Source organism: Chelon labrosus, assembly GCF_963514085.1.
Source record: "Chelon labrosus genome assembly, chromosome: 10".
Classification (NCBI taxonomy): domain Eukaryota; kingdom Metazoa; phylum Chordata; class Actinopteri; order Mugiliformes; family Mugilidae; genus Chelon; species Chelon labrosus.
Window position 1 is genome coordinate 23,880,578 of NC_140360.1, and position 72,089 is coordinate 23,952,666.

Genomic DNA, 72,089 nt, shown 5'->3' on the forward strand with positions numbered 1-72,089 from the left:
ATGGGGTGGGTCAGGGAGGGAGTTATTATTATTTATTTATTTCAATTAATGTATTTACTTACTTGTTTTTGTATTTTTTTTTTTTTTTCTCCCATTTATTGTTTTTTATTTATTTTCTCATTCGTGGGACACTTTTGTTACTTATATTACAAAATATTGAAGCATTGCATAAACCAATACGCATGTATATTTGATACACTGTGTGCTTCTCAATAAAAATATTTGAAACATTTTCCTCCAGTGTTTGTTTCATTGGTGTTTGTTTTGATTTTAACCATTTTCTCCTTTGGAGGTTTTCTGTCAAGGAGCGCGCACTTGAACGCCACATAGCCACCAGGCGCTTCCAATCCAGACTACACCATCTAGTATTTAGAGGGGGAGAGAATGGGATTGCTTTCTTTTGTATTTTCTTTTTGTTAAGCCTGATAATATTAATTTAAGATTAAATTATTTGTTTTTAAGTTAATGTATTTAAAAGGGCATTTATAGTTTCTAGGTTTGGTTGTTTTCATTTCTACCTTTGTTTCTTAGTCCAAAAGTACTTAAGGTCATGTGTTAAGCCATTCTGTCTCTCTTTTTTGTTTGTGTGGACTTGGAACCTGATATCATTAACATCTGCTGCCAGGTTGTAATTTCTTTTGCCATTAAAAACAGTCAGAGCTCTGAGTTCTGCTGTCTGTGGTCATCATTTTTGGGAAACTTCATGCTTCTTCAGAAGGCTGCTCTCATTCTGGGTGGGTGTAAAAACATCAATCCCCAACAGTACTGTAAACTGAAAGTGTGCTGGTGTTGCACCATATTTCATGTTGAATTATTTTGCTATTTTAATTGTTAACTTTTAACTTTCATTTGAATTGTCAAACAAAAATAATGCAACAACCATACTGAAAACCAAGTACTGCCACAATGCAAGACTCTTGTTATACTTAATTGTTGCTGTGTTTAAAGTTAGTTTAAAATGAGGTTAATGCAGGTGCATGCTGGTTAAATGCTGCGACAAACTCACCTCTTACTTTGATCTCAAACTCCTTAAATGAACCCAGTGAGGAAGAAGAGGCTCTCACGCCAACTTTGTAGCGTCCAGCATCAGACTTGGTCAGCTCTGTGATGACTGCGTGGACTGTGTTGGCGACACTGTCATATCTAATGGTGTATCTGCCACTCTTAGTTCTGTTTCTGTGTGTCTCGATGAGGAGGTCTTCCTTTTTTTGGCAGTCGTTCCTGCAGAGGTATTTTATGCTTCCTGCAGGCACCGTGAACTGGCTTTCAATTCTAAAGTCTTCGCCTTCCATCTTTGTATAAAGGTTTGATTGCGCGTTAATGACAGCGTTCCTGTCGAATGCCACTGGTGGGGATAAAAGAAAAATACAGATGGTTAGAGTAGCGTTGTTTACACAGTCTTAAGTTTAAAAAGATTCCCGTTATTACAATGCAAACTCAGATCACCTGTATTATATCACTTATGTGACCACTTATTTAGCACTATTCTAGCTGCAACAAGTCTGTTTATTGATAGCTGAATCAACTGAAAGTATACCAGCCACTATTTCATAACTGAATTTGTCTTTGCTAAAGCAAACATCAACTTCCCTAATTTAAGATTTAAGATAATATTGTCTTACACGATAGTAATCATTGCCAGTTGGATGATTTGAGGCTGATTTAATCTGGATAATGAACCCGTAAAGTGCAATTCAAAGCGTGCGCTGAACTGTCAGTTTGCCGATGCATGTTCATCTTGCACTGAACAAAACAGGGCAGTGATATCAAAAAATGTGCGTGCAGTTTTGAACCTTGTAGCATATTATTCCACCTATTGGGTGAATTTAGAAGATGAAAGCAGAGGCATCTCCTGACGCCGTTGGAGTTTTTCAAAAGTATTGGACAGCCGTTCTTTGTAGCCTATTGCTTATTAAAAAAAAAAAAAAAATGTGGTGTTGAATTTAAGAGGAGTTGCATATAAGCAGTAATGTTTCAGCCACTTTCATTAAGACCACAGATGTCGGATTAGAAAGTGAAGGCAGATTTATTCAAACACAATAAATACTTGATGCTCACACATTAATCATAAGAGTAGATGACCATAATCTAGTAGGCTCTTGCTTAATTAAAGATCTATGAACAAAGAATAGTTTGGCTAAAAATGTCATTACATCCCACACCCCCACCTCTGTGAATAAGAGCTATATTGCTCAACCCGCAACTGAATACCGCAGGTTTTGGGCTGTAAATAAAAGTCCAAAAAGTCAAAGAAAGACATCTGAACACTTAGCCTTGTAACGGTAGAAATCTTACCAGGATTTTTCATTATTTTCTGTTTTGACCAACAATCATTGAAACAAATCTGCAGATTAATCGATAATGACAAGATTTTTTTATTGCAGCTGTAATCTCACACGAGCGACAGCAGATGGATAACTGACAGTAATTTGATCCTTATCTTCTGAAATAAATCATTGTATTGTCAAATAGATTAGGATAAAAACGTCATCCACAACTCAATAAGAATTCCTGAAGCTAAGAGAAAGTATGATGGATGAAGCTATGAGCTGCAGGATTTAAGAGACGCTCGGTTCTCACCTGATAAGAAGCAAACGAACAGAACATGGATCTTCATACTGATTTAGATCCTAATGGAGGATGATCAATGAAATGTAGAACTGCCTCTGTCCAGGCCAGTCTTCGTGTAAAGACACATATACTTCTCAGTTTTAAGAGCGAAAACTGTTTTGTTTTTGTCCCTCCCCTGTAACCCCTGTTCTGACAACTAAGGCTTCTTGAGAACTCTTCCTCTGTATCTCTTTTGTAATCCAGTCAGAATTTTTAAAATAACTTTCTTCCTGTTTTCTAGCAAATGGTTTCCTCGTCCTCAACTCAAACCTTGAACTTAAACTCAACCTCTGGCTCAGTTTTTATTTAGTATCGTATATACAGTATGTTTTCATTTCAGCTATTTCAGCTATAAAAGTTTATTAAGTTAAAAGCATTAGTTGCAGTTTTAAAAGTGCCGTTATTAGAGCAGAGATAAGTCAGCCTCACTGACTTATCTCAGGGTCTGGAACTGTAGGGATTTGATATGGTGAAAAAAAGGGGTTGCCATGTTTCTTGAAATTTATCTATGGACCCCATGAAGTGCATTCGACCACTTCCAATTTAGTGAAATTAAGAGCATCCCTTATCCAAGCCTTGTATGATAGAGGAGAAGGAGACTTCCAGCGACGTATTATGAGCCGTCCAGTTAACAGGGTCTGGAAGCCCATGAGGTGTGCCGTTGATGCAACTGGATCATGAGAGACCAGGGCCCGTATTCCTAAACTCCTAACTTCATAGCAAGGAATCTTAGCTTAGGAGTGATTCTTAGAGAACTCTGAGTAAAGAATGGACAGAAACTAATTTCTTAGTAAGGAGGTGTGGTTGACCCCGTTGCCAGGTATGAGTCATCATTTCAAAAGGTGTGATTGGTTGATCCTGAAAGCTAGATAAAAATATTTTTGGTGATAATGGGCATAGAATGGACTCACAAATCAATAGGCTTAATCATAGAATCTAATCTCTCTCTATACTGCAATTTCCCAATTGCAGGACTAATAAAGGTTTTTCTTATTTTTATTCTTATTATGAAGACTGTGTAATTATAAATAATATTTTACATAAAAAGAAATAAATAGTAAGCTTTAAAAATTATTATAGGAAAACTCCCTCTTGCACAGTATTCACATGCTGATAGTTCTATTTATTTGCATCCATTCATTTACCATGCTGGTCATTTTTACACATTATCCATGTGGTGTTAATGAGGGTAAAATGGCTCAGTTTTCATTAGTTTCTGTGATTGCTAACCGGCCTAGAAGAAGCAGTGTTGGTTGGGATTCAAATCTTCCACAAACCGAACAGCAATGGAGAAGAAAAGAAGTAGGAAACCCAACTGGACAGAGGAACGGTGTTTGCTTCTGGATCAATTGGTCAGTGAGAATAAAAGTGTTTTAAAAGGTAGCCTCTTAAAAGTCCTCCTCCCTGCTCTTCACAGATCTTATCTCAGGAGCTCTATTAAGAGCTAAGATTATTTAGGAATACCTTTTGTCTTTACCACGATCTACTCTTAACTTTGAGAGGAAATTCTTAGAAAACTGTAGCCACTTGGAGCAACTCTTTGCGCTAAGAATCTTTAGGAATACGGCCCCTGGAGTAACCCGTGACAGCATTTTAAATGTAGGGGACTGCTAGCACCTGTCACAGATCAGATTAATGTCAGGATAAATCCGGGAGAGTCTAACACATGTAGACCGTGAGTGGACTTGAAGGAGAATGTCGTCCCATAGCTCATTGGAAAATATCTTTTCATGGCCATATGAATTGATGCCTTTCGAAGTTGGGGTGGGAGGTCAGGAGAGGAATCTAGGGTTCTAGCGTTGTGGGGTGTTAAATTAGGCTGAAATCGTTTGGAAGAAGGCAAAGGTGCCTCTGATATACAGATCATTGAAAGACTTTTATGTCAACACTGACCCACACTGAAAAAGCTCCACCCTCAAGAGAAGGAGGAAAAGCACGGTTTTTTATATAAAGGAGACTGTGGAGAAAATGACTGCCAACAAAGGTCATGGCTGAGTTGGTTCCACATTTTGTGAGCTGTCTTGACTAAGATTTCTGATTAAGTAATAGCATTACGTGCGTAACAGAACAAGGGCAGCCAATGAAGGGAGCATACTGGAATAAGCTTGGGGCTGCAGTGCATTTTTGTTTTGAATTGATCCCTTGATCGTGATAGATCAATAGACTGCAGAAAAATGGTTCACTTGTTTCTTTCTACATTTTAGAAATTCCACAGAATTGCATCATTAAGCAAAAACAGTGTTGTGCCTGAACGTGTTCCATGAACGGCATTCATTGGTCAAAATAAAAAAATATGAATTTGAACTATGTCACTTTTATCAGTGTGAACGGAACTTTGAACTAGTTCTTGTTCAGTGTGAACTTGCACGAGCAACAAACATGAAACAATTTGTCATGTCGACATATTTTCCTGTTTGTACACAAACTCCCTCTCCTTCTCGGAACTGAGTTTTGGGGGATTTTTACAAACTACACATTGCCAATAAAGTGTTACTTCCTGTGACGCTTTATTTTAACCTTCTGCCCCAAATGTCGTGGTGAACTGATTACAGACATCCGCTATGACCTGTGAATGATGGTGATAATGATTCACTTAATTTTTCAGCAGAAAAAAGACACATTCTCCTTTTTTCAACAGCTGTACTTATGAGTGTAAGGTACGTTTGGTCCTGATCTCTGAGTCTTCATATCCAGAGGCTGGAGAGAGTGATTTAAAATAAACAAAATAAATTATGAGGGAAACATTACACTTAAAATGAGACCTCTCGCCCCAACTGGGTGAGGTATAGGGACCTCCCAATAATGAGGCATCTTATTGGTGATTAGGTTCTTAGTCCTCAGCGTGTCCTTAGAACAAGTGAGGTGGAAAGTATAGGTGAAATCATTAGAGGCCCCAGAGAGTTTTTCTGAATGTTTGAGTGTTAGCACACCTTAAAACAGACGCTCTGATCTTGAAAAACTGATAACCACACATCTCTAGTTTAATGTTTTATCAATTTCCTACTGTATGATGTATGTGCAAAGTTCGGTTCTCTTGATTTTGCCATTTGCTGTCAATAACACCTGTAACATTATAGACGTGATAGGATGTGTGCACGGTCCTCATGTATGTCACGGCCTGCATCCATGTCTAATTTTGTGAACATAAATTGTTATGCACGTGTATGGTGTTGGGCTGGGGCGAATTCAATTCAGTAGACTCTCATATCAGCAACTTGTAGCATAGAGACATATGAATTATAAAACAATGAAAGCCACAGTGAATCTAATCTTTCTCTAACACATTACTGCCTGCTAGCACCCTCATCTGTTTTTCTTTATTTGCTTATTGTACTGTAGTTGGTATATACACTACTGTAGAGGCTTAACACTGCTGGGTGTGTGAGTTGATGATGAAAAAAAAAAGGTTTGTCTGTGTTGTCAGAGTTCCTCCTTGTGCAGGATAACGAGACTAAGGTGACGAACGAGCTTTAGCACTCGACTGCTTTTTGATTTGGGACAGAAAATGCGAGAAAGTAACTCACCATCAGTTTCCTTCTTTTTTTAAAGGGCCAGCAACACCAAACATTGTCACACATACAGATAATCAGCAGGTAAAAGAGAGATATTAATGAATCACCGTTGTTAAATGACTGCTTTTGTCTTGCTTGTCCACCTGGCAGTTCTGCCAACCTTCTGTTCTGTTCTGCAAACTAACCAGTGATACTTACCTTCAGCGTCACAGAATAAAATGCACTGTGTATACATTAGAGGCCTAACAAACATGTTGCATGTAAACATGCAGGCTTTTTGCAACACTGCAAATGCAGATTTTGTATCCCAGATTATTTTTGACAGTCTTCCTCCATCCTAATCAGTAAAACAATGTGAGACCTCATGACATCCATGTGCACAAGGACTAATGTGTCTTCATGGATGAGACAATCAGAACTCAGGCCCATTCATCAGTGGTAGCTCCTGTTAAATTTCTCAGGGTGGCCAACACTGCAGATGTTGGGCAACATTTGCTATGACGTCGTTCGTTAATCAGCTTTTATCAGCTTTAAATGTCAAGGCAACTACTTTAGTATTAATGAAAAATCAGATTAACATCAGATTCAGTAAATTTCGAGTTATATTTGTGCCTCTGTTATATTAGCGTCCCAGAGCCTCCTATTGGATAATTACTGCATGGGTGATTATCTTTAAGCTGGCAACAAGTTATTTAGCCCCAACTGATGCAATGAGTAGCTTCTCATTTCTTAAACAACCATGTTGAAAGACACATCCTGTGGTTGTGAAAAAGATGTTAGTCTGTTTGAGAAGGGTCAAATCATTGGGATGCATCAAGCAGAGAAAACATCTAAGGAGATTGAAGAAAGTACTAAAATTTGGTTAAGAACTGTCCAACGCATTATTAAAAACTGGAAGGATAGTGGGGAACCATCGCATCAGGGTAAGAAGAGAGGCAGATGAAGTGATGCACCCATCATGCCTAGTGCCTACTGTACAAGCCTGTGGGGGCAGTGCTATGATCTGGGGTTGCTGCAGTTGCTCAGGTCGAGGTTCAACAACATTATGTGTCCAAAGAATGAGGTCAGCTGACTACCTGAATATACTGAATGACCAGGTTATTCCATCAATGGATTTTTTCTTCCCTGATGTTCACGGGCATATTCCAAGATGACAATGTCAGGATTCATGGGGCTCAAATTGTGAAAGAGTGGTTCAGGGAGCATGAGACATCATTTTCACACATGGATTGGCCACCACAGAGTCCAGACCTTAACCCCATTGAGAATCTTTGGGATGTGCTGGAGAAGGCTTTGTGCAGTGGTCAGACTCTCCCATCATCAATACAAGATCTTGGTGAAAAATTAATGCAACACTGGATGGAAATAAATCTGGTGACATTGCAGAAGCTTATTGAAACAATGCCACAGAGAATGCAAATTGCAGATCAGAAGGAAATCGGTTTATCACCAGGATTTATTTGTCTCCGTTTCTGATTGTTTCATTGTTCACAGCTTCAACCACTTCACTACCAACATGGACTCTTGGACATTTTCCATCAACAATGTATCTCCCATCATCCTTCACTCCACACTGTCATCATCTGAAGCCAAAAAGCTTCCTGAAACATCACCTGCAGGTTTATTCAACTTCACTTTATCCATCTATGCCTTCATAGGATGTCTAAAATCTTACATTTTGTTTAAGTGATCCTTGTCTTCGAAACGTATCTGCACTTTTAAGAATAAATTACAAAAATACTTTTCTACAGGTTTAAAGAGGAGAAGAAACAGAACTGAAGTGACTTTCTTTCATTCATTTTACTGCCACATCAAAAAGAGGCTCCAGTTAATAATCTATATCAAACATACAAACACAGAGCTATTAAGTTGAAGTTATTTGTTTGCAACACAAAAATTTAACATGTCATTGTTTTTTGTAGGTTGTCCTCACATGTAGAGGACTGTCCTCCTGTCTCCACATGTGAGGACTCCACCTACCACAGCATCAATCCAGCCAGCAGGGACCAGGATGAAACCTACACTCACAGAGACACAACATGGATGAGCCTGTCTTTTACTGTAATGTGCCAATACTGTTTTTGGTTTTTGTTAAAGATGAACACAAACTGAGAATCTGAATTTACTCGAGGGCACCACCTTGTGGTGTACTCACAAACCTCATGGACTTACATCCTAACAAACTGTATCAAACTTTAAAGTTCGACTGAAAAACATCTGTCTTTAGAATATCTTCTAAGGCTCTGCAGAACACAAAGCTTTAGAAAACTTGCAAATATGCTAAGAGAAAAATTACACTGGAATTCAAATTACATATTCTGAGTATAGATACAGAACTTGATACTGCACTAGGGAGGATCTTAGTTACAATTAGCTGTTAAGACAAATCATGTTTATATGCTATATGGTGTGTTTGTGTCTGTGTTTGCCACACCGATAACCTGTTTACAGGCGCAACTATCTCCAGTTCCCACTGAAAAACCTGATAAAACCGCTGTACCAAACCTGTCCAACAATGAATGGCAACAACAAACCTCTTGTTTTTAGTTAGAGGGTCCAAGGCCACTCAAAAGAGAGTTTCTTAACATTACAGTGTCTCTAAATGCTAGTGTTTCTCTGTGTCTGCTGTGCAAATCAACAACGGATTATCAACAAATTCACTAGTAATTAGGAATGTTGAGTAACAGGAAACATGACGATAGCTAAAGTTCACACAGGGTTATAACGTTTTGGCTAAGAAGTCCACAGACTGCATGTTTGAATCTGCACAGAGAGTGAGACGGACTCCAAGAAACTGTCAAAACTGTTTTCTCTTTGGATGTTTAACTTCCAATGTGCTATTGTTGAAATTAAACTTGTTAATTGTGATATCTGGACTGAGAAGTATTTATTCTTCCTGCTAACTTATTATATTAAGCAGACATCTTTACTGAATTGAAAGCTTGAAGACTAAAACAAATCAGAGGTAATAACTTGCAGCTTTGTATGTAAAATCAGTTTTTTTGTGACCTCAAATTTAAAATAATAACAGAGATGGGTCCAGGAAAAATCTAAAAAAAAGATTTAAAATATCACCATGATAACTTTATTATATAGTTATTACGATAAGTATTGCACGCATGGTGAAGTGGGCAGTAGGGCACATCAGGTAGGGGAGGAGAGTAGAGTGTGTCTTGTGTTCAGAGGAGTGACCACATCATTAAGAGAAGTGAGAAGTTCCTGGTTTGACAGTAAAGAAGGACGAAGAGTCAGCAGTAAACCATCAGAGCCTCAATATGAAAGTCTGTCACACTCTGATCTGCTTCATCTTCCTCAGTGAGTATACTGACGTCTTCAGTGTGTCTGTTTATTAAATTATTTGATTTTTGTATTTTTTTTTTTTTTTTTTTTCAATTTTAAAGTTGATCAGTAAGTTTTATGTTATGTAGAACTAAACTTTCCAAACTGCACAGAGAGTCAGGGAATCTTGCTTTAGTTAACTCACTGTTTGCTGAATCACTTTCTAAACCACAAATTCACCAGACTGAAAAGTCTCTGGTTTTACTGCCGTTCCAACCTGAAAGCTATGGATGCAACACATCCAACACCTTGTTTAAAAAAAGACACATCAGGTAGATGTGTGGAGGTTAAAGTCATTTTACAGATGTCAACAAAATGGTACTTGCGATTGTGAAAAACACACTTCTCCAAGCAACGTCTTCATTGCTTCAGCTAGACAGATACAATCTTCAATGATTAGCAAAAAACAAACGTATCCACTTCCTGAGAAACTGTCCAAAATGAACTGAGACTGAAGTCTTTCAAAACAATGTGCGCAGTGATCAACTTTACTTACAGCCACTGAAACTGAAATAATGGTATAATATGAGGTTTATACTGACAATTTGTTTTATTCTTTTCACCAGTACTGCAAAATGGAAACACTAGTCTTGTAGCGGCAAAAATCTATGTCGAAAAGGGAGGAAATGTCACAGTTGGGTGTTCATTTTCTGTCTTGGGCAGCAGGAAGTTTTTCTGCAAAGACGAATGTGAAGAAGGAAACATTCTCATTGAAACAAGTGAGGACACAGCTCAGAGAGACAGATACAGCATTGAATATATAAAACGTTTTTTTCCCAAAATTCCTACAGTTCTGTATGTGAGCATCACGGAACTGGAAATAGCTGACTCAGGGTGGTACAGGTGTTCTTTGGACAAACCTTTACATCTAAAATCATATGAGGATTTTAATATCGTTGTCACAGGAGGTGAGTTTCTTTTAACTTTACAAAAAGGTTTCTCATGTCTGTTTCACTGAGCTATTTCCGTTTCCAATGCCTTGATATGGTTAGCCTCTGCTCTGAAAAGCTCAATAATCTCAAGCTGTTCACAGTTTTACCTGAATGTTAATGAAGCAACATCATGATTTCATTGTCGCCTGCTCACTTCAAAACCACTGTCCACTCTGTTTCAATGTCAGGTGCGTCAGCCCCCACTGAAGCCAGCAACACAGCAGTTTCAGGTATATTCACTATTATTTTTCCTTGTACATGAAACATTTTTCACCCAGAAATATTAACAGTAATATCATCCTCACCAAATTTCAAGTTTTCTTAACCACAAAATACACTGCCTGGCCAAAAAAAGGTCACACCCTCTAATATTTCGTTAAACTGCCTTTAGCTTTGATTACAGCATACATTCGCCGTGGCATTGTTTCGATAAGCTTCTGCAATGTCACAAGATTTATTTCCATCCAGTGTTGCATTAATTTTTCACCAAGATCTTGTATTGATGATGGGAGAGTCTGACCACTGCACAAAGCCTTCTCCAGCACATCCCAAAGATTCTCAATGGGGTTAAGGTCTGGACTCTGTGGTGGCCAATCCATGTGTGAAAATGATGTCTCATGCTCCCTGAACCACTCTTTCACAATCTGAGCCCCATGAATCCTGGCATTGTCATCTTGGAATATGCCCGTGAACATCAGGGAAGAAAAAACTCCATTGATGGAATAACCTGGTCATCAGTGTTGGGTATAGTTACTTTGGAAAGTAGTTAGTTAGGTTACAACGTTACCATCAATTAAATGTAATCCGTTACGTTACAGCGTTACCTATGAATACAAGTAACGCGTTAACATCCGTTACCAAAAATTAAAAGCCGTTTACAGTGCCTCGCACATGCTGCAACTCAGCGACACACAGCCTCCTTTAAATGCACCGAGAAGTCCTGACAATGAATAACGTCATTCATCCAACCAAATTAACTCTGCAGGATAACAATACCAGGGTGATAGAGTGGTGCTTGGATACAAGATGTTTTTTTTAAATTGAAAGTGGATTTTTTTGCGGTCGACAGAAGCTTTTCACCAACGCAGAGTGTGTATTTTACCGTTATGTTGTTCTTGTCTTTTTCGCTGGCGAATTGAAAATAATGTGCGTACTTCAACGATTCAAAAGCTGTCCTCTCTGCCATCTTGCCGGCGGTTCGAAAACACTCTCACACACACACACACACACCCACACACACACACATACAGGTAACGTAGGTCAGCAGGGCACGGACGCATCATCACAGCGCTGCGCCTCCGCTGACACATCCGCAGGTGGCACAGTACTGTCTGACAAAAAGCAGGCTGTAGTGGGAATTTTTCTTTCCTTATCCGAGAAATTCTTAAAGCAACGGATTACTTTTTTAAAAAAATAACGAAGTTACTAATTACTTAACGCACGAAACTAACGCGTTACGTTACAAGTTACACGAAAAAAGTAATTAGAGTACTGTAACAACACTGCTGGTCATTCAGTATATTCAGGTAGTCAGCTCATTCTTTGGGCACATAATGTTGCTGACCCTAGACCTGAGCAACTGCAGCAACCCCAGATCATAGCACTGCCCCCACAGGCTTGTACAGTAGACACTAGGCATGATGGGTGATCACTTCATCTGCCTCTCTTCTTACCCTGATGCCCCCATCACTCTGGGACAGGGTAAATCTGGACTGATCAGACCACATGACCTTCTTCCATTGCTCCAGAGTCCAATCTTTATGCTCCCTAGCAAATTGAAGCCTTTTTTTTCCAGTTAGCCTCACTGATTAGTGGTTTTCTTAAGGCTACACAGCTGTTCAGTCTCAATCCCTTGAGTTCCCTTCTCATTGTACGTGTGGAAAAGTTCTTACTTTCACTATTAAACATAGACCTGAGTTCTACTGTTGTTTTTTTTCTGATTTGTTTTCACCAAATGTGTAAGTGATCGACGATCACGATCAATCAGAATATTTTTCACACATTTCTTCCTCAAAGACGATGGTTCCCCACTATCCTTCCAGTTTTTAATAATGTGTTGGACAGTTCTTAACACAATTTTAGTAGTTTCTTCAATCTCCTTAGATGTTTTCTCTGTTTGATGCATGCCAATGATTTGACCCTTCTCGACCAGACAACATCTTTTCCAAGACCACAGGATGTGTCTTTCGACATGGTTGTTTAAGAAATGAGAAGCTACTCATTGCATCAGTTGGGGTTAAATAACTTGTTGTTATTTCAAGTTAAATAACTTGTTGTTATTTAACTTGAAAGATAATCGCCCATGCAGTAACTATCGAATAGGAGTCTCATACCTATTTGTTTAGTTTAATCCAGGTGGTGACTATTTTTTGGCCAGGAAGTGTAGTTGTCACCACCGCTTTTGTGATCTAAAGACATCAAAGAAAGAGAAATCATATCAGAACTTTTCCATATTTAATTTAAAAATGACAACATGTCAGTGCCACTGAAATTGACACATTTCAGAAAGAAAGACTATTCTTCAGAATTATTTTCTGCAAAATCCTTGCAGATCTGTGATGCCCTCCAGATTGTGAGGACATCTCCCGTGCAAGGACCTCTTTATGTCCCCCTATAGATTGTCTATAGGAGTGAGGTCTGAGCTCTGGTTAGGTCCTTTTAAAGTACTATTTTTTTGTGAGGCCCTTCTGCAGTTGATTTGGGTACACTCCTTCGATCACTGTCATACTGAAAGGTGGAAGTTCCCTTTGTTTTTAACTTTCTAGCAGACATGCGAAGATTCTTTACCAAAATTGACCAGTAATGGAGCTTTTCATGATTCCCTCCACTACCAAAGCTCCAGGTGATGCTGTGACTACCATTCTTCACCCTTAACCTTGAGCATGATGTTGTTTTGATGATGTGCTGTGTCATTTTTCTATCAAACATACCCTGTACCATAGACCAGACAGATGAAGAACAGAGATATAATTGTCAGAAAGAGCTGCATCTCATTTAATGTTGTTGCTGGGCTCTTGACATCCTCCCTGAATAGTTTTCTCTTTGTCTTCTCAACCAGTTTCCTTCTTGGTCGTGGTTGTATGTGTGCCTGTGGTTGTGATGGTTTTGCTGTTACCTGTTGTTCTGCTGATCTACAAAAAGAAGAGAGAGGACTGTGTTTGTGAGTGACCTTCCGACATTATACGTAGCTTATAGAATAATAATTAATTAACATCTTGAGCAGCTCAGTGGGTGCAGCAGTCAGCATTGTCACCTCGCACCAAGAAGGTCCGGTGCTCTCATGTGTTTAATTCCTGTACATTCAGGTTAATTGGTGATTCTAAATTTGTTATGTGAGGATGAATGGTTGTTTCTCTCCACGTTGGACATAGCGGTCTGCTATGTCTAAGAGGAGAAGAAACACTGACCACAACAGGACTGAGGTGACTGGCTTCAAACATACAGTTTAGGATTGAATTCATATCGGTCCATGTTAAACAGAAGTCACCAAATTGTGACTCCCGATAATTAACTATAAAATTCATACACACTAATACAGAGCTTTAAGTTGAGCATATTTATCTCATTTAATAGGTTGCCACAGGAAAAGATGACACTTTTTGTGTTCTCCAGGTTGCTCTCTATGAGGAATGTCGTCCTGTCTGTGAGGACTCCACCTACCAGAGCCTCAATCCAGCTAGCAGGGACCAGGACCAAACCTACTCTACACGAAGAGATATTTGAACATACTCAGTTATTAAAAAAAAAATCTTGGTTGTGACAACAAATAGTAAGTAAAAATTTGATCCCTCATATGAATGCCTGAGAAGAGAAAAGTAAATCAAATCAATCAAATCATGTGTGAACAAATAAATGTATTCTTCAATTCAGTCTTCAGGGTTAAAGGAGTCAACGTGTCAGTCAGATTGTGTGTAGAACTGAAATACTTTGTAGTGCGTGTGGATGAAAGCTGAAATGATCGTAATAATATAAGCAGGAACTTGCTCACATGTTTCTTATGCTGGTTATGAATGTCCTGGTTGTGTCATATTTTTAGTCAGCTTGGTGTCAGCAGGTGTCAGCCCTTAATATCTGTTTGCTGCTCTCCTGTTCCCCGTGCTCTCATATGCTGTATTGTAACCCAGACAATACCTAATAAAGCTATTAGAAATAAAATAAAATCCTGTTTCTGTTGTCAGTCAACGGAGCAAATATGACCCCCTGGCACCACATATTAACCAAATTGCTGGATCACTTCAAGCCATTCCTCTGCACTGCTTAAAACAGTTTAAATCTATTGAAAATCTATGGTGTGGCCAAATCGCTGGTGAGCTAAAATGCTATGCTGGATAAAAATAATTGATAATTGTTAAAATCCCCAAAATGTGTAGAAGGTCTGGCACAGCTTTCTTGAAACTCAAATCAAGAAATACAATGATAAGAAGAAAGCAGGGTGATGTAGGGGGAGGTGTGGCTGGTACTGGTTGACTAATTCACTATTTATAGTCACATACTGTCTGCTCAGTACTGCAGCCTAAAATTAGCAAACGCATGGACTTGTTGTTGCAACACTCTGAAACAGGAAGTTCTTAATTGTAGCAGTATTGCGGAAATGAAAGAAAGTAAGCCTAGTTTTATGTGAGAGTAAAATGGTCTGGTCTTCATAGATAAATATAGCTGAGTGTTATCTGCGTAGCACAGGAACGGTTTGCAGTGTTTCCTGTAATATTATCTAAGACTCATGTATAATGTGAAAGTCCCAGCATAGAACCCTGTGGAACTTAATGACTAAATTTAATAAGATAAGAAAAACCTTTATTTGTCCCACAATGGGGAAATTGCAGTGTGCAACAGCATGCAGAAATGACAGAGATATAATAAATAATAGATATATTGCACATACTAGGAGTGCTCGTTGTGGAGCCTAACAGCAGGAGGAAGGAAAGACCTTCTGTATCTTTCCTTCACACATCGAGGTTGAAGCAGTCTGTCACTGAAGCTGCTCCTCAGTCCTGTCAGGTCACCATGCAGGGGGTGGGACTCATTGTCCAGCATGGAGGACAGTTTAGCCAGAACTCTCCTGTCACCCACCTCCCTCACTGAGTCCAAGGGGCAGCCCAGGACAGAGCTGGACTTCCTGATGATCTTATCCAGCTTCTTCCTCTCCCTCTCTGTGATGCCACTGCTCCAGCAGACCACTCCATACAAGATGGCTGATGCCACTACAGAGTCATAGAACGTCTTCAGGAGTGCCCCTTTCACTCCAAAAGACCTCAGTCTCCTCAGAAGGTAGAGCCTGCTCTGTCCCTTCCTATAGAGTGCATCAGTGTGTTGAGAATGGAATTCAATTAAATTTTATTTATATAGCATCAATAACAATACAGACTGTCTCAGTGTGTTACAGAACCTGGCTTGAAACCCCCAGAATAAGCACTAAGGGGAAGGTGGCAAGAAAAAAACTCTAGCCAAGTGCATGCCCTATAATATATACTTCCAACTATAGAGGCAGATGAGTTGTCTGAGGCTATGGAGGGATTGCTGGTAACTTTCACCATTGTTGTAGAGATGTACTTTAAAGCCTGGCTGAAAGTCTACAATAAACCATTGCTGAACCAGTGGTCACATAACTGGAAGAGTGTTCCCGACCTTGGTTATAATGGTTGCATTCCTGCTAAGTTTAAAAGTCCTGCTGAAAACAATCAAAGCAATGTAACAAAAAATCTTCCTCCCTTTAAGCATAAGATAAAACAATCTTCATCATGATGACTTTCTTTCACACAACTAGATCTGTGACCCACGACTCCTGTTGCATTTCTCACTGGCACCCGAAAAAATCTTCTTGCCTGTTGCAAGTGTACCACATATTCAACGGGGAGGAGAGTAGAGTGTGTCTTGTGTTCAGAGGAGTGACCACATCTTTAAGAGAAGTGAGAAGTTCCTGGTTTGACAGTGAAGAAGGACGAAGAGTCAGCGGCAAACAATATAGAGCCTCAATATGAAAGTCTGTCACACTCTGATCTGCTTCATCTTCCTCAGTGAGTACATTCAATCCAGATTCTGTGACAGAAGTCGTAGGTGGTTATTATTTATTTTTGTAAAAAAAAAAAAACAAGCTGCTCTATGCTACTTCTGACACAACTTTTGCTTTAACTGAATATTGCATGAACCAGTGACATCACTTGACAGTTAAGACAAAACAACTGAGTCACTCCCCAAAGAAATCAGAACACATTCACTAAGATTGAGGTCTTACAAAATGACTGTCTGGTCGGTTTTTAGACTGACTCTGTTGGACAATAAAATTCAGTTTTGATATATTAAAATGTTTTTGCTCACTTTAAGCTGCAGAGTCCAGTTTATAATGTTAAGCACAATGTGAGGTTTTCTAAATCTCTGAATCTTTGTCGGACTGCAGCTCTTATTGTGACTCTGTGGATTTGATTGTGAAGCAGGAATTATCATCATCAGACTGCAGCATCTAACAGGAAGATAGTAACTGATGATTGTTCATCTTTTCAACAGCACTGCAGGATGGAAACGCTTGTAATATCAGTGAAGATGGCCTCATCCATACAAAAGAAGGAGAAGACATCACAATTGGATTTTCATTTTCTGTATCTGGAAGCAGGAAGTTTTTCTGTAAGGATGAATGTGAAGAAGGAAACATTCTGATTGAAACAACTGAGGACACAGCTCAGACAGACAGATACAGACTTCGATATACATACAATCGTCCCCTATCAATGTATTCACTCTATGTGAGCATTACACAGCTAGAAATATCTGACTCAGGACGGTACAGGTGTTCTTTGGACAGACCTTCACATCCAGATTCGTACCAGGATTTTGAGATCATTGTCACAGAAGGTGAGTTTCTACTGAAATGTAAACAAATGTTCTTGCAATTTTTATAGAAGAGTTTTATAGAAGAGTGGGAAATAACCTAAAAATTACCTGAATATGTGTGCACACCTGTTTAGAACTGGTTGGATGTGGGCTGGAGGGAATCATGAACAGCTCCAAGTACCAGTCAGTTTTGGAAGAGCATTAGGAAACCAGCTATAAACTTAAAAATGTCATCTTTCAAATCAAGTGCCAAGCTGATAGAGTCATCCGAACAGATTGAGTGCTGTAACAAAATCAAACAGTGCTTCAACCATGTATTTCAGGTGTGGGCATACATACGCAGTTAGGTTCTTCTTTTTTCATAATAATCAGTTTCATAATTTTACATTTTATTTTCTCCTGAATGTGTCACATTGGTTTTCAAATGCATTGTATATGATGTGATTTTTAAATGAAATGCACAAAAATTCAGAAATGATTTCTCTTCTCTTGGATTCTTGAACCGTTTTTTCAGCACAAGGATCATCAGCCCCCTCCGCTATCACCGAGAGAGGTTCAGTTATATTCAGTGTTTCTCCTCTCAGTAAATGTACATACCAGAGACATTAACAGCAGAAAAAGATTCCATAATTTTTCCCCTTATCTCTTGTCTCTCAACCAGGTTCCCTCTTGGTTGTGGTTGTATGTGTTCCTGTGGTGGTGATAGTTTTACTGTTACCTGTTGTTCTGCTGCTCATCTACAGAAAGAAGACAGAGGACTCTGTCTGTGAGTGACCTTCCAAACCTACTTCCACTAGGGCTGGGTGATATGATTTTATATATATAAAAGACTAATACGCCATCCCCTCAAACTCTCTAGCCATTTTTTCCCACACTTATAAGCGTACCGGTGAGGCGAAGCAACCTTAACAAAATACTGTACTTGCAGCTTGGTAGCACATTCCTGGGACTGAGCATCTACATCATATGGACAAACCCTGGTACAAATAAGAATAAGAAGAATAAGAAAAACCTTTATTTGTCCCACAATGGGGAAATTGCAATTTGCAACAGCATGCAGAAATGACAGAGATATAATAAATAATAGATATATTGCACATATTAGGAGTGCTCGTTGTGGAGCCTAACAGCAGGCTACCATATCTATGATTTCACAAATGTTACCTTTTTTTTTAGCAGTTGTTTGTGTACTGTCACGGTCTTATGCATCATCTACCACTTGATTTCCCTTTGGATTTTAGCCATGCTGAAATAAACCGTGTTGCTGCCTTTTGGTTGCAACAACCAAACTTTGCAACAAACAAAATGGAGCAAAATCAGTGGAAGTTAAAAGGAAAATCAGATTTTCTTAAAAAATAAAAAAATAAAATCTGTCTCTTCTTCTCTTCTACAGGTTTTAACAGGAGAGGAAACTCTGAGCACAACAGGACTGAGGTGACTTCCTTTAACTCATCTGTCTTTGTTTACTCTCACTGTCTCATTTTGCGATGTTCATCGCTGCACTACAAAAAGAAAGAAGACTGAGTGTGATTAAAATTGTTTCAGTTTACAGTTATGCAAAGTGTTATGCAAAACTATATTTCAGGGTTTGAATTCAAACAGACACGTACTGACTTGAGATGGGATTTACGGCTCTTTGAAGAGACTGTGGTCCATTCTTTTCAAAGAGCTGTTCAAAAGATTGGCTCATTTTGATATTCATTTATGTCTGAGATGCCACCCTGGTGGTAATTCATTTTATCAGGGAAATAATCACTGAGAGGAATGATAGGGTAAGATTTGGATCAGAATCATTCTATGGTGGGTTGTCAGAGTTTGAATTATTGACTCCCCTTCTTGGGGCTGATGTGTACCGAGGCACTCTTGTAAAGGCAGTGTGGAAAACTCAGATGACATCATGTGATATCTGCATGTCAAATATGCACCAGTGGAGAGGAGGAGCTTGTATATGCATCAGTAAGAAACACAGCAAAAGAGAAAAAGAAAAAGAAGAAAAAAAAAACAGACAGAGAAACTGAGACTCAGTTCCTCTTATTTGTTTTAAAGAGCCGGTCAATAGATTCGATTCATTCGCGAATGTCACAACACTAACTCTGTTTAGTTTCAATTTGATCTACAGTCTAGATAATAAGATAAGATAATGACCCATAAGGTTGTTTGAGAATACTGTTACTGTTACAGTAAAATATGTGGTTTATAGTATTTAATTTTCATTTGTAGACAAAGTGAAAGTCTCATCATCATTGTAGTGAATGCACCTGTTTATCATTATCATAAAAAGTCATATTACAATTAATGTCTCAGCAAACACTGACTTTCATTTAAATCTCTACTAATCAGCGTTCCATATTAGTTTGATAAACTCACAGAGATTTAGCAGCCAACTCTGCACAGCTCTACGCAGCCTTTAGTGTCTTTCAGCTCATTGTTTTGGTTTAATTCACAGACAGCATTTCTCCTTTTGGAATTGTTGCATCAAAAAAAAATAAATTAAAAAATAGCAAAATGTACAGTATGTTGAAATCTCTCAGACCACAACCCTGTAGACCACTTCTCCATATATCCAGGAAGCTTCCAACACCCTTAAACAACAACTTCTGTTTCTGCAGTCAAACCTAAACCACCTGCTTGTCAACAGCTTCTGCTTTCTCAAAACGTTGCTGCTACTGTTTTTTTCAGGCGTGCTGTTACATCTTCTCAAACCGGTAGTTTTATGTTTCCAGGTTGCTCTCTATGAGAACTGTCCTCCTGTCTCCACATGTGACGACTCCACCTACCAGAGCCTCAATCCAGCCACCAGGGGCTACGACCAAACCTACTGCACACTCACAGAGGTTACATGAAACAAAGGAGACTGTCTGGGCTTTGCTTCTGTGCAGGTTGCTGTTGTAATGCCGGAACATAATGACTCAACACATTGCTTTATTCTAGTTCCTCTGCTACTTCGAAAGCAAACAAGCTCAGCCTACCTCACGCCACAACATGAGGTGTATTCGCTAACAATTATTTCCATCACTGATTTAGCTTTCTTCTTCAAAATAACAAAACATAGTGAGCAGTCTTCAAATGTCTCCCTCAGCACATCCATTCTTGTGTTTCTGAAAGTGCTACATTTTAAACCCAGCAGTCTTGAGCCCTCCTGTTGTTTGTTTGTTTAATGTTTATTTTGCTCCAAAAAAATGATCACAGTAATATATATTATCAAATAAAGCATGGTTATACATTTATATCAACTTAAGTTCATGTGGTAATTGTTGCATTCTCATTTTGACATCTCTTCCTTCTGCCTCTTCTCTCTCTGACGGTCCTTGATCTTACTTCTGTCTCTTGTACGTCTCTGACCAAAGCAGCAGAGGGAGTGCCTTTTAAAATGAGGGGTGCCACTCTGGCTTTGCCCAGCTCTTCTATTTTCTGTTTGTTGGAGGATGTCCTCTGCTTCCAGTCTGCCTTCATGCAATTACCCAATCAGCCAGTCATGTGACAGCACTGCAGCATCCTGCAGATAACAGTCAGGGGCTTTGGGTGATGTTCATATCAAACATTCATCGTGTTTGGGAAACTGCACGTATGCACTGCATAATCCTAGTTTTGACTTTTCTTAGTCTTGCACCAAAGCAGTGAGGGTAGAGTGTGAGGGTATTGACACCACACTGGCTTTCCTCAACTCTCCTAGCGAAGAATGAGGTGAGCAGAGTTGTCTTGTTCCTTCTTTCGTTCAGGCAGTTGGACGCAAGTGTGTATCAGTGAAGGTAAATTTAGAGGAAAGACAATCCATGTGGTCGGTAATGAGTAAGTCAGGAAGGAGGTGACTTTGCGTGGCTTGCTGGTCACCGTAACCAGCAAGGTCAAGTCTCTTGGAACTATCACATGTTCTGTCGTTCCTCTGAAGACCTGCAGTCATTTCCAGGGCGGCCCGCTTCTCCCGGTCACTTTAGGGCACACCCACCTTCATCAGGTTTCCCAGAGTAAAGCTGCATGTTCCATAACTTGTCCTGGAATCAGATACATGTTGTCCATATTTTCATTACATACAGTATTTAGATGGTTTGCTTGGCATGTAGTCTTATCCACCTAAATCAACCAGCTGCTCGTCCACTGTGATGTCTCGGCTTAGGTTGCCCGGCACAACTTGGATCTCTGCTAACATGTTGGCTACTGTTGAAGCAAATCACCTGCATCTGTTAAACTGGTAAGTTTGTTTCTGAGTCCATGTGTGCTTGGAGGCCTGTCCAATCTACCTCCTTTAGTTTGGCTCAACTCCTATTTGGTCATGTTTGTCACTTTGTTTTCAATTGACACAACGAGGAACACTTCAAGAATCATTTTATGTCATCAACCCAGACTGTGGAGTATATCATTGACCTTGGTGTCATCCCAGCACATTTTCAGCTGACAGTCGAGTTCTTCCTCATCACTGGATTGTTCCACTTTTAAACCTTAACCATCTGTCTTAACCCTAACCTTTACTTGAAGGCTTAATTATTATGCATAATTAAGGCTAATGAAAGGTGGATGCCCTAGCAACTTGCTAACTTTCGGCCTAGGCCTGCCCTCCTCATCAACACCCATTTTTGAATCAGTTATGAGGCAGCAGCGCTGCCAAGATGGCCATGGTCAGAGACACCACACTGATCTTCAGGAGACCTACGGTGATGTTACAAGCGCTCACTTTACCCATCCTTATATATTCAGTCAGTGGACCTGGCACTGTGGTGTTTTTAATAAATTGGCCACAATTTGACACCACCAATCTCCTGACATTTTATATTTTCTATGAAACTGAAGTGCAGGAACTAAACCCAGGGTACTATAAAGATACAACGGCATGAGCAACATCTCATCATAAAAATTAAATGTGTTGTCAGTGAACATTTTTAAAAATCTAAGGAGTTATTGATGTAAGGGAGTTTCTCTGGACAGAAAATTCACTGCTGCTTCAAAGAAAAATGTTATTATTTCACAGCTACTGCATGTTTGTAGGTGTTTAGAGCTTATGTGTGCCACTGTTGTTTTAGACGTTAATTAGAGTCAAAGAAATCCAGCCTAATGTAACTTCAGAATAGCTAAAATAATGTTTATTATTCAATATGTTCCTACAAACAACAACAGCAGACTGCATGGAGCACCAAGTAATCAAGCAGGATTTAATTTAAAAGTTTAAATTTACACTGGTTTTAACTCGGTAGAAAAAAAAAGAGAGATGGGAGGAGCGTAGAGCTGAGTGAGTGTTGTATGTAGAGGAGGGGCTCCATCATTTAGAGAAGTGACAAGTTCCTGGTTTGTCAGTGAAGAAGAAAGAAGAGAAGCAGCGTTCAGCCTCAAGATGAAAGTCAGCCACACTTGGATCTTCTTCTTCTTCCTTGGTGAGTACATTCACTTCTTATTTCTGATATGTTCTACGTTCTCAACTGAATGGTCTTCATTTATTGACAGTTTATTTAAGTTTTATTGCTAATATTTTTTAATGGTGAGCTCTGTTTCCGTGTCTCTGACATGTTGGTTTCTGTGGTTTGGAAGCTGGATATGAGTCACTTGATCATAGAGTTCATTCAAAGTAGCAGATAGAGCCTTAAAATATAAAGCTGAGATGAAATTAAACAGCTAAAACAAATGTTCTAACACCACAGTCTGCAAAATACTTTTTTAGTTCTGCTTCACTTTTCCCCCTCACATAAATAATCTTTGCAATTTAAATGTATAGTTGCCTTTAATAAATAAACTGGAGTGTAGTGCAGACAGTTGTGTTTCTGTAGCTTCAGGCTGAGCATCTTATCACACACAGGAAACTCAGCAAAGTAGCCTTTTAAAAGATCTAAAATACATTTTGATTAAATTGTAAATTTTGCCTTGATTTCCAAACTGTATAGAGAGTTTGCGCCTTTTGTAAACTGCAGGTTGACTGAACTCAAAGCGGTTTAGGGAACAAATTGTCAAATTGTTCCACTTTCTAGCTCTTTAGTGTTCTAATATCTCTGTCTTTGTCAGGTTTGTACAGTTGTCACGGTGAAACAGAAAGTCTGTCAAGTAATAAGCAATAAATTGACCTGCTGGCGTTATTTGAAAATAAATAAATAAATAAACAGGTTAAAATTACAAGTTCTAAGAAATTAATCACTGATTCATCTTTTCAACAGCACTGCTGGATGGAAACACTGGTCTTGTTAATGGAAGAATCAGCAGAGGAAAAGAAGGAGAAAACATCACAGTTGGATGTTCATTTTCATTATCTGGAAGCAGGAAGTTGTTCTGTAGGAATAAATGTGAAGAAGGAAACATTCTCATTGAAACAACTAATGACACAGCTCAGAGAGACAGATACAGCATTAAATATATAAAAAGAGGCAGTCTATCATCTGACACTATGTATGTGAGCATCACACAGCTGAACAAGTCTGACTCAGGACAGTACAGATGTTCTTTGGACAGACCTTGGAGTCCAGATTCATCTGAGGATTTTGAGATCATTGTCACAGAAGGTGAGTTTCTACTGAAAGTCATGAAAATGTTCCTTCATGTCTGTTTCACTGAAGCTACTTCTGATTCAGATATGTTCAGAGCTAAAGATTCAGTGCATATTTTCATCAGTTCTGATGTGAAACACAGAATAAGTCAAACTGTTACTAACACTCAGACACAACATATAGTTGAGTATTAATATTAGTATGATTGTTCACAGCTTCAACCACTTCACAACCAACATTAACTCCTGGGCCTTTTTCAACATCAGCATTTCTCTCATCATCCTCCACTTCACCAACAGCACACAGTACAACTTCCAGACCAGGAAGCTCTACGTCTTCATCACCATCATCCTCCTCTGGAGCCACAGGGCAGCCTGAGTCATCACCTGCAGGTTCAGGTACATTTTTGTGTGTAGATGTGCGAGTCCATTTAGATCTATGTATATTTTTCAGTGAGTCCTAGTGACACATGAACAGCAGTGGAAGAAGTAATCTGATATTTTAATCAAGTCAAAGCAGCAAAAGTAGAATAACATTTTGCTCCAAACTATAATTATGTGAAAGAAAAGTTAAAAGACATGACCCTTCACAAGACAAACAGTTACAGAAGATGAATGAATGAATGAATGGATTTATTTTATTTTATTTTTTTATTAATATATGTCATGGTGTTAAGTTAACACAACAGTACTTCCCTCTGTGCAGTGAAGTTACAGAAAAGTCGAGTTCTTGGTTAGCTGAGTGAGAAGTGACTTCCTCAGAACGTTACAAAATGACAGATAAAGATCATGGTTTGTCAAGATTCAGAGGGGTTTTTTTTTTCAGATGCACTTTCTGTCTATGTTACAAATCATGCAAGCGTCAGTGCACATCTAAACAGAGTTAAACAACATGTCAGATCAGTTGTTGACACTTATCTGTAGCTCTAATCAGAATGAGGATTCATTTATAAACTCCTTCTCGTTCTGGTTTTAGGGCATCTGGTGTTTTTACAGTAAAATCATTTGATGCAGAGATAAGTTTAACTCAGTGGTTCTGAAAGATCTCCTGCTGGTCATTTGTCAGCTAGATGTGTTTGAGTCTGAAATTTTCAAATGTACATTTTGCATGTTTGTGTGTAAAGAGATACTGTGTGCATGTTCATGAATGTGGAGGATGGTTTGTGTAAAGCTTCAATGTTCCTGTTCTTGTGTTCACTCTTCAACAGGTCTAATGCTTTACGTGGCTCTGACTCTAGTCTTCATGATCATCATATTATTTGTGGCTTTGCTGATTTTCTGCAAGTGCAGGACGACCACGAAACCAAAAGGTGGGGTTGCAACTATCACTTGAGAGGACCATACTGTAACTGACATTAACTTCAATGCAATAATGGATGCCATCCATAAAAAAAAAATACACACACAAGAGTACTGTCATGTTAATATTAACACTTCAGTTCAGCTAAAGTGAGCCGTGAAACAAATACTATATTCTCAAAAACACAATATGTTATGCACTAAACTGCCTGACATTTTGCTTTCAGACACATCTCAACATGTGGTTTATTTACAGGAGAAAATGTGATAAGTTCCTTCTGGATAAATGATTTTAGGAGAATGCTGGTTCAGACCTTTGTGACTAAAAACAAACAAAACCTGCACAAAAAGACCAAAGAGCTGGACTTCCTGATACTGTTTTACACTTAAAATGGTAGTGAACAACGTGGACCGCATGAAGTGTCACATTTCTATGAATATGAAGTGTTTTGACACTTCACACACCTTTAATGATCAGTATAGTGGCCAGTCCTAGCAGGTTATCTAGTTAGATTAAAGATATCTATCTATCTGCTGCTGACAGAACGACTGGAAATAAACATGATGGTGTTTGTTTCCTCTAAAGGAACTAGATATATAGCATCTGCAGTCCCACCTCTGCTTGTTTCACCTTTACCTGTTCATTACATTAAGTCAGTAACAGTTAATACAAAGAACAACTGGACGACTGTGTTGTTGTTCCCTGAGTTATTTCCTCCACATGTTTTCACATGCAATTGAAGCACAAACAGAAAGTTTAGTTCCTCTGGTTTTGGTTTCTGAAACGTATCTAAAAAGAAGTCTAGATGTTTTAGCAGCTTATTTTATGAAGCATGTTTTTCAGGGCCTCCAATGGAAACAATGTGCACTGACGTCAAAAGGGTGAGTCTGAGTCAAATATTAGAGCTTCATTGTGTTTGTGAAACCAACAGATTTTGACATAAACCATACTTCTGTTCCTCCTCCTGCAGACTGACGTAGTGTATGAGGAGATCAGAGAGGACAAACAGAGCAGTTCACCTCCTGTGGGAATATCTACAGTGTACACCTGCGCCAAATACATCAAACCAAACGGAGTTGAAGGCTCAGATGACTGCAGCGTCATCCAGTGTCCTCAGGAAGGAAGAACTGTAAGTAATTTAAGTAAGCATTAAATGTGGGTTATTTCATAGTAACGTAGTTAGTTAGATTATTAAAACTTAAAGTTTGGTCTCCTTCTGTTCCTCCAGGATGAAGACGACTCAAGTAAACTCGATTACTCTGAAGTGGATTTTTCCGCTATCAAGTCACACAACAGTGCCCTGGTTGATAATGTCATTTACTCTGCACCTCGGACAGAGACCAACTCTGCCAACCACACCATGGGCGCTTCACCTCCTCTGTACTCGACTCTACAGTAGTAATGCTGTTATCTCAGTGGCCAACAGCTGAACTAGGTTCACACTTTTATTTCTGTGATGAGGACTCCTGAACAGTTAGCTTCAGGTTCAAACTATTTTTATTGAGGCTTTTAGTTAAGATGAAGGATAATTCTGGTTAATTCTAACTTTCCTGTTAATATAACTACAACTGGCTCATGATAACTGTTCACACATAACAGTGACATAACAGAGTATATTGGACCAAACCAGGAGGCCAGTCATGGAACTGAAATGACTAGCATCATCCTCATAGTAGTCCACAGAGTAATCTCTCAGATATCTGGATATGCAGATAAGGGACAAGACATTGGTGCCAGAAGCCAATAGGTGACAGTAAAGAGAAAGAATTCCCTGTTGGCACTCAAATGCCTCAAACGAAGCTGTTTTTATGTTTTAAATGAATGTTAACTGTCCCTTGTAGACATTTATCTCAAGTCTGCACTGGAAGCTCCAAAAACAAAGATTACTGTCCAGACAATAACTAATCAGAGTAAAGTCAGCATTTCCTTGCTTTTATACTTGGATCAGTAGAGACACAATCGATACCTTAATGGTAACTATGCCAGATTGAAATAAACCGTAATGATCCTTAAATATTTTAGCTACCTACTATTATAGTTGGTAGTTTTAGTTAAGATAATTATTTTCATTCAACAGTATTGTTAAGTGCTTTGGGCAAAAATTCAAAGATTTCTTTAGATTATCCTGTCCGTTATTCTGGATGATTCATGGACGTCACTGTAACAGTTTGCACCGAGAAATATGTTCTCACAAAATAATTTAAGCTGCTGTTTGAATTTGGAGATGATCTGAAGCAACGTTCAGCCCAGTTCTTTATCTGTTGGCTGTGAGTGAGTCATCTTTCAAATCACAGTTGGTGTTTTAAAGCTTTATTTTAGTTTTGTAATTTTTAATATGTGTGTGTGTGTGTGTGTGTGTGTGTGTGTGTATATATATATGTATATGTATATGTTTTGCTGTGTTGCACTGTATTTGAATTGTACGTGACAAAAAAGGCCACAGACAGGAAGAGGTCACACTGTGGTTAAAAATAAGTATTTATGTACTGTACGTATAGCTTTAATAGTAAAGATAAGTGCATCTGTTGTATCTGCACATATATGTATATAGTTATGCAGTGTGATATCATATTTCTGTTTTATTGTGCTGTAGAAACTATCAACAAGTTAATTTGGTGAAACATGTATCAGTGTCCCGTACACTTTTTAATAAATGAATAATATTTCCCTATCAAAGATTAAACTGTTTAAATATTTATAATATCAGTATTCAAGTGTGACAAACGTCCCAAGATACCACAATAAAATAATAATAATGATAATTTCTATATTTTAATGAAAATAAACTTGACATTTAACTGGACATTGGCAGTTTTAACAGTATATATGTATTGGTCTCTACAGCTGATTCCTCCATTCATAACACTGTGCAGGATGAATTTCTATGTTATTCACCTCTTTAAATGATATCAAGGCTTAAAGTGAAGCATGGTTTATAGCGTGGCTGCCTTGACTGACAGGTGGATTTCCTCACAGGTTTCCAGCTGTCTGCCTTAGCTCCACTCATGCTCCACCTACGCTCCTCCTCTTTGACCATTTTTCAATCAGCCAGGAGCAGAGGCGTCTCTTGCACAAGTGTTCAGTGAATGGTTCATCAAAAACATCTGATATCAGTTTAAACACAAGCATGCATTAATATAACAGGGGCTGGAGGAAGTGGAAGTGGAGACAGAGACATGAGATGCATAATCAATAACAGCATTTGAGTCATTGCTTAATTCGTTGCTGTGTCTTTGTAATAGGGCTGTGAATAGTAATGCCTTCAGTACCTGGAGTCACCCTCAACAGTGTTTCAAAATATATCTCATCCCTCTGAGCAATTTCACATTTGCCACAAAGTTTTCGGCATCTCTTCTTTCTTTCTATATTATTCTACCAAGAACATACCTGATCTCTGTTTGCTGATTTTGCAGGACAATGTTTGTGAATGCTCTGTTAGTCTTTCCATGCAATCCTAATCTGACTGGATTAACCAGTCATTCTGAAAGATGCTTCAGAACCTTTGGTCCAAGTAGACAAGGAAAACAGAAGAGACTTTTTGAATCACTCTGGATTAATGGAGGAGATTTTTTTGGCCTTTCATGAATGAATGATGTTAAAATCCTCTGGTTCATGCGGTCTGAAATGTTTCGGCTCTAATTTTTGCTCTAGTGGCAAGTTGCTAAATCTAACTTTCAATGAAATCTCTACTTGAATCTCTACTTGAGCCCCCTACTAGTCTTTCTCCGGACACTTTTTTTTTTTTTTTTTTTTTTACTCTGCGGTTGAAAAAAAGAGATGAGTGGAGCGTAGAGCTGAGTGAGTGTTGTATGTAGAGGAGGGGCTCCATCATTTAGAGAAGTGACAAGTTCCTGGTTTGTCAGTGAAGAAGAAAGAAGAGAAGCAGCATTCAGCCTCAAGATGAAAGTCAGCCACACTTGGATCTTCTTCTTCTTCCTTGGTGAGTACATTCACTTCTTATTTCTGACATGTTCTACGTTCTCAACTGAACGGTCTTCATTTATTGAGTTTATTGTAAGTTTTATTGTTAATATGTTTTAATGGTGAGCTCTGTTTCTGTGTCTCTGACATGTTGGTGTCTGTGGTTTGGAAGCTGGATATAGTCACTTGATCATAGAGTTCATTCAAAGTAGCAGATAGAGCCTTAAAATATAAAACTGAGATGAAATGAAATTGTTTAAACTAGTGTTTTACGTCTACAGTCTTTGTTTTAGTTTCACTTCACTTTCTCTTCTCTGGTAGAAACTTCAGTCAAGTTCATCTTGATGAATAGATGTATAGTTCTCTTTTGTTGGAGGTAGACTGTTAAAGAAGTGCAGACAGTTGTGTTTCTGTGACTTCAGACTGTCACACACAGGAAACACAGGAAACTAGCCTTCAGTAATAGTAACTAAAGTGAATCGTATCATTTCCAATCTGCACACAGTCAGTAGCGGTTTTAGGCACGGGCGAACCGGGCAGTCGCCCGGGGCGGCATTTTTTCATGACACAATGGGGGCGGCACGAGCACTTGGAAAAAAATAAATAAATACATCTGCGCCGCTACATGGTTTTCTATTATCTGTCATATCTGTGTGTCATATTGGCAAATTGGCGCCCCCTGCTGCTGAGAAGGTGCCGTGCACACAAGGTGTGTGTGAGAAAGGGTAAAGGGAGGAGGGCGCGGAGGACAGTTCACCCCAAATTGAACGGACGGGGGGGGAATCCACTGTATAAAAGGGCTAAAGTCAGTCACACCTTGACTTTCTTCCATATAACGCACATTTCATTCATAATATTATAAATACAGGTCTATAATTCCTGCACGTTTTTGTTTTTATGAATTGTGTGAAATGGCCAAAAAAAATAGGTAGCCTAATACAAAACGATTATGGGGTCACCAAGGTGAACTGGTTTAGTCTTGACTTCTGGTCGTGAGTGACAGCGCTGGAGGATGGAAATCTGTTGATTGTCGAGTGTCAAACGGTCTTGTAATTAGCCAACGGAATTTTCATATCTGTAGGTAGTTTCAAAGATGAACATTTGCTACAACTCCATTTTGTGTCAAAACATAGTTTAATTAGTCATAACTAAAAGTGTACCAAGCATAGAATTGGAGGCAGTAACCACGGAGCTAGAAAGATTAGTATTGAGAGTGAGGAGTTGTCGTCATGGTACAGAGCCCCTCCCCTCGATATCGCGGCATCTCGCGGGATCCTCACCCTCTCCGCCATGTTGGCAGGATTCCAGCGGCAAAACATGATTGTTTACGTGTGTTGTTAACTCGGTAGTAGAGGAGGTTCTCGCAATTCCGCACTGTTTTACCATGCCTGGAACTCACTGCTGCGTTAAAAATTGCGGGCGCGCTCTGAGGTGGTCTCGCCTGGGGCGTAATTCAATGTAGAACCACCACTGCACACAGTTAACACCTTTTTTTTTACAGATAACTTCCAGTTCTGCTAAACTGTTTAGTTTAGTGATCTGTAGCTTAAAGAGACAACAATAGGCCTATGTGTATTTGATCATAATTTCTGGATCATAATGTGGGAACGTGAGTGAGTCTTCCTCCAGTCTGAATGTGTCGGTGCAAGGAGGAGATTGGTGAAACACTGGCCTGAACGCAGCTGACTGACCTCCAGCAGGGACACACCGTCAGGACAGACAAACCAAGCAATTGTTTGTGGCCTCATGGACAAAAAAAGGAGAAAGTGGGGCCCTCAGATGGCTACCTATTGGTATATTTTGCAATAAAATAATCAACTGCTTTAAGGTGTCGTTGGGGTGGGCTTCCCTTTTCTTTTCTTCTGTTTTTCTCCTGTTTCTGTTGGACAGGAAGGTATGGTCCTGATTAGTCTTAGTAGTTTTGGATTCAGATTCGGAAAACTTGTCCCTGTGAGGCAATTTAAGGCAGCATGACGTGCAAGAACAACACACTTTTAAGGAACAAAATATTGAACAATACACAGTATACCAAAAAACGATGCCTTAAAGGAACAGTATGTAAGAAATGTATTTCAATTAATCATAAAATGGCCCTGATATGTCACTAGACATGAAGAAATCATGTTCATTTCAAATACTTATATCACTGACAACAGTGGTCCGGCCAGGATATTGTCATTTAAAAGTGAAAGCTGCAGCCCTCAACTGATGTTGATGTTGTAATGTTGTGTTTTGGTCTGAGGCGCCACCCTCCAGCTATCTACTAATCACGAAGTCAGTAGAGTTTCGTCTTCAGGGTTGCCAGCTCTGCTCTTGTTACCGCAGCTGCAGCTACGAATGTGTCGGATAAAACATGTATAACGTTACGAAACCTAAGACCTCGTTATGAATCCGAACTACGTCGTGACAAAGTCCGAAATAAAACAAGGATTTGTATAGGAGATGCCTTTGAAAGATGGAGACGGCTGAAAACGGAGAAGAATTTGAAGACAGACGTCAACGTTGCTAATTTTCTCCTGGCTAACGTACATAATGTAAATGGACATTTAAAATATTCACGACAGTCGAACAAAGTTATGCATGTTCGTGCAAAGTAACGTTACGTTAGCGCATACAGAGGAGGTGGGTCATCGAATTGAAAAGGAATTGTTTAGGAAATAAAAACGGCGAGTCGTCATTGCTAACATTAGCAATGCATTATGAGCCCGTTTCTCTGCCATTATGCTGAAACGCCGAGGAAAACAACATTAGTCGATTATGGCAATGTGAAACGTAATTGAGACGTATTGAGTAGCCTAACGTTACCTCGGTAACCTGGCAACCTGGGGGGAGGTTGAAGTGGATACACCGTTCTACAGTATTTTGAAAGTGATTGCAGTACCAGTTTTGGCCACAATCTTACATGCTGTTCCTTTAAATGTCTGAACTTTTCAAACCGTCCATGGAGGATGTAAACATGACTGTAAGAATGAAGTGAATAAAAAAAAGAAAAAAAACGACTTCAAAAGCTGTGGGGTGGAGAATTGTTTGTGCGTGACTGTTGTTTGTGTGGTTAGCGGAGTGGAGGTTCAGGGTGGGGAGGTGTGTATGTGCTGTGGTTCTGTGCTAGAGAAGAGTCAGAGAGAGAGAACATAGCTGTTCATCTACAGGATACTAGACAAAATGCTGTTGAGACGTGGCTTTATGTGGACAAATGTGTGTAAGATTAAATAAAGTATCAGTGAATAAATTGACAAGCTGTCAAAGATTCTTCATTTTCCACCTTCCATGTGACCGCTCAGAAACATCGGGAAGATGGATTACTTCCTTCATGTTGTGTTCTAACGCCCACCTCTTAGCTCTATCGTGAGTTTTTATCTGTGTTTGAGCCTTGTGCAGTTGTCACGGAGAAACAGGAAGTGTTGTTCTTAAATGCAAACAGTCAAGTAAAAATAACGTGTAGTTAATAAAATAAATAAAATGGATTCATTTGCAAAATAGGCTCAGTTTAGATTAATGATCATGACTATCTTATCACCCTATCCTATCACCTTACTATTTTAATCTCAGTAAATGTTATTAACAGACTTCAGCATCTTATATGAAGATAGTAACTGATGGTTGTTCATCTTTTCAACAGCACTGCAGGATGGAAACACTGGTCTTGTTAATGGAAGAATCCACAGAGGAAAAGAAGGAGAAGACATCACAGTTGGATGTTCATTTAAATTATCTGGAAGCAGGAAGTTGTTCTGTAGGAATAAATGTGAAGAAGGAAACATTCTCATTGATACAACTAAGGACACAGCTCAGAGAGACAGATACAGCATTGAATATATAAGAAAGGGATTACTATCAGCTGACATGCTGTATGTGAGGATCACACAGCTGAAAAAGTCTGACTCAGGACAGTACAGATGTTCTTTGGACAGACCTTGGCTTCCAGATTCATCTGAGAATTTTGAGATCATTGTCACAGAAGGTGAGTTTCTACTGAAAGTCATGAAAATGTTCCTTCATGTCTGTTTCACTGAAGCTACCTCTGATTCAAATATGTTCAGAGCTAAAGATTCAGTGCATATTTTCATCAGTTCTGATGTGAAACACAGAATAAGTCAAACTGTTACTAACACTCAGACACAACATATAGTTGAGTATTAATATTAGTATGATTGTTCACAGCTTCAACCACTTCACAACCAACATTAGCTCCTGGGCCTTTTTCAACATCAGCATTTCTCCCATCATCCTCCACTCCACCAACAGCACAGAGTACAACTTCCAGACCAGGAAGCTCTACATCTTCATCATCATCATCCTCCTCTGGAGCCACAGGGCAGCCTGAGTCATCACCTGCAGGTTCAGATAATTTTTTTGTGTGTAGATGTGTGAGTCCATTTAGATCTATGTATATTTGTCAGTGAGTCACAGTCACACATGGACAGCAACACTTGATATTTTGATCAAGTGAGAGCAGCAGAAGTATAATAACATTTTACTCCAAACTATAATTATGTAAAAGAAAAGTTAAAGTACTAAAGTCATTTAGAACAATACATCCTAACTGATGCCTCACAGCAAGAAGGTTCTGGCTTCGATTCCATCTGGAGCCTCCCTGTGTCTGTGTGGGTTCTTCTCTGGGTACTCCGGCTTCCTCTCACTGTCCAAAGAGATGCTAGTTCTGCTTCAAATTACTTCTGATTCAAATATGTTCAGAGCTAAAGATTCAGTGCATATTTTCATCAGTTCTGCTGTGAAACACATAATAAATGAAACTGTTACTAACATTCATACACACTGGTTTATACTCATGATACGTTTCATTGTTCACAGCTTCAGCCCCTCCTAAACCAATATTGAGTCTGGGGCCATCAGCATTTCTCTCATCAACCTCCACTTCACCAACAACACACAGTTCAAGTTCCAGATCAGGAAGCTCTACATCTTCCTCCTCCTCCTCCTCCTCCTCTGAAGGCCCAGGGCAGCCTGAGTCATCACCTGCAGGTTCAGGTATTTATCAATGAGCCACTCGTCCATGAAGGACACCTGAACAGTGGTGGAAGAAGAAGTACTTTGATATTTCACTTAAGTCAAGGAGTAAAAGGCCACCATTCCCAGTAGAGTAAAAGTACAAAAATGTTGGCTTCAAAATATGATTTGGGATTATTAAAGTAAAACTACAGTAATGTAGTTTATACAGTAATGTACATTATACACTACTACATACGGCAGACGAGGCAGAAAATCTTAACATTAAAAAATAACTTTTATAAAACATTATCCATGACCAGACATTACTATGGGAAGAAAAGAAGAATCCATACTATGGAGCAAAACTTGACAAGACCAGCATGACACGTGACAAGTACAACACGACGAGTGACGAGTACGACATCACAGAGAACGGGGGAAGGCAGGACTATATATACACACAGGGGACACAAATCAAGACAGAACACAAGGAGAAACCAATGACCTAATCAAAAGAGGAAAACACAGGGAGTAACACAAAACAAGAAATTAAGAACTTAACAAAATAAAACAGGAAACGGAAACCCACGAAAACCAATTACAAAATCATGACAAAAACTTCTTCCTGTCAGAATGTAAGCTCAAACAGGACGGACACAAACAAGCAAATTGCTGATTTCCTTGGAATATTGCAGAATGCGATCTGTAAAATCCTCACACTTCATGAAGAAGAGTGTCGTTTGATGCCACAAAAACCTCCAGGGCGGCCACAACTAAGTACCAGACAAGATGATCGGCAATTGCTTAATCTGTGTTGTAGAAATTGGAAAATGATAGCGAGACGCCTTCGTTGTTTGTGGAGAAGACACAATGGAATCAACCTTGTCCACCAAACTGTAAATCTAAGATTGCTTCAGCATGGTTACTGTGCAAGATGAAAGACCAAGGGTCCTCGCCTAACTGTTCAACACAGAGTTGCTTGACTTTGCTGGGCTATGGAGCACAGAAGATTACAACTTGGGCACTGGTAATATATTGTATTTATGGATGACTGGTGCTATATCCTTGACCGTTTAGATGGAAGACAAAGTGGTGGTGATTATGTGGTGAGAACCCCCACAATGAGTGCATCCAGGAAACTACTTATGGAGGAAAAATACCAGTGATGGTGCTGGATGGAAACGTCAACAATCGTCTTTTACCAGGACATCCTGGAGAACTATTGCCTCCCACATGCAAGAAGGGTCTATGAGAACAACTTTAGGCTGCAGGATGACAACACAAGAGCAATAGGACAGCTGCAGTGAGAGAATATCTTGATGCAGAGGTTGGCTCAGCAGATGCCATGGCCTGCTTGCTCCCCTGATATGAACCCTATCAAGCATACCTGGGATGCCATAGGCCGAGCCCTTAATGAGAGGGACAATATTCCTCAGAGACTACAGGAATTAGCCCAGAATCTGATCAAAGAGTGGGACGCCCTGCCCATTGACAACATCAACAAGCTTGTGGACAGTATGCCACAATGTCTTACAGCATTAGTCCGTGTCAGGGATGGTCATACTCAATATTAATGACTGAGTGACATTTGAAAGAGTAGTATTGGACATTCTTATTCATGAAATCCCCTCATTCCCTTCTTGTTAAACTGACGAAGGTTGAAAAATTGAAACAAAACCCTTGATCCTTGATCCTACTGTTCAAAACCCCAATGTTGTTTAAGGCTGAATGCACATTTTGCAAGGGTTAAAAGACTGATCAATTAAGTTTTGAGAAATGATAGTCTTTATCTATCAAGAATAAATCAAATTGCCGCAATCATTTCATGAGAAGAGGTAAAAAAAATATTTTATTCCAACCTCATTGGCAACAGTTTATTTTTTAGATTTGAACATGACTGATTTGACTTAAATTCAGTCTTGTTATCCATATTAATACATCCAGCCTCATTTGATTTTGTTTTGTATCTTAATCTATAAGTAAATAAAGTTATCAAACACAGTTTTCCTCTGAGTGAAGGATAAAATTACAGTAAAGTTGAGTTCTCAGTTAGCTGAGTGAGAAGTGACTTCCTCCAGTCACTAAATGACATTTAAAGATCAGGATTTGTCAATATTTCATTTCTGTGTTTTTTAGATGAACTTCTGTCCATGTTCCAAATCATCACATCTAAATATAGCTAAACAACATGACCTCACATCAGTTGTGGACAACTCATGTTAGCCTTAATTGATGAAACTTATGGATGTCTCCAGTGTTCACAACTTAACTGACTAATGTGTGAAAAAATATTTGTGTATTTCATAGGTTCTGAAAGATTTCCTGCTTTCATGTGATTTGACAGCTAAATGTGTTTGAGTCTGCAAATGTACATCTTTGTGTGTACATATACTGTATGCATGTTCATGAATGTGAAGGATGGTTTGTTTACAGCTTCAGTGTAGAGAGAATGGATGAATGAATGAATGAATGGATGAACTGTTCCTCAGGGGAAAATAAACCTGTTCTTGTGTTCACTCTTCAGCAGGTCTTTACGTGGCTCTGACTCTAGTCTTCATAATCATCATATTATCTGTGGCTTTGCTGATTTTCTGCAAGTGGAGGACGACCATGAAACCAAAAGGTGAGGTTGCAACTATCACTTGAGAGGACCATACATGAACTTCCATTCATTTCATGGAGATTGATCCAAATATGAACATAAACAAACTGTAACTTCTCAGTAAGTCTTCTAGTAAAATCATTTTAGGAGAATCCTGGTTGACACCTTTGTGACTTAAAAACATCCTGATAAATGTTTAAACTTGTTAAAGTCGCACTAAAGAACATGGACTACACAAACTGTTCATCAGTCACATTACCATCAATAAAGCCATGTACAAGTGTTTTGAGTTTGTGCTGAACCCACCTTTAATCATCAGTATAGTGGCTAGTTCTAGCAGGTTATGTAGTTAGATTAAAAATATCTATCTATCTGCTGCTGACAGAACGACTGGAAATAAACATGATGGTGTTTGTTTCCTCTAAAGGAACTAGATATATAGCATCCAAGTTTCACTCTGCTCTTTTTCTCTTTATTTATTCATTAAGTTCATTAAGTCACAGGATGACTGTGTTGTTGCTTCCTGTGGTTCATTTTATTTTCTAATCATCATGGTCCTGTTGGTTCAGCAAAAACAGAAAGTTTGGTTCTGGTTAAGACAAAGTGTCTAGAAGTCTCTTAAAGTCACCTTATTTTATGAAGTATGTTTTTCAGGGTCTCCCATGGAAACAGTGTACACTGACGTCACAAGGGTGAGTCTGAGTCAAATACTAGAGCTTCATTGTGTTTGTGAAAGCAGCAGATATTGACATAAACCATACTTCTGTTCCTCCTCCTGCAGACCAACCAGGTGTATGAGGAGATCAGAGAGGACAAACAGAGCAGTTCACCTCCTGTGGGAATATCTACAGTGTACACCTGCGCCAAATACACCAAACCAAACGGAGCTGAAGGCTCAGATGACTACAGCCTCATCCAGTGTCGTCAGGAGGGAAGAACTGTAAGTAGAACTGTGGTACAGTTTCAGTTCAGTGGTCAAGAAACAGTTTGGTTTGTGGTAGTGTTATCAGTTCTGAACTAGGATGAGGTAAAGCTTTGTGCTGTGGTCCTGTTCTTTTTTCCAGCTAATTAATGTTAATATTTAAAAAAACAAAAAACAAAAAAAAAACATGTTCATTCATTCTTTTACTTGATGTAACAGTTTCATCAGCAACAGTTAGAGCTATTTTGACTGTTGGGGAATAAACTTCTATATTAGTATAACTTTTCAAAAGCACCTTAAACCATGTCTATGACTTCAGATAGTTCATGAACAGCTTTCTCTTCACTTTGGGTATGTCTTGGATCTGCAACAAGAGTAAAACCACTGAGATCATATATTTGAAAATATGCTGAATCTGTTCTCTCTCTGCTGTACAGTGAGGGTGAACTTTTAGCTGTTTCACTGGTCAAATTAATATTTCACAACTATAAACTTTGTGTTTTGAAACGAAGAAATTATCTTCGTTTCAAAACACACGTTATCTTTAAAATCTGTAAAAATCAAATGAGGAATACTTTGGAGACTCCAAAAGAGTTAACATCCTAGGATTGCAGTTTTACCTTAGCTACAGTCTAACATACTGTACGTACAGATACCAATGCATCTGTAATAAAACAGACAATATTCAAACTCTATGCTAACAAATGTGTTAGACTTTCATACTACTGCAGTATCTCTGCCAGCCAACCAGTACTAATGCTCAGAAATGGTGAAGAGTCTAGTTTAGTAAAGTTTATTAGCTACACCTAGTTAAAACTAATACGTTATAATCATGGGCGTCGCACCCGTGGGGGATGGGGGTGTTGCAACACCCCCACTTTTTCAACAAGCTGATTTCATCCCCCCCACTTTTTCCTAAGGTATTAAACCGTTTGCCCGCCCTGGCTGTGTACCAGCGTACTGAAATGGAGCGCACCTCAGTCCCTACAGGGGTATTCAACTAAAACGCAAAGAGGTCCAGTCAGAAAAAATTTATTCAAGCAAAGGTCCGGAACATCATGTCCTTGCATTAGTGTGTATCAATATCTGCGTGTAAATAACAGAGAAATAAACATTTTATAAAACATTAACATTTTGACAATATTTGTCAGTGCAGAGATACAGTATCCCTCTCAAGTGCTGCATTTCAAAAAAAAGAGAAAAAATAAATAAAATGGCTCTGGAAAAATTTGAATCTTCACATAGAGCTCTTAACTTAAGAGAAATAAAGTGTAGCAGCAGCTTTTATCATTTTTCTTTAACTGTCTCACACCTTGACAGAACAATGTCAACCACTTTAACAATACAAATCCTAACAATTAAACACTTCAGTTTCTTTGTCTTTCCCTCTTATATTCCACTTCTCTTCTTTCTGTTACTCAGTGAGAGAACTGAGTTAATACTTCACTTTTCTTTGTGGCTGATGATGCTGACATAGGTATTTGCTTTATTTTGTTACACAGCTCTTCTTTTTGTTTTCCTTCATATAAGGTTTCAGCCACTGCACTCATGCACTCTTTGACAACCCCCCCATCAGTAAATGGTTTTTTGTGTTGACCTAAAATCCAAGCAACTCTGAGGGAACATTCATGAGCACATTGTTGGGCAGTGAATGAATGGGTCAAGATCCTGGTGGACTGGTCATACTGGGCTCTGAGATTGTTTATTTTCTGCGACCTCAGGTCAGACTTAAAGGGATAGTTCACCCTAGAATGATATTTCGCTCATTATCTACTCACCCTCATGTTGACTAAGGGCTGGAAGAAGTTTCAGAGTCCTCCGTCCCTTCTCTGAGTTACAGGGGGTCTTGGTGTAGCAGTGCATTTCAATGCAACGGTTGTAAAGGGACACCAGAGCTCTTCGTAAAAAAACACACACAAAAAAACATCCAAATACCTCCATGATGCTCGTATGTAATGTCCGTCTTGTGCTGAAGCCCCAAATTGCGTAATTGTCCCGAAAAAAATTAAATAAGTCCACATTCCAAGCATGTTTGTAGCATTAGCTCCGAGTGTTGTTGTCCCGGCTCTTCCGCTGCCAGCGCGCATGCGCAAGGTTCGCACTGAGACTCGCTTCCTTGTTTACCCCGGCGAATTGAGCCAGCCGGCGAAGGACCAGAACCGCCGTGCAACGAGAGAAGAAGAAGAAGAAGAAATTAAAAAAAATTAAAATTAAAATTGCACGAAAAAGTGTTGTCCCGGTGCAAGGCAGGCTATTACGGGCTGCTTCTAGTCCTTCGCCGGGGTAAACAAGGAAGCGAGTCTCAGTGCGAACCTTGCGCATGCGCGCTGGCAGCGGAAGAGCCGGGACAACAACACTCGGAGCTAATGCTACAAACATGCTTGGAATGTGGACTTATTTAATTTTTTTCGGGACAATTACGCAATTTGGGGCTTCAGCACAAGACGGACATTACATACGAGCATCATGGAGGTATTTGGATGTTTTTTTGTGTGTGTTTTTTTACGAAGAGCTCTGGTGTCCCTTTACAACCGTTGCATTGAAATGCACTGCTACACCAAGACCCCCTGTAACTCAGAGAAGGGACGGAGGACTCTGAAACTTCTTCCAGCCCTTAGTCAACATGAGGGTGAGTAGATAATGAGCGAAATATCATTCTAGGGTGAACTATCCCTTTAAGAGGATATGCTCTGTCGAAATCTTTGTGTTTAGTATCATAGTGGCGCTTCACATTGCCACTTTTAATTAGCGCTACAGTCTCTGAGCATATCAGACACAGCGGTTTTGTGCTGCCTGAGGGAAGAATGAACAGAAACGAGTCCGTCCATTCCGGATTGAAAGCTCTATTTTCGGTATCAACTTTTCTTTTCTTTGACAGGGCCATTTGTGTGTGTGTGTTTTTTTTTTTCCGTCGTCCCCGACTCTGACCGTCTTCGTCTCTCTCCCCCCGTCTCACTCTCTGCGCGGCTGTTTCTCTCCCTGATCCCGACTCACTTATCTCATCGTCTTCGTCTCTCTCCTATGGAAGCCCATTTCCGCCACTTGATGAAAAAAAATATGAGACACTAAGTCATAATTATGAGATAGCTAAGTCATAATTATGAGATACTAAGTCAAAATTATGAGATAGCTAAGTCGAAATTATGAGATACTAAGTCATAATTATGAGATACTAAGTCGAAATTATGAGATAGCTAAATCGAAATTATGAGATACTAAGTCGAAATTATGAGATAGCTAAGTCGAAATTATGAGATAGCTAAATCGAAATTATGAGATACTAAGTCATAATTATGAGATAGCTAAGTCATAATTATGAGATACTAAATCGAAATTATGAGATACTAAGTCGAAATTATGAGATAGCTAAGTCGAAATTATGAGATACTAAGTCATAATTATGAGATACTAAGTCATAATTATGAGATACTAAGTCGAAATTATGAGATAGCTAAGTCGAAATTATGAGATACTAAGTCATAATTATGAGATACTAAGTCGAAATTATGAGATAGCTAAGTCATAATTATGAGATACTAAGTCGAAATTATGAGATACTAAGTCATAATTATGAGATACTAAGTCATAATTATGAGATAGCTAAGTCATAATTATGAGATACTAAGTCAAAATTATGAGATACTAAGTCAAAATTATGAGATAGCTAAGTCATAATTATGAGATAGCTAAGTCAAAATTATGAGATACACTCTTGCTGCGTCTTAAAGTCATACCACATGTGATGGGGTTTGTGTGAATCGGTCCAGCTCCTGTCATAATAAGTAAGTGGCCTAAGTGATAAATCAGTGGATCACACAATGTTGTTCGGGATTTCTATTATATGTCCTGATGCTTTTTTTTCAGTAGTATAGTAGTATAGGTGGTAGCCGTTGCAGTGCTAACAGAAAGGCTAGCCTAAGTGCTAACCCAGCAGCCACTCGTAATGTCTCCATTCAGAATTTTGATCACAGACTAATTAGGCATAACTTTATTGATAGCTTGCGCTGTAATACTGCATTTTACCTGTGATCTGAGCAATATCTTTGTGACTTGGACCTTAAGACGCGGATTTTGATGCACAAATGAAGGTACTATCGACAGTCATTTAGTCCCTTAATGTCAACTGCTAAGATGCTAATATTTGGTTTCTGAGATGTCTCGCCTTCTTTTAATGTTTAGGTGACTGCTAACATTTTTTTAAGTGAATCCTCTAGTTTTGATTTTTAAAAGCTGACATGTACCAGTGTGAGTTACTAAATCAAATCATTAAGGTGACATCCAAGTCAGGCTAAATAAAGCTTCATGCTAAAGGGAAACTATGCAAGTCTGGTCGCTTTTCCTCTGTTTTGCTAACCCACCGCCTGGCCATGTGCATTTGTTTACAACGAAGCCGGCGAAAAATCCATCCATGGAGCGGTGAATGACGTTATATAACACATACCATGTTACGACGTGTATATGTGTGTAGTGTTAACTGTCATAAACAAAAGATTGCGGGTTTTGTTAAATGACTACCGTCACCTTCCTTGTACTGTACAGGATGGATGACCTAAGTACATTCCTGAGGGAGAGAAATGTCTCTGAGGAAACAGTGGAAGCCCTGGAGAAACAGAAGGTGGGCTATTTAACTGTAAAGCACCGATTTCAGTCAAACAGCTTAATACTTTTCATGGACATTTCTTGACTAACAACTTTCTAGTAGTTGTTTCCTGAAACTCAACATAACTAGGCTAGATGTTATCAACAGTCACATGACAAGGTCATCTAATCAGGATCACTGTTTTTTAACCAAATGCATTTTCCATATTTAGATTGATGCCAGCACCATACTGCTGATGACTGATGAAGAACTGAAGCAGTATTTGCCATCCTATGGGGATCGCCTAGCAGTCTTTGCATTTTGCAGGCGCAGGGATAACAGCCCCTGCAACACTCGCAAAACAAAACTGTATGAGCGCTTAAAAAACAAACTGTCTAAAAGAAAATCTTGTGAAGGAGAAAGTAGCTCACAGGAAGGCCAACCAAGTCAGAGAAGGAATGCTATGAAGACAATAAGAAAAATTGAAATGGGATGGATGCATTATGATAATGAAAAAAAGGTTTTCAAGCAAGTGAGAGCCAAACGAGGAGGGGGAACAAGAAAACTCGACGTTTCAAAGGATGCTCAGAAAAAGGACTTGATACATGAAGCAGCTGGCCTCTTCTTTCCAAATGGGAGAAATAATCTGGGGTCCTTAACAGATTTTGAGTTAGATCTCACAAATTATCAAGAGATCCCACTTGATGAGGTGACCACAGTTGGGAAGTTGTACCAGGAGACAAAACTTCCTCTTCTTCGGTTTTATCTGACCACACAAACAAAAGAACACAATGACAGACCACACAGCCCAGATTTGGCTCCATCTGTGGAAAGACAGGAGATTGAGTCCTCTACTGCACTCGTTAATGTTGCAACATCCCAACCATTAGATACATTTGAAACAGTCAGCCCTGATGTGCTATTTGTTGGAAGTAATATAAGTGATGAAAGTTTGCAGTTTGCACTGTATGAAACAGATGGCAACAGTGAGGATGTTTTTGAGAGTAGCAACATTGTTTTTGTTGGAGACTTTTATGAAAATGAACCACAGAATTTGGATGATACATTGCCACAAGCCACGCCATCTAATGAGAGAGTGAAGAAAATATTGGTTGTTCACAGGGGGCAGGTATTGCGAGAGCTCATTGCTCATTTCAGTGATGATGGACTTACGGAGGCTGACATTAAAATCCAGCTTGTACTGCCAGATGGAAAATCTGAGAAGGCGTATGACGATGGTGGAGTTGTGAGAGACTGTCTCTCAGAATTCTGGACTGAATTTTACGAGCAGTGCACAGTGGGAAGTGCTTTGAAAGTACCTTTCCTGAGACATGATTTTGGACAGCAGCAGTGGGAGAGTGTAGGTCGAATAATTGCTTTTGGATGGGAGAGAGAGAAATATCTTCCTGTGAAGATTGCACCCGTCATATTAGAGCAAGCTGCTTTGGGTTATGTGAAGAGTGATTTGGTGGAGAATTTCCTTAAATACTTGCCTGAATCTGAGCGTACAGTATTTGAATCTTGCCAATCAGATTTTGACACTGTTGATCAGGAAGAATTAATTGAGATCCTTGATAACAACAGCTGCAGGAGGATACCAACAGCCAGCAATGTCACTGAAATTCTCCAAGAACTTGCCCACAAAACGCTTGTCCAAGAGCCTGCGTATGTGATCGAGCAATGGGCAACAGTACTCAGCATGGCTAAACACAGCCTTCAGGAAATCAGCACAGTGTATGAAACACTGAAACCAACTGTGAGAAAGGTTTTGAAGTCCCTCACCTTCCCAGAGGATATGAATGTCCACCAGAAGGACATTCAAAAGCACCTCACTACATACTTAAAGAACACTGATACGCAGCACCTGTGTTTGTTCCTCAGGTTCTGTACTGGTTCTGATCTGTTCTTAGGGAAGAACATCATAGTTGAGTTCACTCAGATTCAAGGTTTCCAAAGAAGACCCGTGGCCCATACATGTGGCTGTGTGCTGGAGCTGTCAGTCCATTATGATAACTACCCAGACTTCAGCTCTGAAATGAACAAGGTGTTGTCCTCCAATGTGTGGGTAATGGACATAATCTAACTCAGTCAAGACAGTATTTGTATATGATCCATATACAACATAAAATGTTTATTTCCTGTTATCAGTGACCATGTGTCCATCTGTAAAACATTACAGTGTTGAAATTGTTGAACAGGTAGCTTTACAGTAAAATGACAATATATTTCTTCTCAGCCGGTCATTTGCTAAGCATAATAACATATAACACAGTAGTGAAGATCAACAATGGCAAACATATTAATTTGACTTATGTTACTTTGCACTTTTGAGAATCTTAACTATCAAGGTCTGCGCAAAAATGTTTTTATCTTGTCTTTGTGGGGTTTTTTTGGAGCCACCTGACAATACTTTTTTTTGTTAAGTTACTTATGAACATTTGGCTGTCTTTAACGACAGTTAAGTTCTAGACCACATGTTTTTGTGCAAATACATGCCTCAAGGAAAGGTCTTCTTCATCTTTTTCTTTGATAATGCTCATATAAAACACATATTCTACTGTTGTCTTATTTTTGGCTGCCGTGGCCAAGTTTTCCCATCAGCAGCAAATGGTTAAAAATGTTTAACTGTCTTTCTTCAAATGTTCTTGTTGATGAATTTGTCACAATTACAATTGTTATCCTGCACTGTGTGGTGATGTTATTTTACTGACAACATTTAGAAAAATGTTATGCTATACTGTACAAAAGATGTAATACACTTTTATCAGATGCAGACAATGCTCTACTTAAAAACTGAACATAACCAAAGAAATAAACAAATGCATTTACGTATTAAAGTGACACATAAGGTGTTTGTGGCCCATAAGCCTACTTTACTCCCTCAGCCCATCATTAATCAGTTGGCGAAGTCTAAGATACAGGTCAGTAATTGCAAACACATCATCAGACATTTCCAGGTTGTGCTCAGCAATCAGTTCCGTACATAAGTGGAACATGTCCTCATCACAAGGATAGTCCTTGAATCTGCAGTCCTCTCGACAAATTTCAGCCTTCATTGGCTCAACTGGCCGCAGGAAATCCTGTGCCCCATAAAGACTGGGGACCACATGCATGATGGAAGGGCGACCATTGGGAGCCCGAGGGTTGTTTGATCTTCTTATCCGATGGTCATTCCAGGCAGTTACAACTGCATCAAGCTCCTCCTGCAAGACATAGAATAAAAATATTTCTTAGAGAGTAATCAGTGTGTTTGGGCTGTTATCTCATTAGTGAATTAACTATTTACAGTGTTATTTTTTCATGTGACTTTTTTCACTTAATTAGGCTTAAATGTAGGCTAAATGACCTTTGTTTACACACATACACAAACACACACACACACACACTTATTTATTACAGTGACTTTACAACATGTTTGCAAGATTGGGACGCTTGTGTGCGAGTTGGCGAATTGGTTCTAATTTCCGCCAGTAGATGGCAGTAACAGCTTGTTGATGTGGGTGACTGTCGCTGTGATTCCTCCTCGTAGGAAGTATACTCACGACGCGCTCCTCCCCTGATCCTGCTCAAGTAAGTTAGCAATATTTTATAATTTTATTGATACTAAAGATAACTGTTATGTTTTGTGCTTAACAGAGTTTATTCAATTTTGATAATGTTTTATTTCAATTATTTAATTTAGTGGCACATTTTCGAGCATACAGTTAACGGTTCATTTTGGGGGAAAAACGTCTGCTTTACCGTGAGAGTAATGTACGTAAAGAGTCCAAAATAGCGCCGACCGAAGGCTGTTAAATTAGTCTTTGACGCCTACATTATTAAGGCCAAATGGCATTACTGAAATAAGATGCTGCTCTTATGTGTGTTAGGCGGTTTAGAAGTCATGGTAGAGTAGGCTATACTTAGTTCTATAGAGCAAGCTAACGTAAGAGATATGACAAGTACCGGTATCTCCGGTCTTACCCCGGGCTAATGTTAGGTTGAGAAGCGAAAATTCTTTAAATACCAAAAGTTTCAAAAAAATAAACTCTTGATTAAGCATGATTAAAATAATTGTGATCGCATATTTCTTTCCCGACTTTTTTCTCATAAACATATAATAGGAAATCGGATAAAAACTCGTTCTCCCGTTTTTCGATTTACAATTTCCAAACGAGAAACGGGAGACGACTGGCTTCCCGTTTTTGATTGCTTACATCAAACAAAAAACGAATAGCCGCGGCCCGCAAAGTACTCAGCCCTCCATCTCTGTTGCCTGGAAGTTTGTCCATTCTGTTATATTTTGAAATTTCCCGGATGCTCTGTGCGTTTGACTTCCTGTTTGGAGTGATCTTATCTACGTGTATTGATGCGTTGTGTAGGCAGACAGGCTCACATCAGCTGTAACATTACTGTAGGAGGACCGAGGGGAGAAGGAAGGTTATGATGCTGAACCATGTTCTTCAGTATTTATAACTTTCACTCAGTGTTTTGATGTCAATAGTATGATTTAATTTATGGAAGAAAATGAAAAAACAACAGATTTTTTAAAATTAATTAATTTTTGCTTTGTTTTACAGGCAATGCATCAGTAAGGGCCTTAATTTGGGTCGAGGATTGGCCTGTGTCTTCTCAGGTAGCCCGTCAGATCGTCCAGCTCAGCGCAGGTGAATTTTTTTTGGGTCTACCACTTGACTTTTATGTCCCATAACCCTCAGGATCTTTTAAGAAATTTAAAATGACTGTCTTACTGCGTCCAACCTGCAGCGATGGCACGTTGACCTTTGACCTTGCTTGTGCACCTGAACAATCCTGCCTTGTTCAAAGACAGAAAGTTTTTTTGCATTTGGTATCAGGTCATGACAATGTGAATGTCTGACAGAAAATGACATGAAAGCCAGATCTTAGCATGAATTTTGACTTTTTAAGGCTGTGGTCTTAAACTTTTGATCAGCTGACGAACAGCCTGTTTGAGTTTAATTGCAATTGTTTAATAAACTGCCTAATTTATGTTTTTGTTGCTTGCTCCTGTATGTTCTTTTTGTATTTTGAAGTTCTACTTATAATCTTATTATGATCCACTACTGTGAAATGCGAATACTTGTAATTTTTCCCACGACCAAGATTTTGGTCAGGAGCGTATACTGTCTTTCGCTTCCATAGAGTCATGCTTTATCCTCTTTGGATGTATATGGGTTTATTTCTATATTAACTGTTCTCCGTATTGGTTATTGAGCAGAGGTTTGTGGGATTGAGGTTTAGACTAACTAAAATTAAAGTAGAATATCTTATTTAAAATTCTGCTGATTAACAGGTGATTTCTGTAATTTTACTGGCTTTTTTTATGCAGCTTTTTTGTTTGCTTTTATCTTCTTTTTTTACAGTTGTATTCATAATGAAATGAAATTAAAAAGAATAAACCTAAACCAGAGACGGTCTTGGCTTGTTTTGCGCCCTGGTCGAATTTAATACAAATAACTTGAAAAGAAAAATAGGTGGTACTGTGTCTGCTGATACTGCAAGGAGAAGGAGATGTAGGCCCAATGTAAGAGTAATGTAAATAAGTTTTTCTCATTTTTCATTTAATTTACATTGTTGGAATGACAGATCATTCAGACGTATCATCTGTCAGTCAGGTCATTTTGGAGCTGTTGGATGAACCAAACTGATTTGTAGCCACTCACATGAATCAGTTAGTTAGTAGGCTACCTGACATGGCAAAAGTTCTTTCATCTCTGTCATTCCAGTGAACTGTTGCAGTTTTTCAGGTGGCAAAAGTCCTTTAAGCGCCGTTATGCACACCGTGCGTTTCCTCCAGTGCGCCCCTCTCCTCCCTCTTTACCTTAGCTCCCGGACCTAAACTGTAAGACCTCACCACTGTCTTCACCCCGTCTCTGATCACTCTTGCCAGGACTTTGATCCGACCGTGGCCCGAGTGTCCCACCTGAGCGCTGTGCCATTCTCACCCCCGGTCCAATTAAGCGGTTGGTGGTGCGATTGATTTTAATTGCATTAGTGGCCTAGGATCCAGACTTTCTCAGCAGCAAGCTGACGTGCTTGCACAAAATACGGTACACCCACTCCACTAAGACGTGGAAATGAGCGGTAGGTTGGCGCAAATAAAAGCGATAATATATTATAGAAACAGCTGTTTTTTTGTTTTTGCGCTCACGCGCCCTTACTCAGATGCGTCCCGGGCGCTCGCCAACGTCGCCCATATCAAAAACTGCCTCTGAAAAAGCTTGTTTTCTGTGACTTTATTTAAGTTACTCAAGATGTTCATGTCATGCGTTTTAATTTAATTTAATATAAATTTTCATTACTTTAAGCATGCAGAAGTAATTTTGGACTAAAATAACATTTTTATCTGCCTACAATTTACATGTAGACTTCCATTTAGGTAATGGTTGATTCTGTATTGATTCAGTTACATTGTTTCAATGTAAAATCAACTATATATATATATGTATATATGTATATAAATAAAGGATTCCTGAATCTTTCTGCTCTGCAGGTCAGGATTAATAATTCGTATTTATAGCTGCTTGTTAGTTAAACCAACCAACAGTGTAAAATTGGCAAGCAATAGGTTTTACTAGTATACTGTACCTGTATGGTATTTTGGAAGCAAAACTGGATCAGTGATTTGTCAATGAAGCTGCCAGCAAAATGTCCATCTGCTTTCAGTTGGTCAAAATGGTCCATCCAGAACTGGGTGCATTCGCTTCTCAAGGTGCACCACCAGCGTTCGATTCTCTGATTACCAGTACTTGGACCTAAAGTGACACACTCTGCTCCATTCTCATCTTCATCTTCTCTGTTGCAGAGAAACCTCTGCATCTCTGCAAGGTGCGTGTTTTCAGTACCGTGGTCTATCCTGACTCTTTGTGGGCATCCACTGTTGTCACTCACGGCATCAATAAAATACCCCGCAATAATTCGGGGATCGCTGTTGGTATTGAACGCCTCGAGCCATATCATCTTCCTAGAGAAGCCATCTATGCACCCACTAACACATATGCCGTAAGGCTTCAACTTGTCATATCCGTCCACATGCCAAACATAATTCGGACCACGGCTGACATAAATGCGCCGTCGCAAACGGTTGCGGGCACGGAGATCGACCCCATTTGGGTCCAGCAGTCTCATTATCTGGCGCACGGTTTCCCTGTCAGTTATCAGTCCTGCCATCCAACATTTCTGGTGCATCCAGCGGTACCCGTGCTGTTTGCCTGATGTTTGCAGCTGCTCAGATATAAAGGAGGCCACCTCTGCTTCATCTGCTTTGTGTTTTCTCCGCCATAGCTGGTTCCTCTGCAGCTTCCTCTCCAGCGTCCGAAGGCTTAACCTAATATTGTGTCTTTCTTCCAGTAAGGTTAAAATCTCCCTATTTGTGAATCCACGTCTGAAGTAGTCCTCAATAATGGCATCCATTTTCGTTTTAGCCTAAGTATGACTTTAAGACACAGCAAAAGTGTATCTCATAATTATGACTTAGCTATCTATCTCATAATTATGACTTAGCTATCTCATAATTTCGATTTAGCTATCTCATAATTTCGACTTAGTATCTCATAATTTCGACTTAGTATCTCATAATTATGACTTAGTATCTCATAATTATGACTTAGCTATCTCATAATTTCGACTTAGCTATCTCATAATTTCGACTTAGTATCTCATAATTATGACTTAGTATCTCATAATTATGACTTAGTATCTCATAATTATGACTTAGCTATCTCATAATTTCGACTTAGCTATCTCATAATTTCGACTTAGCTATCTCATAATTTCGATTTAGTATCTCATAATTTCGACTTAGTATCTCATAATTATGACTTAGTATCTCATAATTTCGACTTAGCTATCTCATAATTTCGACTTAGCTATCTCATAATTTCGACTTAGTATCTCATAATTATGACTTAGTATCTCATAATTTCGACTTAGCTATCTCATAATTTCGACTTAGCTATCTCATAATTTCGACTTAGTATCTCATAATTATGACTTAGTATCTCATAATTTCGATTTAGCTATCTCATAATTTCGACTTAGCTATCTCATAATTTCGACTTAGTATCTCATAATTTCGATTTAGCTATCTCATAATTTCGACTTAGTATCTCATAATTATGACTTAGTATCTCATAATTTCGACTTAGCTATCTCATAATTTTGACTTAGTATCTCATAATTATGACTTAGCTATCTCATAATTATGACTTAGTGTCTCATATTTTTTTTCATCAAGTGGCGGAAATGGGCTTCCATACTCTCCCCCCGTCTCACTCCCTGAGCGGCTGTTTCTCTCCCTGGTCCAGACTCTTCCAACCGTGTGTTAATCGTCTTTGTTCCTCTCCCTGTCTCCAAATCACTCCTCTGATCGTCTTCTCTCTGTGTATTGCTTTCTTTATCGTTCTTTCTGTCTCTCTATTGTCCTGTCCTTTTCTTTTGACTTTGCCGCTGTCAACGGCCGGGAATGCCGAGAGTTGATTGGCTGAGAAGCATCACGTGGGATGACTTAACTTGTACGCGATTGGTCAATTCATTTCCTAGTGTTTACAACGGCATTGGTAGTAAAAAAAAAAAAAAAAATTAAAAAAAAAAGCTGCGCTCGCTTGTTAAAACTATCCCGTAAAATGCATCTACCGTATAAAATAGATTATAGCTCCGGGTCCGTACAGGATTATCTCTGGGTCCGGACTCGGACCGCGGTCCGCCAGTTAATGACCTATGCCCTAGACAGTTAGATTGATTGACAGCCATCCAGCCAATCACAGTCATTTGACCAAATCCACTAGTCCCGGCCGCCCGGCAAAGTAAACGCTAACACGGAGCTGCCGACCCGTCACTCGCAGCAGCAGACAGCGAACAGAGCAGAGGTATGAAACGGTAATTTAACTAGTTAATAATGTAGAACTTTCTCTGTAAATAACGAAACTATTAAGCAACCCAGGTGGCAAACAAAGTTAATGCAAGCATTATTCTTTTTGTTATGAATGCCAAAAAGGAAAGGCAGCAGAAGATTGACTTATTTTTCCACTCAAGTTGTCATGTAATTAGGTGACAGGAGGGAAACAGAAAGCTGTCAATCCACAAATGCACTAATTCAATGGTATAGTAGTACTGGCAATAAAGCCATGTAGGTGTTCATTTACGTAAATGAAGACAATGAAATGCAATAAAACTATTAAAATCTTAAATAATAAGAGGAATAAAATAATAATATAGAGTACAATAAAGGCTAGGATGAAAGACTAGTTAAAACAGATTAGAACAACAAAATATATGTGAAATAATTAATAAAAAGCAGATAAAAGAACAACAAAAGAAAGGAATGATTCCTCATCAAAATCAAGGCTGTTGAGGTTTGTTCTAAGTTTACATAAAATATTTCAACACTTCAATGTTCAGGAATATTAACATTCAGTTCTTTATGTCGGATGAGGAAGGGAAGTCCAGGAGTCAGAACAAAGGAGAGTATGGAGAAGATGAGGGAGAGAACAGGAGAGAAGAGAAGGAGAACATAAGAGGAGAAGAAGGGGAGAACATGAGAGGAGAGGGAGGGAACACAGTGTTCTTGTCACTCACACTTGTTCTTTAATAAAACATAAATGAACTGCTTAATACCATGGTATGTGATTGTTTGTGAATATATATCTTGGGTTATATCGCGTTATGCTGTAATGTACATTTTGAATGCAATATTATTTGCATACCCTGATGAAGAAAATCTAGAAATGCATTGCATTAGCTTTGGAGACTGAAAGAGGGGCAAAGGTGGTTGCAGTGCTCATGTACTACCCCTAGAACCCCCCCACTTTTAAAATTGCTGCTCCACCCCTGGTTATAATCCAACAGTCCTGCAGTAAATCCTCTGTTCATGAGAATTAAGATCAATTTTTGTGGAAACTGTTTGAGGAATGTGCAATTTGTCTTCATATGATTTTGTGCCCATCATCTATATAAACAAGGTTAGGCTGAATAAACCTGCAACTGAGAGTATTTTTTAATAGTATACATTAAATGTGGGTTATTTCATAGTAAGTTATGTCTAAAAGACAAATGTGTAGTTTATTATTCAAACTTAAAGTTTGGTCTCCTTCTGTTCCTCCAGGATGAAGACGACTCGAGTAAACTTGATTACTCTGAAGTGAATTTTTCCAACGTTGCTATCAAGTCACACAACAGTGCCCTGGTTGATAATGTCATCTACTCTGCTCCTCGGACAGAGACCAACTCCGCCAACCACGCCATGGGCGCTTCACCTCCTCTGTACTCGACTCTACAGTAGTAATGCTGTTATCTCAGTGGCCAACAGCTGAACTCAGTTCACACTTTTATTTCTGTGATGAGGACTCCTGAACAGTTAGCTTCAGGTTCAAACTATTTTTATTGAGGCTTTTAGTTTAGATGAAGGATAATTCTGGTTAATTCTAACTTTCCCATTAATATAACTACAACTGGCTCATGATAACTGTTCACACATAACAGTGACATAACAGAGTATATTGGACCAAACCAGGAGGCCAGTCATGGAACTGAAATGACTAGCATCATCCTCATAGTAGTCCACAGAGTAATCTCTCAGATATCTGGATATGCAGATAAGGGACAAGACATTGGTGCCAGAAACCAATAGGTGACAGTAAAGAGAAAGAATTCCCTGCTGGCACTCAAATGCCTCAAACAAAGCTGTTTTTTATGTTTTAAATGAATGTAAACTGTGCCTTGGAGACATTTATCTCAACTCTGTTCTTGGATTTTACTGCACAGGGAACAGGAAGCTTTTATCTGGATATTTCTTATCTGCTATTTCAAGCACTGGAAGCTCCAAAAACAAAGATTACTGTCCAGACAGTAACTAATCAGAGTAAAGGCAGCATTTCCTTGCTTTTATACTCGGATCAGTAGAGACACAATCGATGCATTAATGGTAACTATGCCCGACTGAAATAAACCGAAATGATCCTTAAATATTTTAGCTACCTACTATTATAGTTGGTAGTTTTAGTTAAGATAATTATTTTCATTCAACAGTATTGTAAAGTGCATTGGCCAAAGATTCAAAGCTTTCTTTAGATTATCCTGTCCGTTATTCTGGATGATCCATGGACGTCACTGTAACAGTTTGCACCAAGTTCTCACAAAATAATTTAAGCTGCTGATTGAATTTGGAGATGATCTGAAGCAACGTTCAGCCCAGTTCTTTCTCTGTTGGCTGTGAGTGAGTCAAATCACAGTTGGTGTTTTAAAGCTTTATTTTAGTTTTGTAATTTTTAATATGTGTGTGTGTGTGTGTGTGTGTGTATATATATGTATATGTATATGTTTTGCTGTGTTACACTGTATTTTAATTGTACGTGACAAAAAAGACCACAGACAGGAAGAGGTCACACTGTGGTTAAAAATAAGTATTTATGTACTGTACGTATAGCTTTAATAGTAAAGATAAGTGCATCTGTTGTATCTGCACATATATGTATATAGTTATGCAGTGTGATATCATATTTCTGTTTTATTGTGCTGTAGAAACTATCAACAAGTTAATTTGGTGAAACATGTATCAGTGTCCTGTACACTTTTTAATAAATGAATAATACTTCCCTATTAAAGATTAAACTGTTTAAATATTTATAATATCAGTATTCAAGTGTGACAAACGTCCCAAGATACCGCAATAAAATAATAATAATTTCTAAATTTTAATGAAAATAAACTTGACATTTAACTGGACATTGGCAGTTTTAACAGTATATATGTTTTGGTCTCTACAGCTGATTCCTCCATTCATAACACTGTGCAGGATGAATTTCTATGTTATTCACCTCTTTAAATGATATCAAGGCTTAAAGTGAAGCATGGTTTATAACGTGGCTGTCTTGACTGACAGGTGGATTTCCTCACAGGTTGCCAGCTGTCTGCCTTAGCTCCACTCACGCTTCACCTACGCTCCTCCTCTTTGACCATTTTTCAATCAGCCAGGAGCAGAGGCGTCTCTTGTACAAGTGTTCAGTGAATGGTTCATCAAAAACATCTGATATCAGTTAAATCACAAGCATGCATTAATATAACAGGGGCTGGAGGAAGTGGAAGTGGAGACAGAGATATGAGATGCATCATCAATAACAGCATTTGAGTCATTGCTTAATTCGTTGCTGGTGTGTCTTTGTAATAGGGCTGTGAATAGTAATAACTTCAGTGCCTGGAGTCACCCTCAACAACAGTGTTTCAAAATATATCTTATCCTGTAGCGTAGGCTTAAACAAAATTATACTTGGGCGCCCGACAGGAGAGTAAATTAATATTTTTCAACCTGCCAAATTTTCTTAATCAATAAAGCCTGGTTGACTCAATAAATACCCTTTCTACAAAAGGGATAAAAATAAACACCACCAGTTTCAATATAGTTCAATAAATTAAATTTGAGATGTATTTAAATTATACAACTCATAACCATAAAGACCATATCAATATACCATGTCATTAATTTAACCCAAACACATTTCCTTAAAAAGGTCATAAATCAAACAGAAATTTCCATAAATTCAAAATCAGATCAAAATAACAACCAATTATAATAGCAAGAAAATATGTCAAACCAAACGTTCACTCTTCAACTTTCAAAAGAAATTCCAAAATGTCCATGTATGAATGTGTGACTCAGATGTTTGTCAACTTTAAAGTCCTGAAGCAGCAAGGACCAGCGCATGAGGCGCTGATTGCTGTCCTGCATTCTAGTTAGGAACACGAGCGGATTGTGATCAGAGAAAATGACAGTTGGCTCAGGGTTAGACCAAAGGTACACCTCAAAGTGTTGCAACGCCAGTAGCAAGGCCAAAGCCTCTTTTTTCAATAGTGCTGTAATGTAGTTGGTGCCTTTTAAGCTTTTTGGAAAAGTAGCAGAGTGGATGGTTGATGCCATGCTCATCTTCCTGTAGAAGCACCGCGCCTACGCCAAGCGCACTGGCATCCACCTCCAGCTTAAAGGGACGCACAAAATCGGGGGCAGCGAGTACAGGCGCACTACAGAGAAGAGCTTTAGCGGCCTCAAAAGCAAACTGACACTTCTCTGACCACTGGAAAGGAATTTTGGGGCTTGCTAAGCTTTTCAGTGAAGCCACTACATCTGAAAAGTTCTTACAGAAACCACGATAATACCCAGCCATCCCCAGAAAACGGCGGAGCTCACGGCGCGTTTGGGGAGCTGGGAAATCTACGATGGCCTGCAGCTTAGCTGTCACGGGACAGACACATCCTTGTCCCACCATCTTACCTAAATAGCTAACAACAGCCTTCCCAAACTCACATTTGGCCAGATTTAGGGTTAGGGAAGCCTTACACAAACGTTCAAAAATCTCAGAGAGAGTTTTCACATGTTCAGCCCAGTTGGAGAAATAGGCCACAATATCATCCAAGTAACAGTTACTACTCAGCCCACGAAGAACTGTGCTCATGAGCCTCTGGAAAGTGGCTGGGGTGTTTCTTAGACCAAATGGCATGACTGTGTACTGTAAAAAAAAATGGTACATCAAATCAAATGGAGATACATTTTATTGGTGTGTTGGGGCTCGGGGCTCATTACTGAGAGTGTGTTGAACATGTCCATACAGGTTTCAGCTGCTCACTTGCTTAACCAAAGGAGACTGTTAGGAGCAGTCCTGACTTTGAATAGATACAGCAGGATATCTGGAATGTACAGCAGAGCTGCCATTGTCATATGGAATAAATGCACAACAATATTTGTTAGTTGTGGGAAAAAAAAGGAAAGATTGGACTGATCATGGTGTGCACAGGTCAACAGCGACATCTGGTGGGGCCCGGCCCCTAATGTAGAGAGACCAGAGGCCAGGAGTTAGGAGGAGTGAGGGACTGTCAAGATGGTGATGGCCAGAGTCACCCACACTTATCTTTAGGAAACCTATAGGTGATGTTATGGAGGGTTCACCCATCTTTATATTCAGTCAATGGACCTGACCCTGTGTTTATGTGCTGTTCCTAATAAAATGATCATCAGTGTATTTCCTTACACAAAAGTTTAAAAAATACAAAAAAATGACTGCTGTAGCAAATTAGATTCAAATACAAGTTACAAGAAACAAAATGAGAGTGTTCAGTAGGTATGGAGCTGAGTGAGTGTTGTATGTAGAGGAGGGGCTCCATCATTTAGAGAAGTGACAAGTTCCTGGTTTGTCAGTGAAGAAGAAAGAAGAGAAGCAGCGTTCAGCCTCAAGATGAAAGTCAGCCACACTTGGATCTTCTTCTTCTTCCTTGGTGAGTACATTCACTTCTTATTTCTGACATGTTCTACGTTCTCAACTGAACGGTCTTCATTGATTGAGAGTTTCTTGTAAGTTTTATTGTTAATATGTTTTAATGGTGAGCTCTGTTTCCGTGTCTCTAACATGTTGGTGTCTGTGGTTTGGAAGCTGGATATGAGTCACTTGATCATGGAGTTCATTCAAAGTAGCAGATAGAGCCTTAAAATTTAAAACTGTAATTAAATGAAAATGTCTTTGGTTTAGTTTCACTTCACTTTTTCTTCTCTGGTAGAAACTGCAGTCAAGTTCAGAATAGAATAGGTCTTTATTGTCAATGTCACAAGTGCAACAAAATTTAAAGTGCTCTCCTATCAGTGCATCATTCGATATGATAAAAATAATAAATAAAAAAACATATAACATTTAGCAGCATAAGTAACACACACAGTCATGCACACCCACTCATTGCATAAAAACACCCAGTCATTGCATAAAAACACCCAGTCATTGCATAAAAGTGCATATTATTTTTGTGCAGCATTGAGGGTTGTTATTGCTGTTGGATAAAAACTGTGTTTGAGTCTATTTGTCCTTGCGTTTATTGATCTGTACCGTCTGCCTGAAGGTAACAGTTCAAACAGGGAGTGACCGTGATGGTGGGTGTCCTTTATAATGTTCTGGGCTTTTTTGAGACAACGGGAACTGTGTAGTTCTTCCAGTGTGGGGAGAGGCAGCCAACGATCTTTTGGGCGGTGTTGATGACCCTCTGGAGCACTTTCCTCTGAGCCACCGTGCAGCTGGTGGTCCATATACACATGCAGTATGTTAGTATACTCTCGATGGAGGCACGATAGAAGGACACTAGTAGTCTTTGTGTGATATTATTCCTCCTGAGTGTTCTCAGGAAGTACAGTCTCTGCTGAGCCTTTTTCAGCAGCTCAGAGGTGTTCATGCTCCAGGATAGGCTCTCCTCTATGTGGACTCCCAGGAAGCAGAAGTCTGCCACCCTCTCCACACAGTCCCCGCTGATGATTAGTGGTGGAATCTTTCTCCTATAGTCTACGATGAGTTCTTTGGTCTTTGAGGTGTTGAGGAGCAGATTGTTGGTCCTGCTCCATGATGACAGCCGCTCCACCTCGTCTCTGTAGGCAGACTCATCTCCCCCCTGGAGATAAGTCCCATCACTGTGGTGTCATCCACGACCTTCACCATGGTGTTGCTGTGATGGACAAGGGAGCAGTCGTGTGTGTAGAGGGAGTAGAGCAGGGGACTCAGCATACAGTCCTGTGGGGAGCCGGTACTGAGGCTTGTAGTGTAGTGGCCCACTCTGACCCTCTGTCTGCGATCAGAGAGGAAGCTGTTGATCCACATGCAGGTTGTGTGTGGAAGCCCCAGGTCCCCCAGTTTTGCCACTAGGTTGTGCCGGAGGATGGTGTTGAAAGCTGAGCTGTAATCCACAAACAGCATCCGCAAATAGCTCCCCTGCTGCTCCAGGTGTGATAGTGCAGTATGGAGTGCTATGGCTATGGCGTCCTCTCTGTAGACAAACTGGTGGGGGTCAAGGCTACGGGGTAGAGCAGTTGTGATGTGACTACGGATCAGTTTTTCAAAGCACTTCATCACCACTGGGGTGAGTGCCACTGGGTGGTAGTTGCTGAGGCTAGAAATGTGATGTTTCTTGGGCTGGAGGACTATAGTTAAGGATTTCAGGCAGGGTGGGACAGTGGACTGTGCCAGGGACTGGTTGAAGATCTTTGTGAAGCCAGCTGATCTGCGCAGGCCTTCAGCACGCGTCCCGGGTCGCCATCAGGACCCGCCGCCTTCCTTGGGTTGATGACCTGCAGCGTGCGCCTCATCTTGATGAACAGATGTATAGTTCTCTTTTGTTGGAGGTAGACTGTTAACGAAGTGCAGACAGTTGTTTAGTTTAGTGATCTGTAGCTTAAAGAGACAACAATATGTGTATTTGATCATAATTTCTAAGATAAGAGGAAGAGATCTGCAGCAGCCATGTTGAGAGCTGAGGATGTTAAGCTCCACATGCCCAAAAACCTCATGAAACAACTAAAGATACATTCAGCAAGTGAAGACGTCATCAGAAAGGAACGGAAAAACTAAAATGTGTGGCAGGTGTGTGTGAATGTGGGAACGTGAGTGAGTCTTCCTGCAGTTTGAATGTGTCGGTGCAAGGAGGAGATTGGTGAAACACTGGCCTGAACACAGCTGACTGACCTCCGGCAGGGACACACTGTCAGGACAGACAAACCAAGCAATTGTTTGGGGCCCCGTGGTATATTTTACAATAAAATACTGCCTTAAGGTCACGATACCTACACTGCATCAACAGTGTTCTAACACCCACTTCTTAGCTCTGTCATGAATTTTTATCTGTGTTTGAGCCTTGTGCAGTTGTCACAGAGAAACAGGAAGTGTTGTTCTTAAATGCAAACAGTCAAGTAAAAATGTGTAGTTAATAAAATAAATAAAATGGATTCATTTGCAAAATAGGCTCAGTTTAGATGAATGATCATGACTATCTTATCACCCTATCCTATCACCTTACTATTTTAATCTCAGTAAATTTTATTAACAGACTGCAGCATCTTATATGAAGATAGTAACTGATGATTGTTCATCTTTTCAACAGCACTGCAGGATGGAAACACTGCTCTTGTTAATGGAAGAATCCACAGAAGAAAAGGAGAAAACATCACAATTAAATGTACATTTCCATTTTCTGGAAGCAGGAAGTTGTTCTGTAGGAATACATGTGAAGAAGGAAACATTCTCATTGAAACAACTGAGGACACAGCTCAGAGAGACAGATACAGCATTGAATATATAAGAAGAGGTCGTCTATCAGCTGACACTATGTATGTGAGGATCACACAGCTGAAAAAGTCTGACTCAGGACAGTACAGATGTTCTTTGGACAGACCTTGGCTTCCAGATTCATATAGATATGCAGATTTTGAGATCATTGTCACAGAAGGTGAGTTTCTACTGAAAGTCATGAAAATGTTCCTTCATGTCTGTTTCACTGAAGCTACTTCTGATTCAAATATGTTCAGAGCTAAAGATTCAGTGCATATTTTCATCAGTTCTGCTGTGAAACACATAATAAGTCAAACTGTTACTAACACTCAGACACAACATATAGTTGAGTATTAATATTAGTATGATTGTTCACAGCTTCAACCACTTCACAACCAACATTAACTCCTGGGCCATTTTCATCATCAGCATTTCTCTCATCATCCTCCACTTCATCAACAACACACAGTTCAAGTTCCAGATCAGGAAGCTCTACATCTTCATCACCATCATCCTCCTCTGAAGGCCCAGGGCAGCCTGAGTCATCACCTGCAGTTTCAGGTTTTTATCAATGAGCCACTCGTCCATGAAGGACACCTGAACAGTGGTGGAAGAAGAAGTACTCTGATATTTCTCTTAAGTAAAGGAGTAAAAGGCCATTCCCAGTAGAGTAAAAGTACAAAAACGTTGGCTTCAGAATAAGATTTGGGATTATTAAAGTAAAACTAGTGAAAGTACTGGAGTCATTTTACAGTAATGTACATTACACACTACTACATACAAAGTTGAAATAATGATCAATTTTCAGACACATTACTCTTTTTATTCCTATATATTCAAACACATTAGTTACCAATTTTGACCTGAGTCCCAGTTACCCTGGTGTAACAATTGTTTGGTGCTATAAAAGGCAAGACATTCACTGTGTTGTCCTTTTCCTGCTTAAAGTCTGTATGAAGGAAGTCCATGTTTTCAGAATTGGCTGTATACTGTGTAAATTTGACACAGAATATCCCTAGGCTATGCCTCATCCAACGCAACAGGCAATACTGTACACCAAAGAGAGCTTGCTCTCCAACAGGATGGACACAAACAAGCAAATTGCTGATTTCCTTGGAATATTGCAGAATGCGATCTGTAAAATCCTCAAACTTCATCAAGAGGAGTGTAGTTTGAGGCCACAAAAACCTCCAGGGCGGCCACAACTAAGTACCAGACAAGGTGATCGGCAACTGCTTAATCTGTGTTGTAGAAATTGGAAAATGACAGCGAGACGCCTTCGTCGTTTGTGGAGAAGACACAATGGAATCAACGTTTTCCACCAAACTGTAAATCTAAGATTGCTTCAGCATGGTTACTGTGCAAGATGAAAGACCAAGGGTCCTCGCCTAACTGTTCAACACAGAGTTGCTTGACTTTGCTGGGCTATGGAGCACAGAAGATTACAACTTGGGCACTGATTGTCTTTATGGATGACAGGCGCTCTATCCTTGACCATTTAGATGGAAGAGAAAGTGGCGGTGAGAACCTCTGCAATGACTGCCTCCAGGAAACTACTCAAGGAGGTGGTGGCTCAGTGATGGTTTGGGCAGGTATTCATTATGGAGGAAAAATACCAGTGATGGTGCTGGATGGAAACGTCAACAATCGTCTTTTACCAGGACATCCTGGAGAACTATTGCCTCCCACATGCAAGAAGGGTCTATGAGAACAACTTTAGGCTGCAGGATGACAACACAAGGCCTGCTTGCTCCCCTGATATGAACCCTATCAAGCATACCTGGGATGCCATAGGCCGAGCCCTTAATGAGAGGGACAATATTCCTCAGAGTCTACAGGAATTAGCCGAGGATCTGATCAAAGAGTGGGACGCCCTGCCCATTGATGACATCAACAAGCTTGTGGACAGTATTTGACTTAAATTCAGTCTTGTTATCCATAGTAATACATCCAACCTCATTTGATTTTGTTTTGTATCCTAATCTATAAGTAAATAAAGTTATCAAACACAGTTTTCCTCTGAGTGAAGGATAAAATTACAGTAAAGTTGAGTTCTCAGTTAGCTGAGTGAGAAGTGACTTCCTCCAGTCACTAAATGACATTTAAAGATCAGGATTTGTCAATATTTCATTTGTCTTTTAGATGAACTCCTGTCAGCTAAATGAGTTTGAGTCTGCAAATGTACATGTTTGTGTGTACATATACTGTATATATGTTCATGAATGTGAAGGATGGTTTGTTTACAGCTTCAGTATAGAGTGAATGAATGAATGGATGAATGGATGAATGGCTCCTCAGGGGAAAATAAACCTGTTCTTGTGTTTACTCTTCAGCAGGTCTTTACGTGGCTCTGACTCTAGTCTTCATAATCATCATATTATCTGTGGCTTTGCTGATTTTCTGCAAGTGGAGGACGACCACAAAACCAAAAGGTGAGGTTACAACTATCACTTGAGAGGACCATACATGAACTTCCATTCATTTCATGGAGACTGATCCAAATATGAACCTAAACAAATCTGTAAGTCTTCTAGTAAAATCATTTTAGGAGAATTCTGGTTGACACCTTTGTGACTTAAAAACTTCCTGATGAATGTTTAAACTTGTTAAAGTCGCACTAAAGAACATGGACACACACTACACAAACTGTTCTTCAGTCACATTTCCATCAATAAAGCCATGTACAAGTGTTTTAAGTTTGTGCTGAACCCACCTTTAATTATCAGTATAGTGGCTAGTTCTAGCAGGTTATGTAGTTAGATTAAAGATATCTATCCATCTGCTGCTGACAGAACGACTGGAAATAAACATGATGGTGTTTGTTTCCTCTAAAGGAACTAGATATATAGCATCCAGGTTTCACTCTGCTCTCTTCCTCTTTACTTACTCGTTAAGTCAGATAGCAGTACAAAGGGCAACAGGATGACTGTGTTGTTGCTTCCTGTGGTTCATTTTATTTTCTAATCATCATGGTCCTGTTGGTTCAGCAAAAACAGAAAGTTTGGTTCTGGTTATACAAAGTGTCCAGAAGTCACCTTAAAGTCACCTTATTTTCTGAAACATGTTTTTCAGGGTCTCCAATGGAAACAGTGGACACTGACGTCACAAGGGTGAGTCTGAGTCAAATACTAGAGCTTCATTGTGTTTGTGAAACCAGCAGATTTTGACATAAACCATACTTCTGTTCCTCCTCCTGCAGACTGACGTAGTGTATGAGGAGATCAGAGAGGACAAACAGAGCAGTTCACCTCCTGTGGGAATAGCTACAGTGTACACCTGCGCCAAATACACCAAACCAAACGGAGCTGAAGGCTCAGATGACTGCAGCCTCATCCAGTGTCCTCAGGAGGGAAGAACTGTAAGTAGAACTGTGGTACAGTTTCAGCCCAGTGGTCGTAACAGTCTTCAGAAAAACCTGGTTTGTGGTATTGTTATCAGTTCTGAACTAGGATGAGGTAAGGCTTTGTGCTGTGGTCCTGTTCTGTTTTCCAGCTAATTAATGTTAATATTTAAAAAAACAAACAAACTTGAATTTCATTCTTTTACATGATGTAACTGTTTCATCAGCAACAGTTAGAGTTATTTTGACTGCTGGGGAATAAACATCTGTATTAGTATAACTTTTCAAAAGCATCTTAAAGGTGCAGTAGGCAGGATTGGGAAGATCCAGGACTTAGCCAAAAAATTTGAACATCGACAACTTCTCAGTCCCTCCCCACTTTCCGCTGAAGCCCAAAACGGTCTCCCAAGCCCCTCCCCCCACAAGGGAGAGCTGTGCACGATAGAGCGCGTGCATATTGGCCCTGGAATACTGTGCACGAGCAGAGAACCGAGAGAGAGCGAGTAAACAGCATGGAACACACCGACGTAACAACAACAAAATAGTTTTTATAATACCCTTCGTTATTGCTAAATAATTTTAGGTCAAAATATTTAGCAATAGTCAACTTTAGGACAAAACCAAGGTTAGGATGTTTCTGAAAGTAGCCTACATCGGTGATGTTTGCTATCAGTAACAGTTAGAAGCATTCATTGTGGCGTTTTATTCCACAGTTTAGATTTATCAATTTGCTATGTGGTAGATATATGACCGCTACCTGTTGATGTAGTTAGACGTTTGAGAGTGAAGCTGAGGCACAGGCCTCAGACGAGGATTACATCCCGGCTCCTTCTACACGCCCGCGGCCAAGTGGTGCGAGGTGGTGGAGGGAGGGGAGGGCGCTATGAAATGCGTGTCCATGAGCAGTGATTGACACTCTGTTAGATACACCCCTGGACGTGATTGGTGCATCTGAATGTGGAGCGGTGGATGTCTTGCAAATCGCGCTACAGGCTCTAGGTGGGGCCAGAGGAGCCGAATTTTTTTTAAATGACCTGCTTCATGCAATTATACTTGAACATAGGGTCAGTTTCAGCAAATATCACAGAAAGTTAGTTTTATAAAACTTGCCTACTGCACCTTTAAACCATGTGTGTGACTTCAGATAGTTCATGAACAGCTTTCTGTTCACTTTGGGTATGTCTTGGATCTGCAACAAGAGTAAGACCACTGAGATCATACATTTGAAAACATGCGGAATCTGTTCTCTCTTTGCTGTACAGTGAGGGTGAACTTTTAGCTGTTTCACTGGTCAAATTAATATTTCACAACTATAAACTTTGTGTTTTGAAACGAAGACGTTATCTTTAAAATCCGTAAAAATCAAATGAGGAATACTTTGGAGACTCCAAAAGAGTTAACATCCTAGGATTGCAGTTTTACCTTAGCTACAGTCTAACATACTGTACGTACAGATACCAATGCATCTGTAATATAACAGACAATATTCAAACTCTATGCTAACAAATGTGTTAGACTTTAATACTACTGCAGTATCTCTGCCAGCCAACCAGTACTAATTCTCAGAAATGGTGAAGAGTCTAGTTTAGTAAATTTTATTAGCTACACCTAGTTAAAACTAATACATTATAATCCAACAGTCCTGCAGTGAATCCTCTGTTCATGAGAATTAAGATCAGTTTTTGTGGAAACTGTTTTTTAGGAATGTCAAATTTGTCTTCATATGATTTTGTCCCCATCATCTATATAAACAAGGTTAGGCTGAATAAACCTGCAACTGAGAGTATTTTTTAATAGTATAGTATTAGTTTGATCCAATAAATGTGAGTTATTTCATAGTAAGTTATGTGTAAAAGTAAAATGTGTAGTCTTTGTATATTGTTAAATTATTAAAACTTAAAGTTTGGTCTCCTTCTGTTCCTCCAGGATGAAGACGACTCGAGTAAACTTGATTACTCTGAAGTGGATTTTTCCAACATTGCTATCAAGTCACACAACAGTGCCCTGGTTGATAATGTCATCTACTCTGCACCTCAGACAGAGACCAACTCTGCCAACCACGCCATGGGCGCTTCACCTCCTTTGTACTCGACTCTACAGTAGTAATGCTGTTATCTCAGTGGCCAACAGCTGAACTCAGTTCACACTTTTATTTCTGTGATGAGGACTCCTGAACAGTTAGCTTCAGGTTCAAACTATTTTTATTGAGGCTTTTAGTTTAGATGAAGGATAATTCTGGTTAATTCTAACTTTCCCATTAATATAACTACAACTGGCTCATGATAACTGTTCACACATAACAGTGACTACTGTTCACACATCAGACTAAAGCCAGCATTTCCTTGCTTTTGTACTCGGATCAGTAGAGACACAATCGATACATTAATGGTAACTATGCCAGATTGAAATAAACCGTAATGATCCTTAAATATTTTAGCTACCTACTATTATAGTTGGTAGTTTTAGTTAAGCTAATTATTTTTATTCAATTCATTCATTCATCTTCTGTACCGCTTGTTCCTGTGAAGGGTCATGGGGTCTGCTGTAGCCCATCACAGCTGTTGTACTCTGGTTAAAAATTCGTATTAATGTACTGTACGTATAGCTTTAATATATTAATAGTAAAGATAAGCATTTGTGTTGTATCTGCACATATATGTATATAGTTATGCAGTGTGATATCATATTTCTGTTTTATTGTGCTGTAGAAACTATCAACAAAGTTATTTGGTGCAACATGTACACTTTTTAATAGATGACAAGGATTTCTATGCTAAGATTAAACTGTTTAAATATTGCATTATAGTATATATTAACATATGTATTCAAGTGTGACAAACGTCTCAAGATACCACAATAAAATAATAATAATAATCATTTCTATATTTTAATGAAAATAAACTTGACATTTAACCGGACATTGGCAGTTTTAACAGTATATATGTTTTGGTCTCTACAGCTGATTCCTCCATTCATAACACTGTGCAGGATGAATTTCTATGTTATTCACCTCTTTAAATGATATCAAGGCTTAAAGTGAAGCATGGTTTATAGCGTGGCTGTCTTGACTGACAGGTGGATTTCCTCACAGGTTTCCAGCTGTCTGCCTTAGCTCCACTCACGCTCCACGCTCCTCCTCTTTGACCATTTTTCAATCAGCCAGGAGCAGAGGCGCCTCTTGCACAAGTGTTCAATGAATGGTTCATCAAAAACATCTGATATCATTTAAATCACAAGCATGCATTAATATAACAGGGGCTGGAGGAAGTGGAAGTGGAGACAGAGACATGAGATGCATCATCAATAACAGCATTTGAGTTAATTCGGTGCTGGTGTGTCTTTGTAATAGGGCTGTGAATCTCTTCTTTCTTTCTATATTATTCTACCAAGAACATACCTGATCTGTTTGCTGATTCTGCAGGACAATGTTTGTGAATGCTCTGTTAGTTTTTCCATGCAATCCTAATCTGACTGGATTAACCAGTCATTCTGAAAGATGCTTCAGAGCCTTTGGTTCAAGTAGACAAGTAAAACAGAAGTGACTTTTTGAATCACTCTGGATTAATGGAGATTTTTTTTTGTCTTTTCATGACTGAATGATGTTAAAATCCTCTGGTTCATGCGATCAGAAACACAGTCCCCCTACTAGCGGGGGCAGACACAACAACCAATACCAATGACAACATCTGGATGTTGTTACGTCCGGCCTAGGGGAACTGAACACAACAAGAAAGGATGCTCCCCTCTTTCCCCACTCCCAAGGATGACCATGGCCACAGAGCTGCAGTCCAACGAAATATCATTTATTCAATCTTGAGGAAAAATGGCAGCATTAAGCTTCAGGGTGAGCATGGCCCAAAACAACAAACAAAACTAACCAAAAACAAAGAAAACAAAAATTACAGGTTTCTAACCTGACTCCCTACAAAATAAACAGGAGAAAAAGAGATAAACCAAAACAGCTAGTCACCCCTACAACTAGTGATGGCCCTCTGACACCCCAGGCTCCGACACATGCGCGGTAGCTCATGAAGCAATTGTATCGAACCACTGTGCCGAAGCGTGGTTCGGTCACGTGACTAGTGACGTTTGAAGCACTTGAGTGACGTTTGAAGCAGTTCAAGTGCTTCAGTGGCAAACGAATCACCTGAGGGGTTCGGTTTGTCATGTGAATCACCTGGTGGGATCGAGTGTGTTCAGGGATATCCCGGATACCTTAACACTACTAAACCATGATACCAAGAGCAAAAGAAAATAGTTGATGTAAGCGCTGAAACATAAACATTAGTGCAAATTAGCGAACGTTCATAGAGTGTAGTAGTGACGTAATCAAAAATGATCCAAGGACAACTGCACAGCACTAATGGGGCTAGTGGTACACTGTTAAATCACTGGTCTTACGTTAGTAAAGCAACGGTTCGATTCTCACTGGTTCTTTTTTATTTATTTTATTGTTAGGCTATATGTATATAATTTTCTTATAATAAACTTTAAACCACATATCCATGTAATGTAGTCGAATAGGAATGTGCATGGCAAATCAAGTCCCATACAAGCATGAACCAGTAAGACACGTCTCCATTGCACTACATTTTATTGTCCACTAGATGTCCTAATAGAGCACTATGTCACTGAAGCTTCGAGTAATGAACCTTTTTTTGAATCACGTGTCGAGGCTTCAACAAAGCCTCGATTGCCCATCACTACCTACAACTACCTGGACTGCTTAACTAAAGTCTCAGCAGACAATACCACGTACAAGTTCAACACATACAATTTTTTTATAACCATACAATAAAACAAAGCATGGCGGAGTTGGGAGTAGGGTCAAGAGAAGAGAGCGAATGTCTCAAGCGGCAGCCATTTATAGCAGCTCCACTAGTCCATTCACCAATCGGCAGCCAGCACCTGGAGAAGCACCAATGGTGGCAGCACCACTCTCAGGCAGGGAGGAACAACAGCACAGAAAAATAACACATCAAGACAAAAAAAATACTAAATAATAAATTATGACCCTGGGTAACCCTAAGGTACACCTCAAAATGTTGCAACGCCAGTAGCAAGGCCAAGGCCTCTTTTTTCAATAGTGCTGTAATGTATCTGGTGCCTTTTAAGCTTTTTGGAAATGTAGCAGATTGGATGGTCGATGCCAAGCTTTCTTCTGTGGCTTTCAACGGAAGTGGACGCATCTCTTTCTCTCTCCCTCTCTCCCCTATCCCTTATCCTTCCTGCTTTGTTTCTCACGTCTCGTCCTGTCTTGTCTTAAACTTTAAGAGCCTCTCTCCGCACTGCTCTCTAAATTTTAAATCATGTGTAGCCTGATGTAGTCTCCCTCCATGCCACTGTTGCAGAGGTGCGTGGCTCGTTCTCCGGCCACTGCCCCCCTAATTACGGCTGCTGCTTTTGCGGGCGGCGTTCCGCCACCTTGTCGGACGCTGTTCAGTGGTTCTTCCAGGCGGCTGTCCGCTATTTGTTAAGGCCGCGATTTGCTGTTTCCCGAGCGGCGTTCGGCGGCTTTCTCGGCTCGGATTGTTCGCCTGCCTTAAGGGCAGAGCCCGCCTCCGATGTTTCGTTACCAATAAACGTCTAGTTTCTTTCTTTATAACACTTCTTAGTTCTGTAGGTATTTTTACGTATTTTGTGTTAAGAATTAAAAAAGAAAATGATTTGTTTATTTTGTTTCCTTGTTTTGTGAATATTATTTTTGTGTTATGAAGGGTTAGACTGATTTTATTCTCACCACCAGGGTTTTGTATTGTGTTTCTTTGGCAATGTGTTAATTTTTCTTTCTCCCTCTTGACAGGTGCTGTGGGCTCCGGCAGCAGTACACTCCCCAGGTGGTGGGCTTTCTTCACACTTATTTGTTTGGTTTGCAGTGTCACAGGTGATTTTAGTGGTGGACCCCTTCCCCTGTTTTGTTTCCTGCTGCTGTGGTAAGCCTCAGCCCTGTCTGTATTCCTTTCTTAGTTGGGTTAGTTTTGTATGAGCTCTGGTGGTTGCTATTTTACTGTTGTGCATTTTTGTGTAAATAAATTTTCCAAACCAACACGTTCTCTAGCCAGTGGAATTTTCTTGAACCTGTGTTTTTGAGATTTGGATACAACTTTAATCAAACTAATTTCCTGGGGGCGAAATTCCCCTGGGTGGCGTTGTCGCAACCAATCCTCTTACCGCTCTACCACACATGGAATTGGTCAACTGGTCTCTCAATGCAATTGACAGAATCTTCTCGATGAGAGGACTGGGTTCGGGGGAACCTGCCTGCCCTGACGGAACGTTTGCCGCTGGATACATGATGGACTCCTGGGAGAAGTGGAGGGTCGTGTGCCTGGCGATTCTTTCCGTCAAGGACATCAGGGATCTTTACATATTCGGAACCATGATAACAGGCTTTCTGCTGATTGGATTTGGCATTGCCCTGGTGTATCGGAAAATTCAGAAGACGGGGTCAGCATTCCAAAGCCCCATGAAGCTGCCCGACATTATTGATGGAGTGAGCAGAGCTGTTAGCGCTCAGACTGTGGTCATTAACCACAACATGGAAAACACCTTGGAAAAAGCCAACAGCACACTGACTGTGGTTATAAATCGCAACATGGATAACATCTTGGACAGAGCTGTTCGGGCTCAGACTGTGGTCATTAACCGCAACATGGAAACCATCTTGGAGAATAAGTTTTCAGCTTTGCAAGGCGAATGAATGGATTTGGAGACCAGAATGGACAAACAGAGTGTCTATTGAAATGCGACTACTCGCCCTAACCCAAACAATCATAATCTAATCTGCATTCCAGCCCCTGAGCAGCACCGGCCTTGGCCAAGGCCGCTACTGGAACAACTCCCCAGGAGATCGCTGCAGTGACAGGCTCTGTTCCATTCCTCCCTCCCTTCCTTCACGGACACCTGTTGATAGTTGACTCCGTCTGGGACCCGTTCAGGGACATCTCCATGGCAACCTGCTGTTATCGCAATGACATCCTGTGAACTGAGGCACTGATTGGGAGGCTAGAGGAAGCGACTCTTCGGGCAACACGCGGGCAATACGCGGGCAACACGCGCAACCACGGACACTTACACACATGCACATATGCAATACACCTCCCTTCCCCCAATCCCACGCCTTCGTCGCTTTGCCCCACACCAGTGCAACAGGCGGGGTCCACTGGCGGCACTGAAGGGCTGCGGCTGCGGCTGGCTGCCTGTCTGCGCTGGAACACCTCCACACCTCCACACCTCCACACCCCTTTCCTGCTCCCCCGGTGCAAGTTGTTTTGGGTTTTTATGTTGTAAAGTGTGCTCAAATGTGCCTATGTTGCTGAGGTTTTTTTCCCGGTCCCACACTGTACTCCCCAAGAGGAGTGTAGTCTGGGAGCTGCTTTTTTTTTTATCCTCCCCTCTCCTCTTGTTTTCTCCCCTTTTCCTCCCCCCTCTATTACCTAACACTCATCTTGTATGTCTGTCTTATTGTATGTATTGTCTGTATATGTACGGACAGGTTGAGTGCTGTAATTTCACTGTACTTGTTATAGTGACAATAAAGTTCATTCCATTCCATTCCATCTTCCTGTAGAAGCACCGCGCCTATGCCAAGCGCACTGGCATCCACCTCCAGCTTAAAGGGCCGCACAAAATCGGGGGCAGCGAGTACAGGCTCACTACAGAGAAGAGCTTTAGCGGCCTCAAAAGCAAACTGACACTTCTCTGACCACTGGAAAGGAATTTTGGGGCTTGCTAAGCTTGTCAGTGAAGCCACTACCTCTGAAAAGTTCTTACAGAAACCACGATAATACCCAGCCATCCCCAGAAAACGGTGGAGCTCACGGCGCGTTTGGGGAGCTGGAAAATCTACGATGGCCTGCACCTTAGCAGTCACGGGACAGACATGAACTTGTCCCACCATCTTACCTAAATAGGTAACAACAGCCTTCCCAAACTCACATTTGGCCAGATTGGGAAGGGAAGCCTTACACAAACATTCCTAAATCTCAGAAAGGGTTTTCACATGTTAAGCCCAGTTGGAGGAATAGGCCACAGTATCATAAATAAACCTCACAGTTACTCACCCCACGAAGAACTGTGCTCATGAGCCTCTGGAAAGTGGCTGGGGTGTTTCTTAGATCAAATGGCATGACTGTGTACTGTGTACTGTCAAATCAAATGGAGTTAAATTTTATTGGTGGGTTGGGGCCCAGGGCTCATTACTGAGAGTGTGTTGAACATGTCCATACAGGTTTCAGCTGCTCACTTGCTTAACCAAAGAAGACTGTTAGGAGCAGTCCTGACTTTGAGGCAATAGATACAGCAGGATATCTGGAATGTACGGCAGAGCTGCCATTGTCATATGGAATAAATGCACAACAATATTTGTTAGTTGTGAAAAAAAGGAAAGAAAAATTGGACTGATCATGGTGTGCACAGGTCAACAGCGACATCTGGTGGGGCCCGGCCCCTAATGTAGAGAGACCAGAGGCCAGGAGTTAGGAGGAGTGAGGGACTGTCAAGATGGTGATGGCCAGAGTCACCCACACTTATCTTTAGGAAACCTATAGGTGATGTTATGGAGGGTTCACCCATCTTTATATTCAGTCAATGGGCCTGACCCTGTGTTTATGTGCTGTTCCTAATAAAATGATCATCAGTGTATTTCCTAGTGTAGTTCAGCAGGAGAGTTTTCAGTTTGACTGAATAAAAATATGAAACTAGCTCTTCATCATGGTTGATTGATTGATTGTTTAGAATGAACATCCGGAGACTCTTGTCTTTCTCCGTAGACTCTTATTAGAGTTGATTGTGATAAAGGCATGACTGTACATGAGTCAGTTGTACATTTTCCTTAAGAAGAAAATCAGTAAAGTTCATGAAGTCAGTGATGACGTTTCTCTAGGCAGGGCCCACACACACACAGTAGTCATTATTTCATAACTGCTACAAGATTGAATTGTGACTTTTCTTCCATTTGTGACTAAGAAAGGAGGAAAGTCAAATACAGTCTAAACATCTGTGTGTTCACCTGACTGGAAGCTCCACTGTGTTTTTACTCTGCGGACAGAAAAGAGATGAGTGGAGCGTAGAGCTGAGTGAGTGTTGTATCTAGAGGAGGGGCTCCATCATTTAGAGAAGTGAGAAGTTCCTGGTTTGTCAGTGAAAAAGAAAGAAGAGAAGCAGCGTTCAGCCTCAAGATGAAAGTCAGCCACACTTGGATCTTCTTCTTCTTCCTTGGTGAGTACATTCACTTCTTATTTCTGACATGTTCTACGTTCTCAACTGAACGGTCTTCATTTATTGAGAGTTTATTGTAAGTTTTATTGTTAATATGTTTTAATGGTGAGCTCTGTTTCCGTGTCTCTAGTGCCTTAAAATGTAAACCTGTGATGAAATGAAACGGCTTAAACAAATGTTCTAAAACCACAGTCTGCAAAATATTTTTTTAGTTGCGCTTCACTTTTTTCCCCTCTCATAAATAATCTTTGTTTTTGTTGAATTTGCAACTAAAAAAAATCAGTTATGTTTCTGTAGCTTCAGGCTGAGCGTCTTATCACACACAGGAAGCTCAGCAAAGTAGCCTTCTAAAAGATCTAAAATACATTTTGATTAAACCGTAAATTTTGCCTTGATTTCCAAACTGTATAAAGAGTGGGCGTCTTTTGTAAATTGCAGGTTGACTGAACTCAAAGCGGTTTAGGGAACAAATTGTCAAGTTCCACTTTCTAGCTCTTCTAATGTATTCTAATATCTCT

General features: G+C 39.7%; 2 protein-coding genes across 3 annotated transcripts; both read left to right on the forward strand.

Annotated features, from left to right (window-relative positions):
- The first annotated feature begins 13,952 nt into the window (after positions 1 to 13,952).
- LOC311494766 (uncharacterized protein) lies at positions 13,953 to 20,349 on the forward strand. 2 transcript variants are annotated; one of them, XM_084553988.1, is made up of 7 exons: positions 13,953 to 14,162; positions 16,158 to 16,407; positions 16,895 to 17,239; positions 17,733 to 17,771; positions 17,880 to 17,984; positions 18,612 to 18,652; positions 19,942 to 20,349. In XM_084553988.1, the coding sequence occupies exons 2-7, from the start codon at positions 16,368 to 16,370 to the stop codon at positions 20,059 to 20,061; spliced, it is 690 nt and encodes a 229-aa protein (XP_084410114.1). In that variant the 5' UTR covers positions 13,953 to 14,162; positions 16,158 to 16,367; the 3' UTR covers positions 20,062 to 20,349. The 2 variants fall into 2 exon arrangements, with proteins under 2 accessions (XP_084410114.1, XP_084410115.1); XM_084553989.1 differs by lacking the exon at positions 13,953 to 14,162 and having other exon boundaries at positions 15,857 to 16,407.
- A 17,367-nt stretch (positions 20,350 to 37,716) lies between these two features.
- LOC311494099 (uncharacterized protein) lies at positions 37,717 to 45,480 on the forward strand. The gene is made up of 3 exons (XM_084552965.1): positions 37,717 to 40,002; positions 41,913 to 41,988; positions 42,185 to 45,480. Exons 2-3 carry the CDS (start codon positions 41,914 to 41,916, stop codon positions 44,033 to 44,035), a joined length of 1,926 nt encoding a protein of 641 aa, XP_084409091.1. The 5' UTR covers positions 37,717 to 40,002; position 41,913; the 3' UTR covers positions 44,036 to 45,480.
- The last annotated feature ends 26,609 nt before the right edge of the window (positions 45,481 to 72,089 follow it).

Coding starts and splice junctions, on each gene's coding strand:
- LOC311494766 (XM_084553988.1), top strand. CDS start 16,368: ATGAAAGTCTGTCACACTCTGATCTGCTTCATCTTCCTCA. Junction 16,408..16,894: donor GATCTGCTTCATCTTCCTCA/GTGAGTACATTC, acceptor TCTTTTCAACAG/CACTGCAGGATGGAAACGCT. Junction 17,985..18,611: donor GAAGACAGAGGACTCTGTCT/GTGAGTGACCTT, acceptor TCTCTTCTACAG/GTTTTAACAGGAGAGGAAAC.
- LOC311494099 (XM_084552965.1), top strand. CDS start 41,914: ATGGATGACCTAAGTACATTCCTGAGGGAGAGAAATGTCTCTGAGGAA. Junction 41,989..42,184: donor AAGCCCTGGAGAAACAGAAG/GTGGGCTATTTA, acceptor TTCCATATTTAG/ATTGATGCCAGCACCATACT.